This window comes from Brachionichthys hirsutus, unplaced genomic scaffold (assembly GCF_040956055.1).
Source record: "Brachionichthys hirsutus isolate HB-005 unplaced genomic scaffold, CSIRO-AGI_Bhir_v1 contig_446, whole genome shotgun sequence".
In the NCBI taxonomy this organism is placed as follows: Eukaryota; Metazoa; Chordata; class Actinopteri; order Lophiiformes; family Brachionichthyidae; genus Brachionichthys; species Brachionichthys hirsutus.
In genome coordinates this window covers 75,013-147,101 of record NW_027180444.1, presented here as the reverse complement: position 1 = coordinate 147,101, position 72,089 = coordinate 75,013, and the positions used below count along the sequence as shown (strand labels likewise).

General features: G+C 46.0%; 1 protein-coding gene and 5 pseudogenes across 1 annotated transcript; all 6 read left to right on the top strand.

Moving 5' to 3' along the window:
• The first annotated feature begins 28,300 nt into the window (after nt 1-28,300).
• LOC137914957 (zinc finger protein 135-like) lies at nt 28,301-34,358 on the top strand (annotated as a pseudogene).
• Nucleotides 34,359-34,965: 607 nt separating this feature from the next.
• On the top strand, nt 34,966-36,100 carry LOC137914955 (zinc finger protein 85-like; annotated as a pseudogene).
• A 961-nt stretch (nt 36,101-37,061) lies between these two features.
• LOC137914954 (zinc finger protein 43-like) lies at nt 37,062-38,339 on the top strand (the record flags this gene model as incomplete). Its single annotated transcript, XM_068758439.1, is given in 1 exon segment — nt 37,062-38,339. A coding segment is annotated over 1 exon segment (1,278 nt), but the record flags the coding sequence as incomplete, so codon positions are not given.
• Nucleotides 38,340-43,012: 4,673 nt separating this feature from the next.
• LOC137914953 (zinc finger protein 85-like) lies at nt 43,013-44,280 on the top strand (annotated as a pseudogene).
• Nucleotides 44,281-47,730: 3,450 nt separating this feature from the next.
• LOC137914952 (zinc finger protein ZFP2-like) lies at nt 47,731-48,712 on the top strand (annotated as a pseudogene).
• Nucleotides 48,713-49,028: 316 nt separating this feature from the next.
• Nucleotides 49,029-50,820, top strand: LOC137914958 (zinc finger protein 723-like; annotated as a pseudogene).
• Nucleotides 50,821-72,089: the final 21,269 nt, after the last annotated feature.

Below are 72,089 nucleotides of genomic sequence, written 5' to 3'. Positions count from 1 at the left end.
CAGCAGTCGATTTCTGAGACATGTGGTAAGTGGGCAAGTTATCGACCCTTTGGACACATGTGGTAAGTGGGCAAGTTATCGACCCTTTGGACACCCATTCATTTTGGACACATGTGGTAAGTGGGCAAGTTATCGACCCTTTGGACACCCATTCATTTTGAACACATGTGGTAAGTGGGCAAGTTATCGACGCTTTGGACACCGCTCAATTTTTGAGACATGTGGTAAGTGGGCAAGTTATCGACCCTTTGAACACCCATTCATTTGGTCCCCCATTCATTTGGGACACATGTGGTAAGTGGGCAAGTTATCGACCCTTTGGACAGTGGTCGATTTCTGAGCCATGTGGTAAGTGGGCAAGTTATCGACCCTTTGGACACCCATTCATTTGGTCCCCCATTCATTTGGGACACATGTGGTAAGTGGGCAACTTATCGACCCTTTGGACAGCGATCGATTTCTGAGACATGTGGTAAGTGGGCAAGTTATCGACCCTTTGGACAGTGGTCGATTTCTGAGCCATGTGGTAAGTGGGCAAGTTATCGACCCTTTGGACACCCATTAATTTGGTCCCCCATTCATTTGGGACACATGTGGTAAGTGGGCAACTTATCGACCCTTTGGACAGCGATCGATTTCTGAGACATGTGGTAAGTGGGCAAGTTATCGACCCTTTGGACAGTGGTCGATTTCTGAGCCATGTGGTAAGTGGGCAAGTTATCAACCCTTTGGACAGCGGTCGATTTCTGAGACATGTGGTAAGTGGGCAAGTTATTGACCCTTTGGACACCCATTCATTTTGAACACATGTGGTAAGTGGGCAAGTTATTGACCCTTTGGACACCCATTCATTTGGTGGCCCTTGGGGTACCCATTCAGTTTGGACACATGTGGTAAGTGGGCAAGTTATCGACCCTTTGGACACCGCTCAATTTTTGAGACATGTGGTAAATGGGCAAGTTATTGACCCTTTGGACACCCATTCATTTGGTCCCCCATTCATTTGGGACACATGTGGTAAGTGGGCAAGTTATCGACCCTTTGGACAGCAGTCGATTTCTGAGACATGTGGTAAGTGGGCAAGTTATCAACCCTTTGGACAGCGATCGATTTCTGAGACATGTGGTAAGTGGGCAAGTTATCAACCCTTTGGACAGCGGTCGATTTCTGAGACATGTGGTAAGTGGGCAAGTTATCGGCCCTTTGGACACCCATTCATTTTGAACACATGTGGTAAGTGGGCAAGTTATCGACCCTTTGGACACCCATTCATTTGGTGGCCCTTGGGGTACCCATTCAGTTTGGACACATGTGGTAAGTGGGCAAGTTATCGACCCTTTGGACACATGTGGTAAGTGGGCAAGTTATCGACCCTTTGGACACCCATTCATTTGGTGGCCCTTTGGACACCCATTCATTTTGAACACATGTGGTAAGTGGGCAATTTATCGACCCTTTGGACACCGCTCAATTTTTGAGACATGTGGTAAGTGGGCAAGTTATCGACCCTTTGGACACCCATTCATTTGGTCCCCCATTCATTTGGGACACATGTGGTAAGTGGGCAAGTTATCAACCCTTTGGACAGCGATCAATTTCTGAGACATGTGGTAAGTGGGCAAGTTATCGACCCTTTGGACAGCAGTCGATTTCTGAGACATGTGGTAAGTGGGCAAGTTATCGACCCTTTGGACAGCAGTCGATTTCTGAGACATGTGGTAAGTGGGCAAGTTATCGACCCTTTGGACACATGTGGTAAGTGGGAAAGTTATCGACCCTTTGGACACCCATTCATTTGGTGGCCCTTGGGGTACCCATTCAGTTTGGACACATGTGGTAAGTGGGCAAGTTATCGACCCTTTGGACACATGTGGTAAGTGGGCAAGTTATCGACCCTTTGGACACCCATTCATTTGGTGGCCCTTGGGGTACCCATTCAGTTTGGACACATGTGGTAAGTGGGCAAGTTATCGACCCTTTGGACACATGTGGTAAGTGGGCAAGTTATCGACCCTTTGGACACCCATTCATTTGGTGGCCCTAGGGGTACCCATTCAGTTTGGACACATGTGGTAAGTGGGCAAGTTATCAACCCTTTGGACACATGTGGTAAGTGGGCAAGTTATCGACCCTTTGGACAGCGGTCGATTTCTGAGACATGTGGTAAGTGGGCAAGTTATCGACCCTTTGGACACATGTGGTAAGTGGGCAAGTTATTGACTCTTTGGACACCCATTCATTTGGTGGCCCTTGGGGTACCCATTCAGTTTGGACACATGTGGTAAGTGGGCAAGTTATCGACCCTTTGGACACCCATTCATTTGGTGGCCCTTGGGGTACCCATTCAGTTTGGACACATGTGGTAAGTGGGCAAGTTATCGACCCTTTGGACACCGCTCAATTTTTGAGACATGTGGTAAGTGGGCAAGTTATCGACCCTTTGGACACCCATTCATTTGGTCCCCCATTCATTTGGGACACATGTGGTAAGTGGGCAAGTTATCGACCCTTTGGACAGCGATCAATTTCTGAGACATGTGGTAAGTGGCCAAGTTATCGACCCTTTGGACAGCAGTCGATTTCTGAGACATGTGGTAAGTGGGCAAGTTATCAACCCTTTGGACACCCATTCATTTTGAACACATGTGGTAAGTGGGCAAGTTATCGACCCTTTGGACCAAGCCCCCCCCCCCGAGTGACCCCCCAACCAAGACCCATTGATTTGGCATATATGAGGTAAGTGGGCAAGATATTGACCTTTTGGACCGCCCCCCAAGTGACCCCCCACCAAGACCCATTGATTTGGGTATATGAGGTAAGTGGGCAAGATATTGACCTTTTGGACCAAGCCCCCCCCCCCCCCCCGAGTGACCCCCCAACCAAGACCCATTGATTTGGCATATATGAGGTAAGTGGGCAAGATATTGACCTTTTGGACCGCCCCCCAAGTGACCCCCCCACCAAGCCCCATTGATTTGGGTATATGAGGTAAGTGGGCAATATATTGACCTTTATGACACACGTGGCACCCCCCACGTGACCCCCACCACCAAGCCCCATTGGTTTGGCAAATATTAGGTAAGTTGGCATGATATTGACCTTTCTGACCGCCCCCCAAGTGACCCCCCCACCAAGACCCATTGATTTGTGAGACATGTGGTAAGTGGGCAATCTATTGACCTTTATGACACACGTGGCACCCCCCACGTGACCCCCACCACCAAGCCCCATTGGTTTGGCAAATATTAGGTAAGTTGGCAGGATATTGACCTATTGGGAACCACCTGACCCCTTCCCACGTGACCCCCCCACATGACCTCCCCACTCTATCCCCCCACCAACAACCCTTTTCCAAGTTGAGTGCTGGCCCCTGAGAGGCTGTGGGGGAGGGGTGGAAGGACAGAGAATGGAATGTGCCGCTCGTTAAGGGTGTGAAAAGCCCCCACAGCTGGTGACAGGGCTCTTTAACTCTGAAAAACAATGTAAAAAAAAATAAAGGTCCCCAATTTATGTATTTGTCTTTCTTCTAATGTTAACTTATTATAACTACTTTATTAGGCCTATTTAATAATATTATTAAAATTATATTTGTTGTTTTCAGACCTTCCGTTTCGGTTTTTTGCACGTCACGACGCCGTGCCTGGTCGTAGCGACACGGGACCACCACCATTGGATTCGTCTCGGTCCGCTGATGCGTTTTGATGTGTTGTTTGTCCCGTTTCGCCCTCGGAAAACGGAACCTTCCCTCCCAAACGGACAGGGGCACACTGCTCAAAGCCATGCCCAGAAAGGTGCACTGCGCGGCGGGTAGATTTACAGCGCGAGGGGGGGTCATTTAGGGGCCCGTGGGGTCACTTCCCGGGCACCCAGAAGGTCGTGCCTGGTGTCAACGGATACCTGACAGTTCACACAATCACTCCGACCACACGTGTCATGCGTTTCACGTGACCTTTGAGCACGGCGGGTCAATACGACACTTCCTGACAGTCTGAGGTCAGAGGTGAAGCCGCAGTGGACCCACTGCCTCACCTCTGTTTCCTCTGGAGCGATTGGGCTGAAATTTTAATATGTTATTCTGACCCGGGGGACGACCGGGTCTGAGGTGGTTTGACCTCTCTCGGCCTTTTCGTTTGCCCGTGGCGGGGCGTTGCTCTTTGAAGTTTTTCATCCCACAGGACCCGCTAAACTCGGCCCCCGTATCTCCGACCGGGTTCAAACTTTCAGGGAGCCCTCGTCTGCCGCCTCTGAACCAGAATCCAGAGTTTGGTGGAGCTGGCCCTCTGCGAAGGGCCCTTCCCGTACTGGAAGGGCCCGCGCTAGGCTTCCTCACACATGACCCCTGTGGGGTCGGGCCCGCAGCTCCCATACCGTGACACTCAGACAGCTGAAATCGACAGGACGCGTTCCTGGGGTACCCTGCATGAGAATTGGGGGACGTGTTTGAAAAGTTTCGGTGCCCGGGTCAACCGGCCACCTGTGGATGGTGTCAGGTCACACCAGACTCAGCCAGCCTTTTTTGGTGGATCCCAGGGTTATGATCAATCTTTCCTCTGGAGCAATTGGGCTGAATTTTTTATATGTTATTCTCTGCTCAAGGTGGAGTGGTTGTGCACTGGTTTGACCTCTCTCGGCCTTGCGGTTTGCCCGTGGCGGGCCGTTTTGGGTGGGATTTGGCGACCTTGGGGGGCGCGTCTCTCGGCCCCCGTAGCACCGAACGACTTGAAAGTTTCAGGAGGCCCTCGGCTGACGCCCCCGAACCGGAATCCAGAGTTTGGGGGCGCTGGCCCGTAGGGAAGGCTACTTCCTGTGTGGGAGGGGCCAGCGACACGCTTCCTGCAGATCCTGATTCTACACCTCAGGGAGATGCCCCGGTGCTGTTTCCAGGCCGGCAGCTGCATGGCAAGCCAAATGAGGCTCAGAAAGCAGACTGTGCGCTGCGAGGTCAAAGGGGGTGGGAGGCCGTATTTGAGGGGAAAACAGACATTTTGAGGGCACGTCAACATGGTCACTCTCACGTGAAAGCACACCGGCACCGCTGGATCCGGCTCGACGAGCAGATGTCAGCCGATGCCTCGTTTGGCCCCGAAATCAGAGGGAGGTCACGTGCTAAAACGCTACGCTATGCTACCATCCCTTTCTTTCCCCGCCGCGCGGCCGTGCCTTGTCGTACAGACACGTGGCCGCCACCGTCGGATTCGTCTCTTTCCGCTGATGTGGTTTGATGTGCTGTTTTCCCCGGTACGCGTTTTAAAAGCGCGGGGTGACCTGGGAGAGCGCTAGGCCAAAAGCCTTAGCATACCCGGTTTTCGCCCGCCGCGCGGCCGGGCTGCGTCGTAGCGACACGGGAGTGCTACCGTTGGATTCCCCTCGATCCGCTGATGCTGTTTGATGTGCAGTTTGACCTGCAGGGTCATGACCTGCATGTAAAGCCTGTCTGTTCACTCAGCCTTTGACCCGGCTGCATCAGGCCAAAAAGCAAAAACTCTCCCATTTTTCACGGCTCACAGGAAGGTCGCACAGCTTTGACCCCGGGCTCGTTGGAATCGGCTCGGTCTCTACATTGTATCCCCCCCAAGCCAAGTCAAAATCCCTAAAGGTCAGCCCCCCAGAGGGGTGAACATGCTGACCCCTGCAGCCAGAGAGAGGAGCGTTTGGTTCCTCCAGTGTCATGATCTGCCTGTACTTGTACTGCAATACAAGCTCATGTGTGACTGTACTTGTACTCTACAGTCTATCTAATAAGTATATTCATCATTATCATGAAGCCTGTGTGTTCACTGGGCCTTTTGACCTGGCAGCTGCATGGATTTCTGTCTGATCAGCCGAAAAGCAAAAACTCTCCCATTTTTCACGGCTCACAGGAAGGTCGCACAGCTTTGAGGCCGGGCTCGTTGGAATCGGCTCGGTCTCTACATTGTATCCCCCCCCAAGCCAAGTCAAAATCCCTAAAGGTCAGCCCCCCAGAGAGGTGAACATGCTGACCGCTGCAGCCAGAGAGAGGAGCGCTTAGCTCTGGGTGCATGAAGACCAAGTTCAAACGCTTCTCACGGCTGACAGGAAGGTCGTAGGAAGTCATGCTTGGTCTTGTTGGATTCGGCTCGATCTGCTGATGCGGATTGACACCTTGTTTGTCCCAGTACTAGTTAATAAAGTGGAACCCTGATCAAAACCATACAGGCAAAGAACAGTGAATTGCTAGCGGGTGATTGACAGGCCTGTTAGGGTCACTTCCCATGCAGGCAGGATGTAAAGCCAGGTGTCACTGGATGCCTGACAGACAGGAGAACACACCTAAAGTCATGTTTGGTTCCTGCAGGGTCATGACCTGCATGTAAGTCTGTCTGTTCACTCGGCCTTGTGAGCGAGGTGCTGCATGCATGGATTTGTGAACAGGCCAAAAAGCAAAAACTCTCCCATTTTTCACGGCTCACAGGAAGGTCGCACAGCTTTGAGGCCGGGCTCGTTGGAATCGGCTCGGTCTCTACATTGTATCCCCCCCCAAGCCAAGTCAAAATCCCTAAAGGTCAGCCCCCCAGAGGGGTGAACATGCTGACCGCTGCAGCCAGAGAAAGGAGCTCTCTGCTGTCTGCATGTTTGGTTCCTCCCGTGTCATGAACTGCTTGTACTTGTACTGCAATACTTGCTCATGTGTGACTGTACTTGTACTCTACAGTCTATCTAATAAGTATATTCATCATTATCATGAAGCCTGTGTGATCACTGGGCCTTTTGACCTGGCAGCTGCACGGATTTCTGACTGATCAGCCGAAAAGCAAAAACTCTCCCATTTTTCACGGCTCACAGGAAGGTCGCACAGCTTTGAGGCCGGGCTCGTTGGAATCGGCTCGGTCTGTACATTGTATCCCCCCCCAAGCCAAGTCAAAATCCCTAAAGGTCAGCCCCCCAGAGGGGTGAACATGCTCACCCCTGCAGCCAGAGAAAGCTGCTCTCTGCTGTCTGCATGTTTGGTTCCTCCAGTGTCATGAGCTGCCTGTACTTGTACTGCAATACAAGCTCATGTGTGACTGTACTTGTACTCTACAGTCTATCTAATAAGTATATTCATAATTATCATGAAGCCTGTGTGATCACTGGGCCTTTTGACCTGGCAGCTGCACGGATTTGTGACTGATCAGCCGAAAAGCAAAAACTCTCCCATTTTTCACGGCTCACAGGAAGGTCGCACAGCTTTGAGGCCGGGCTCGTTGGAATCGGCTCGGTCTGTACATTGTATCCCCCCCCCAAGCCAAGTCAAAATCCCTAAAGGTCAGCCCCCCAGAGGGGTGAACATGCTGACCCCTGCAGCCAGAGAGAGGAGCGTTTGGTTCCTACAGTGTCATGATCTGCCTGTACTTGTACTGCAATACTTGCTCATGTGTGACTGTACTTGTACTCTACAGTCTGTCTAATAAGTATATTCATCATTATCATGAAGCCTGTGTGTTCACTGGGCCTTTTGACCTGGCAGCTGCACGGATTTCTGTCTGATCAGCCGAAAAGCAAAAACTCTCCCATTTTTCACGGCTCACAGGAAGGTCGCACAGCTTTGAGGCCGGGCTCGTTGGAATCGGCTCGGTCTCTACATTGTATCCCCCCCCAAGCCAAGTCAAAATCCCTAAAGGTCAGCCCCCCAGAGGGGTGAACATGCTGACCGCTGCAGCCAGAGAGAGCAGCTCTTAGCTCTGGGTGCATGAAGACCAAGTTCAAACGCTTCTCACGGCTGACAGGAAGGTCGTAGCCCTTAGTGCCTGGTACCGTTGCGTCCGTCTCGATGAGGAGATGTTAACTGACCCCTTGTTTGCCCGTGGGGTCAAGGGTCAGCTTTAATAGCGAATGAAAACCTTCCGTTAAGGGTTTTCACACGCCACGCAGCCGTGCGGCGTCGTACCGTGAGAAGACAGGTACCGTTGCGTCCGTCTCAATTAGGAGATGCTAACCGGCGCCTCGTTTGCCCCCGGGGGTCAAAGGGGGGCTTTAATAAGGCGCTACTACACTCCCGTTACGGTTATATAACGCTTTGTCGTAGAGCCACGGGACTGGTACCATTGGATTCGGCTCGATTTGCTGATGCTGATTCATATACAGTTTGTCCTGGTACTCATTGGCAAAGACCCCCCAGCAAGACCCTTTTATTTGACACACATTCGGTAAGTTGCCAAAAAATGTACCTAAATGACACCTTGGACCCCCCCCGCCCCAAGTGACCCCCAGCAAGTGACCCCCCCCGTGACCCCCCCAAGTGACCCCTCCACCAACCCCCATTGATTTGGCACACATTAGGTAAGTTGCCAAAAAATGTACCTTTTTGACACCTTGGGACCCCCCCCCCCCCATGTGACCCCCCCTCCCCAAAGTGACCCCCCAAGTGACCACTCCACCAACCCCCATTGATTTGGCACACATTAGGTAAGTTGCCAAAATATGTACCTTTTTGACACCTTGGACCCCCCCCCGGAGTGACCCCCCCACCCCAAAGTGACCCCCCCAAGTGACCCCCCCACCAACCCCCATTGATTTGGCACACATTAGGTAAGTTGCCAAAATATGTACCTTTTTGACACCTTGGACCCCCCCCCGGAGTGACCCCCCCACCCCAAAGTGACCCCCCCAAGTGACCCCCCCACCGACCCCCATTGATTTGGCACACATTAGGTAAGTTGCCAAAATATATACCTTTGCGACACCTTGACCCCCCCAAAAGACCCCTCCATCAAAAGCCATTGATGGAGGTAAGTTGACAACCTGCGGACCATTTGGACAGTGGGGACCCCCCTCACATGCTCCCCCTGGTGTCGGAAAGCCGGAACTGTCCATTAACCCCATAGATTTTGAGGGGGCGCGTTGCGGGGGGGGCGACCCCCCACGATCGTAGCTGGGGCCGCCCCGGACGCGGGGGGGTCGCCCCCCGATTTTTAGCGTACCCCGAAAAAAAAGTAATCTGGGGGTCAAGCCGGTGGTGCCGCCGTCAACGCAATACGCCCCGACTTGACACCGTTTCGGAAACAGTTGGGCTAAGGTTGGAAAGCAGCGCGGCAGGTTTCAAGACCCCAGGACGAAAAGATTAAATATTAGATGGGCGATCGGGCCTACTTGGCCCGGTTGTTAGTGCGTTAGCGACAGGTAACGGGTCCAGCACTATAGATTAATTACATCACGTGGCTAAAGGCAGCGCGAAAACGGCTTCAAGACCCAGCCACGTGTAATGTTGATTTGGTTCTACGTTAAATAAAAGCAGCGGAAATTGTTTAAAGACATTTTTAACGTATAATAGTGGTTTGGCTCTACGTTAAATAAAAGCAGCGGAAATTGTTCAAAGACATTTTTAACGTATTGTTTTGATTCGGTCTAAACATTGAAAGAAAGCAGGGAGAGACAGGTTTAAACACCATTTTAATGTTTTGTTTTAATTCGATCATACGTCAAATAAAAGCAGCATAAATTGTTTACAGAAGGTTTTGACGTATAATTCTAATTAGGGTTCCGGAGTAAAAAAGCAGCGCTTAGAGGTTTCAAGACCTGTACTCTTCGGATAAAGTGAGAATAGAGCGGGGTCCGAAAGACGTCTATTAACTAGTTTAGATAGGAAAAATTGATTGTCTGTTAAAGTGAAATGTTGAGTCAAAATGGCTGCTGATGGCTCATCGGCAGGGCCATGGGGGGAGATGTTATGCAAACTTGCTGTGAATGGAACACACACACACACAGCTAGTGTGGGGGAGCATGGAGATCTAAGGTTGCTATAAGTAAAAGACGGATGGATGGGGGGGGGGAACTGCAGCCCCGTCTTATCCATTCGAGGGAGACAACACCCCCACCTGAGAATAAACACCTAAATATAGAAACATATGTAGAATTGCAAAGCAGTAGTAAGATACTGGTTGAAGAAATAACTGATGATGTGTGACTTCTAAGAAGAAGAAGGAAGAAGTCATGTGTTTCGGTAAGTGAAGGAAAAAGTCGTTTAAGAAAGAAGGGAGAACTGGAAGACAATGGAGAACGGGTAAGTATGAGAGAAAGACACATGTAATTAGGAAAAATGCTGCTTAAAGAGTTTAAGAATATCTTCCAGGTGCAGATAGAGCTGCATCGCACAGAGACAAGATGACGAGCAGGACAACAGCCGAAGCTGCGGCCTCCAGACCGGAGCATTGGGGGCAGGTCTACACAGGATAAGAGAGGAGACAATTTAAGAAAACCCCAGATCAGCATAGTGGAGGTAAAATCACAAAATGGTGGGTTTAGGGAGGACGAGTGGCTAAATGCCTGTCTTTTTATGGCTGAGTGGGGGTGAGAAGGGCCCTCTCACGTCCACTCGGTCTTGGGACACGTTTGAAGCCATTCGACCCCCACCATTTGCTCAGCTAAGCACAGGAATGGGGATGTACCAGATCATCCCCCCACTTTTATGACTCTGAGCTCTGGAACAAGGGAGATAGTAGCCACAGGGAGTTTTCTTAAGAACAAACACGCACATGCTAAGGGGGACAGGAACAGGGGGTTAGAAGCACAGAACGGTGAACAGGTACGATGCTGTGTTTCTGTAATTATGTAAGTATGACACACAAACCATCCGAGAAGGTTCCAAGACTATTGATGATGAACCAGCGACGGACAAGAACAGGTAAAATGCACAGACACACAAACACTACACCTCAAGTAGTCATGACGACCACAGGAGAATAAACGTGTAGTCAGAATAGGAATAATAAGCTTTTTATGGCCCAGTGAGGCCTCAGTTGTATAGTTGAAAATGTAACTCTGGGACTGTTTTTCTAGTCAGCAGGGGGGTTGCCATTTGGTTATCACACACCTAATCCACCCTTAATGCCCCAAAGGGGGGGGCGAATTCCAGACCTGGGGAAGGAGACACTACAAAGACAGTTTATACTGTGGGTCAATAAAATGTATTTCCAGACCAAGCAAACCAGAGGTCTGGCATCAGCAGGGGACCAGAGGGGACACCTGATTTTGGTGCTGTGTGGTGGGGGTGAGTCACACTTTGTTAAAGACACACACACGCATGTAGATGAGCCTCATGAGGGGGAGATCCTGTAGTAGCAAGAGTTACGCACTCTCATTTAAAACACATTATGAAATGACTGAGATGTCAAGAAAGGGGAAGGCCCTTCTTAGGCCCCACCGGAGAGAATGGCACCACCACACGGCCCAGTCGGCGAAGCTCTGTGGTCCACTGAGCGTCCAGACGGTGAGAAACAAAATCCTACTCATCTGAATTGTAAATTATCTTGTAAATACATGAGTAAACTTCTAGGTATCTTGTGAGTACATGTGACGTTTGTTTGACATGGATATTGGGACTACTTTAAGACAAGGACATGACTCGATTCAGATGTGAATTGGAGACTAAGACTAGACGACGGAAACGACGAGACGGACTTCTGCCGATCCGAGCAGAAGAGAAGTAGGAAGAGACGGGTGGACAATCTGGCCTGTGATGTCAGGCCAAGAACAGGAGATGACGTGAGGTTTTGGTAAATATGAGAATAAAATTCATGATCTCAGAGGACGCCTGAAGAAAAACCCAAAATATGTGATGCCACTGCGCCTAACCGGCAATGGACAGGTGACGCACACCAATACACAATTTACATTGCTGGATGCAGAACACATAACAATAAATTGCCGCCTCCTAGAGACGATGGAGATGCATGGATAACCACAGATGGGAGATTTTACTGACACAACAGAGGCGCTGTTTAGACAGACGTTGATTCAGTCACTGAAACCTAAAATACAATCACATTTAGTAGACATAATTGATTTAGCAGAGAACCTCAGAGCAGTGGGCTAAATATGTGACTCATTTCGTTGATGAATACATGATTGAAAAAGCCGATGTGTACACTGAGCTAACTAAAACTCAACTACAGTTAGCCAAAGCACAATTACTAAGCAATAAACAACAAGGTGAATCGGTGAAGCACCTTACACAGGCCGACGTGTTTGATGTGACGGAGATGGATGCAGTGATGTTCCAGCGAGGCCCGGTACCACAGAGAGGTTCTGGTAGACCTCCAAGAGGGAGAAGCATTGGAACAGATGGATGTTTCATCTGTGGGTGTCTTGGTCATTGGGCTCTGTCAATACACTCAATCATAGCTGCCGTATACATAGTATACAACAGTCTCCACCTGCCATAAAAATTCCCACAACTGTATCTACTTAACACAATAAAATTCCCCATAACTTCACTTCATTAAAGTTAAACCATATCCCAATCAAATCAAAGGCATTCAAACACATTAATATCCTATAATTTCATTGTTATTCGCTCTAAATCCTGAAAAGTCTCCGTCTAGAACAACCAGATTAAACATGTAGCGTTCTGTAACAGAACATTAACTTTACCAGCTAGTCATGAATCTCTAAATGTTAGTAGTTTAATATGTATTATGAGCGGTGCCTGCAACTAGTGATGAACTGACTTAACCCCTGGTAGGATTAGTAAACATTGATCATTTTATTGCACACAACTGATCCTATCATCTTTATTGGATATCATCTAAACAATGTTATCCCCCCTTCAGGTCAGTTGGTTAGATGCATTCAGGACGTCCCGTGGAATTCCCATGTCGTTGATGGGACTGGATGTCCTTTGCACAGGTCTGGATCTCTGGACCTGAATGGGTGAAAGAAAAGAGAGAGACAGAGACACGCCTCCCTGCCTGTCCTGTCCAGGTGTCTTTGTCATGTGGTCTTCATCATCCAGCATTCCTTCGTTTCCTCTGAAATCAAAAGTCTTCGAACACCTTTAAAACACCTTTTTTCTTACATGTTCTTCTAAACATTTCCTTTTCCTGTTTCCAACACATCACTTTCCTTTTTTCTTCTCCTCAGCTCTATCTTCTTACATCTCCTTCAACCTTCTTTGTGTCTTCCAAAACTTTCTCAATCCGTCTTAAATCTCCACCATCATTAAACTTCTTCTTGTGCTTCCATTACCAAAACATCACTTTTTCCTTCTTCTTTGCTAGTAATCATCTATTTACAGACGATCTACCTTCCTAGGTTTTTAGTTTATTCTCAGATGGGGGAGTTCTCCCCCCCCCTTTTCCCAAATGGATGAAAGAGCGCTGCAGCACCTATACATCCTGCCATCTTACTGTTGCTGTTAGGAGCACCGGGCTGATGGCCCGCGTCTCCGTTATATGTCCCCTCTTCAAAGAGAAAGTTCTCCTCTGAAAGATTCCTGTGGTCCCCCTCTCAACAAAAGCAAAAACACAATTTTAATCAGTCCATCTACTATTACTCACAACAAAATATACTACTACTTCTTACTTCTTGTCCTGTTCTAGTCTAGCTGCACACGCTTCTTCTCTTCCATTCCACATTCCGCTCTGATGACGCTGCACACCTAAAGTCATTCACTTTCTATCCATCTATCTACTCCGTTTGACTTCTGTCTCCCTGAGACCTTCTCATTCACACACGCTACTCTATCGTACTCCTGCTCTCCTTCACTGCTGTCCTGCGCTCCTCTACTACTGAACTAATATATAACTCCTCCAGTTTATTATTATTCAAAGCATCCCCCCTAACTATTCTACATCCTAAAAACTATACGGTCATTATTAGAACACAATGCCGGTCTAACATAACTATCTATCCCGCGTTCCACACGGGGCCTCCTCTTCCATTCTTATACTCACCTTCACCTGTCTTCTCCTCTTCCTCCGTCTCACTCAGGTGTTTTCCGGTCTCACCGAGTCCTCTCTCCGTTTCCGTTGGTGTGTCAGTTCCGATGTTGCGGGACTCGTGCCACCAATCACTGATCTTCTGGATGTTTCCTTTCATCTCCAGGCTGCACTGTGCTTCTGTACAGCCTGAGGGGATCCCAGGTTCTGTTCACAATGTTTTCTCAGAACCCTCTCTCTGGGTTCAGTCTCCTGGTGTGACGTCTGGGTCCTGCAGAAGATTTTCTTGTACGTGGAGACAAGAGCTGTACTACAGAATTAGTGTGAGATACATTTAGATGAGAGGGAGGTGGGTCTGGGGATACTGATGATGTGAATATCCTCGTGAAGCCCGGGGCCCTCGTCCCCTGATGGGCTAATTATTGGACAGGAAACCCCCTCGAGCCTTCACATCGGGACTCACCGTCACCTCCTTAGGAAAGCCATGTCGTCCGTCATACGGACAGCGTCTAGCCCAATGACCAAGACACCCACAGATGAAACATCCATCTGTTCCAATGCTTCTCCCTCTTGGAGGTCTAGCAGAACCTCTCCGTGGTACCGGGCCTCGCTGGAACATCACTGCATCCATCTCCGTCACATCAAACACGTCGGTCTGTGTAAGGTGCTTCACCGATTCACCTTGTTGTTTATTGCTTAGTAATTGTGCTTTGGCTAACTGTAGTTGAGTTTTAGTTAGCTCAGTGTACACATCGGCCTTTTCAATCATGTATTTATCAACGAAATGAGTCACATATTTAGCCCACTGCTCTGAGGTTCTCTGCTAAATCAATTATGTCTACTAAATGTGATTGTATTTTAGGTTTCAGTGACTGAATCAACGTCTGTCTAAACAGCGCCTCTGTTGTGTCAGTAAAATCTCCCATCTGTGGTTATCCATGCATCTCCACCGTCTCTAGGAGACGGCAATTTATTGTTATGTGTTCTGCATCCAGCAATGTAAATTGTGTATTGGTGTGCGTCACCTGTCCGTCGCCGGTTAGGCGCAGTGGCATCACATGTTTTGGGTTTTTCTTCAGGCATCCTCTGAGATCATGAATTTTATTCTCATATTTACCAAAACCTCACGTCATCTCCTGCTCTCGGCCTGACATCACAGGCCAGATTGTCCACCCGTCTCTTCCTTCTTCTCTTCTGCTCGGATCAGCAGAAGTCCGTCTCGTCGTTTCCGTCGTCTCGTCTTAGTCTCCAATTCACATCTGAATTGAGTCATGTCTTTGTCTTAAAGTAGTCCCAATATTCATGTCAAACAAACGTCACATGTACTTACAAGATATCTAGAAGTTTACTCATGTATTTACAAGATAATTACAACTTCAGCCCTAGTGTTTACAAGATAATTTACATTTCAGCTCAGGTGAGGATGCCGCATGTTCAGATGAGTAGGATTTTGTTTCTCACCGTCTGGACGCTCAGTGGACCACAGAGCTTCACCGACTGGACCGTGTAGTGGTGCCATTCTCTCCGGTGGCCCCTTTCTTAACATCTCAGTCATTTAATAATGTGTTTTAAATGAGAGTGCGTAACTCTTGCTACTACTGGATCTCCCTCTCATGAGGGCTCACTACATGAGGCTCATCTATATGCGTGTGCGTGTGTGTCTTTAACAAAGTGTGACTCACCCCCACCACACAGCACCGGAGTCAGAGGCATCCACTCTGGTCCCCTGCTGATGCCAGACCTCTGGTTTGCTTGGTCTGGAAACACATTTTATTGACCCACAGTATAAACTGTCTTTGTAGTGTCTCCTTCCCCCAGGTCTGGAATTCGGCCCCCCCTTTTGGGGCATTAAGGGTGGATTAAGTGTGTGATAAGCAAATGGCAACCCCTCTGCTGACTAGAAAAACAGTCCCAACCTTAGCCCAACTGTTTCCGAAACGGTGTCGAGTCGGGGCGTATTGCGTTGACGGCGGCACCACCGGCTTGACCCCCAGATTACTTTTTTTTCGGGGTACGCTAAAAATCGGGGGGCGACACCCCCGCGTCCGGGGCGGCCCCAGCTACGATCGTGGGGGGTCGCCTCCCCCGCAACGCGCCCCCGCCGGATGGGGGGCCCCCTCAAAATCTATGGGGTTAATGGACAGTTCCGGCTTTCCGACACCAGGGGGAGCATGTGAGGGGGGGTCCCCACTGTCCAAATGGTCCGCAGGTTGTCAACTTACCTCCATCAATGGCTTTTGATGGGGGGGTCTTTTGGGGGGGTCCAAGGTGTCGCAAAGGTATATATTTTGGCAACTTACCTAATGTGTGCCAAATCAATGGGGGTTGGTGGGGGGGTCACTTGGGGGGGTCACTTTGGGGTGGGGGGGTCACTCCGGGGGGGGGTCCAAGGTGTCAGAAAGGTATATATTTTGGCAACTTACCTAATGTTGTGCCAAATCAATGGGGGTTGGTGGGGGGGTCACTTGGGGGGGTCACTTTGGGGTGGGGGGGTCACTCCGGGGGGGGGTCCAAGGTGTCAAAAAGGTACATATTTTGGCAACTTACCTAATGTGTGCCAAATCAATGGGGGTTGGTGGAGTGGTCACTTGGGGGGTCACTTTGGGGAGGGGGGGGGTCACATGGGGGGGGGGGGTCCCAAGGTGTCAAAAAGGTACATATTTTGGCAACTTACCTAATGTGTGCCAAATCAATGGGGGTTGGTGGAGGGGTCACTTGGGGGGGTCACGGGGGGGTCACTTGCTGGGGGTCACTTTGGCGGGGGGGGTCCAAGGTGTCATTTAGGTACATTTTTTGGCAACTTACCGAATGTGTCAAATAAAAGGGTCTTGCTGGGGGGTCTTTGCCAATGAGTACCAGGACAAACTTTATATGAATCAGCATCAGCAAATCGAGCCGAATCCAATGGTACCAGTCCCGTGGCTCTACGACAAAGCGTTATATAACCGTAACGGGAGTGTAGTAGCGCCTTATTAAAGCCCCCCTTTGACCCCCGGGGGCAAACAAGGCGCCGGTTAGCATCTCCTAATTGAGACGGACGCAACGGTACCTGTCTTGTCACGGTACGACGCCGCACGGCTGCGTGGCGTGTGAAAAACCTTAACGGAAGGTATTAATTCGCTATTAAAGCTAGCCTTTGACCCCACGGGCAAACAAGGGGTCAGTTAACATCTCCTCGTTGAGACGGACGCAACGGTACCTGTCTTCTCACGGTACGACGCCGCACGGCTGCGTGGCGTGTGAAAAACCTTAACGGAAGGTTTTCATTCGCTATTAAAGGTGAGCTTTGACCCCACGGGCAAACAAGGGGTCAGTTAACATCTCCTCATCGAGACGGACGCAACGGTACCAGGCACTAAGGGCTACGACCTTCCTGTCAGCCGTGAGAAGCGTTTGAACTTGGTCTTCATGCACCCAGAGCTAAGAGCTGCTCTCTCTGGCTGCAGCGGTCAGCATGTTCACCCCTCTGGGGGGCTGACCTTTAGGGATTTTGACTCGGCTTGGGGGGGGATACAATGTAGCGACCGAGCCGATTCCAACGAGCCCGGCCTCAAAGCTGTGCGACCTTCCTGTGAGCCGTGAAAAATGGGAGAGTTTTTGCTTTTCGGCTGATCAGACAGAAATCCGTGCAGCTGCCAGGTCAAAAGGCCCAGTGAACACACAGGCTTCATGATAATGATGAATATACTTATTAGATAGACTGTAGAGTACAAGTACAGTCACACATGAGCATGTATTGCAGTACAAGTACAAGCAGTTCATGACACTGGAGGAACCAAACATGCAGACAGCAGAGAGCAGCTCTCTCTGGCTGCAGGGGTCAGCATGTTCACCTCTCTGGGGGGCTGACCTTTAGGGATTTTGACTCGGCTTGGGGGGGGATACAATGTAGAGACCGAGCCGATTCCAACGAGCCCGGCCTCAAAGCTGTGCGACCTTCCTGTGAGCCGTGAAAAATGGGAGAGTTTTTGCTTTTCGGCTGATCAGTCACAAATCCATGCAGCTGCCAGGTCAAAAGGCCCAGTGAACACACATGCTTCATGATAATGATGAATATACTTATTAGATAGACTGTAGAGTACAAGTACAGTCACACATGAGCAAGTATTGCAGTACAAGTACAAGCAGTTCATGACACGGGAGGAACCAAACATGCAGACAGCAGAGAGCTCCTTTCTCTGGCTGCAGCGGTCAGCATGTTCACCCCTCTGGGGGGCTGACCTTTAGGGATTTTGACTTGGCTTGGGGGGGGATACAATGTAGAGACCGAGCCGATTCCAACGAGCCCGGGGTCAAAGCTGTGCGACCTTCCTGTCAGCCGTGAAAAATGGGAGAGTTTTTGCTTTTCGGCCTGTTCACAAATCCATGCATGCAGCACCTCGCTCGCAAGGCCGAGTGAACAGACAGGCCGTACATGCAGGTCATGACCCTACAGGAACCAAACATGACTTTAGGTGTGTTCTCCTGTCTGTCAGGCATCCAGTGACACCTGGCTTTACATCCTGCCTGCATGGGAACTGACCCTAACAGGCCTGTCAATCACCCGCTAGCAATTCACTGTTCTTTGCCTGTATGGTTTTGATCCGGGTTCCACTTTATTAACTAGTACTGGGACAAACAAGGTGTCAATCCGCATCAGCAGATCGAGCCGAATCCAACAAGACCAAGCATGACTTCCTACGACCTTCCTGTCAGCCGTGAGAAGCGTTTGAACTTGGTCTTCATGCACCCAGAGCTAAGCGCTCCTCTCTCTGGCTGCAGCGGTCAGCATGTTCACCCCTCTGGGGGGCTGACCTTTAGGGATTTTGACTTGGCTTGGGGGGGGATACAATGTAGAGACCGAGCCGATTCCAACGAGCCCGGCCTCGAAGCTGTGCGACCTTCCTGTGAGCCGTGAAAAATGGGAGAGTTTTTGCTTTTCGGCTGATCAGACAGAAATCCATGCAGCTGCCAGGTCAAAAGGCCCAGTGATCACACAGGCTTCATGATAATGATGAATATACTTATTAGACAGACTGTAGAGTACAAGTACAGTCACACATGAGCAAGTATTGCAGTACAAGTACAGGCAGCTCACGGCACTGTAGGAACCAAACATGCAGACAGCAGAGAGCTCCTTTCTCTGGCTGCAGGGGTCAGCATGTTCACCCCTCTGGGGGGCTGACCTTTAGGGATTTTGACTTGGCTTGGGGGGGGATACAATGTAGAGACCGAGCCGATTCCAACGAGCCCGGCCTCGAAGCTGTGCGACCTTCCTGTGAGCCGTGAAAAATGGGAGAGTTTTTGCTTTTCGGCCTGATGCAGCCGGGTCAAAGGCAGAGTGAACAGACAGGCTTTACATGCAGGTCATGACCCTGCAGGTCAAACTGCACATCAAACAGCATCAGTGGATCGAGGGGAATCCAACGGTAGCACTCCCGTGTCGCTACGACGCAGCCCGGCCGCGCGGCGGGCGAAAACCGGGTATGCTAAGACTTTTGGCCTAGCGCTCTCCCAGGTCACCCCGCGCTTTTAAAACGCGTACCGGGGAAAACAACACATCAAACCACATCAGCGGAAAGAGACGAATCCGACGGTGGCGGCCACGTGTCTGTACGACAAGGCACGGCCGCGCGGCGGGGAAAGAAAGGGATGGTAGCATAGCGTAGCGTTTTAGCACGTGACCTCCCTCTGATTTCGGGGCCAAACGAGGCATCGGCTGACATCTGCTCGTCGAGCCGGATCCAGCGGTGCCGGTGTGCTTTCACGTGAGAGGGACCATGTCGACGTGCCCTCAAAATGTCTGATTTCCCCTCAAATACGGCCTCCCACCCCCTTTGACCTCGCAGCGCGCAGTCTGCTTTCTGGGCCTCATTTGGCTTCCCATGCAGCTGCCTGCCTGGAAACAGCACCGGGGCATCTCCTTAAGGTGTAGAATCAGAATCTGGAGGAAGTGTGTCGCTGGCCCCTCCCACACAGGAAGTAGCCTTCCCTACGGGCCAGCGCCCCCAAACTCTGGATTCCGGTTCGGGGGCGTCAGCCGAGGGCCTCCTGAAAGGGTCAAGTCGTTCGGTGCTACGGGGGCCGAGAGACGCGGCCCCAAAGGTCGCCAAATCCCACCCAAAACGGCCCGCCACGGGCAAACCGCAAGGCCGAGAGAGGTCAAACCAGTGCACAACCACTCCACCTTGAGCAGAGAATAACATAAAAAATTCAGCCCAATCGCTCCAGAGGAAAGATTGATCATAACCCTGGGATCCACCAAAAAATGCTGGCTGAGTCTGGTGTGACCTGACACCATCCACAGGTGGCCGGTTGACCCGGGCACCGAAACTTTTCAAACACGTCCCCCAGTTCTCATGCAGGGTACCCCAGGAACGCGTCCTGTCGATTTCAGCTGTCTGAGTGTCACGGTATGGGAGCTGCGGGCCCGACCCCACAGGGGTCATGTGTGAGGAAGCCTGGCGCGTGCCCTTCCAGTACGGGAAGGGCCCTTCGCAGAGGGCCAGCTTCACCAAACTCTGGATTCTGGTTCAGAGGCGGCAGACGAGGGCTCCCTGAACGTTTGAACCCGGTCGGAGCTACGGGGGCCGAGTTTAGTGGGTCCTGTGGGATGAAAAACTTCAAAGAACAACGCCCCGCCACGGGCAAACGAAAAGGCCGAGAGGGGTCAAACCACCTCAGTCCCGGTCGTACCCCGGGTCAGAATAACATATTAAAATTTCAGCTCAATCGCTCCAGAGGAAACAGAGCTGAGGCAGTGGGTCCACTGCGGCTTCACCTCTGACCTCAGACTGTCAGGAAGTGTCGTATTGACCCGCCGTGCTCAAAGGTCACGTGAAACGCATGACACGTGTGCTCAGAGTGATTGGGTGGACTGTCAGGTATCCGTTGACACCAGGCACGACCTTCTGGGTGCCCGGGAAGTGACCCCACGGGCCCCTAAATGACCCCCCCTCGCGCTGTAAATCTACCCGCCGCGCAGTGCACCTTTCTGGGCATGGCTTTGAGCAGTGTGCCCCTGTCCGTTTGGGAGGGAAGGTTCCGTTTTCCGAGGGCGAAACGGGACAAACAACACATCAAAACGCATCAGCGGACCGAGACGAATCCAATGGTGGTGGTCCCGTGTCGCTACGACCAGGCACGGCGTCGTGACGTGCAAAAAACCGAAACGGAAGGTCTGAAAACAACAAATATAATTTTAATAATATTATTAAATAGGCCTAATAAAGTAGTTATAATAAGTTAACATTAGAAGAAAGACAAATACATAAATTGGGGACCTTTATTTTTTTTTACATTGTTTTTCAGAGTTAAAGAGCCCTGTCAGCAGCTGTGGGGGCTTTTCACACCCTTAACGAGCGGCACATTCCATTCTCTGTCCTTCCACCCCTCCCCCACAGCCTCTCAGGGGCCAGCACTCTTCTTGGAAAAGGGTTGTTGGTGGGGGGATAGAGTGGGGAGGTCATGTGGGGGGGTCACGTGGGGAGGGGTCAGGTGGTTCCCAATAGGTCAATATCCTGCCAACTTACCTAATATTTGCCAAACCAATGGGGCTTGGTGGTGGGGGTCACGTGGGGGGTGCCACGTGTGTCATAAAGGTCAATAGATTGCCCACTTACCACATGTCTCACAAATCAATGGGTCTTGGTGGGGGGGTCACTTGGGGGGCGGTCAGAAAGGTCAATATCATGCCAACTTACCTAATATTTGCCAAACCAATGGGGCTTGGTGGTGGGGGTCACGTGGGGGGTGCCACGTGTGTCATAAAGGTCAATATATTGCCCACTTACCTCATATACCCAAATCAATGGGGCTTGGTGGGGGGGTCACTTGGGGGGCGGTCCAAAAGGTCAATATCTTGCCCACTTACCTCATATATGCCAAATCAATGGGTCTTGGTTGGGGGGTCACTCGGGGGGGGGGGGGGCTTGGTCCAAAAGGTCAATATCTTGCCCACTTACCTCATATACCCAAATCAATGGGTCTTGGTGGGGGGGTCACTTGGGGGGCGGTCCAAAAGGTCAATATCTTGCCCACTTACCTCATATATGCCAAATCAATGGGTCTTGGTTGGGGGGTCACTCGGGGGGGGGGGCTTGGTCCAAAGGGTCGATAACTTGCCCACTTACCACATGTGTTCAAAATGAATGGGTGTCCAAAGGGTTGATAACTTGCCCACTTACCACATGTCTCAGAAATCGACTGCTGTCCAAAGGGTCGATAACTTGCCCACTTACCACATGTCTCAGAAATTGATCGCTGTCCAAAGGGTCGATAACTTGCCCACTTACCACATGTGTCCCAAATGAATGGGGGACCAAATGAATGGGTGTCCAAAGGGTCGATAACTTGCCCACTTACCACATGTCTCAAAAATTGAGCGGTGTCCAAAGGGTCGATAACTTGCCCACTTACCACATGTGTTCAAAATGAATGGGTGTCCAAAGGGCCACCAAATGAATGGGTGTCCAAAGGGTCGATAAGTTGCCCACTTACCACATGTGTCCAAAGGGTCGATAACTTGCCCACTTACCACATGTGTCCAAACTGAATGGGTACCCAAGGGCCACCAAATGAATGGGTGTCCAAAGGGTCGATAACTTGCCCACTTACCACATGTGTCCAAAGGGTCAATAACTTGCCCACTTACCACATGTGTCCAAACTGAATGGGTACCCCAAGGGCCACCAAATGAATGGGTGTCCAAAGGGTCGATAACTTGCCCACTTACCACATGTGTCCAAAGGGTCAATAACTTGCCCACTTACCACATGTGTCCAAACTGAATGGGTACCCCTAGGGCCACCAAATGAATGGGTGTCCAAAGGGTCGATAACTTGCCCACTTACCACATGTGTCCAAAGGGTCAATAACTTGCCCACTTACCACATGTGTCCAAACTGAATGGGTACCCCTAGGGCCACCAAATGAATGGGTGTCCAAAGGGTCGATAACTTGCCCACTTACCACATGTGTCCAAAGGGTCGATAACTTGCCCACTTACCACATGTCTCAGAAATCGATCGCTGTCCAAAGGGTCGATAACTTGCCCACTTACCACATGGCTCAGAAATCGACCACTGTCCAAAGGGTCGATAACTTGCCCACTTACCACATGTCTCAGAAATCGATCGCTGTCCAAAGGGTCGATAAGTTGCCCACTTACCACATGTGTCCCAAATGAATGGGGGACCAAATGAATGGGTGTCCAAAGGGTCGATAACTTGCCCACTTACCACATGGCTCAGAAATCGACCACTGTCCAAAGGGTCGATAACTTGCCCACTTACCACATGTCTCAGAAATCGACTGCTGTCCAAAGGGTCGATAACTTGCCCACTTACCACATGTGTCCCAAATGAATGGGGGACCAAATGAATGGGTGTCCAAAGGGTTGATAACTTGCCCACTTACCACATGTCTCAAAAATTGAGCGGTGTCCAAAGGGTCGATAACTTGCCCACTTACCACATGTGTTCAAAATGAATGGGTGTCCAAAGGGCCACCAAATGAATGGGTGTCCAAAGGGTCGATAACTTGCCCACTTACCACATGTGTCCAAAGGGTCGATAACTTGCCCACTTACCACATGTGTCCAAACTGAATGGGTACCCCAAGGGCCACCAAATGAATGGGTGTCCAAAGGGTCGATAACTTGCCCACTTACCACATGTGTCCAAAGGGTCAATAACTTGCCCACTTACCACATGTGTCCAAACTGAATGGGTACCCCTAGGGCCACCAAATGAATGGGTGTCCAAAGGGTCGATAACTTGCCCACTTACCACATGTGTCCAAAGGGTCAATAACTTGCCCACTTACCACATGTGTCCAAACTGAATGGGTACCCCTAGGGCCACCAAATGAATGGGTGTCCAAAGGGTCGATAACTTGCCCACTTACCACATGTGTCCAAAGGGTCGATAACTTGCCCACTTACCACATGTCTCAGAAATCGATCGCTGTCCAAAGGGTCGATAACTTGCCCACTTACCACATGGCTCAGAAATCGACCACTGTCCAAAGGGTCGATAACTTGCCCACTTACCACATGTCTCAGAAATCGATCGCTGTCCAAAGGGTCGATAAGTTGCCCACTTACCACATGTGTCCCAAATGAATGGGGGACCAAATGAATGGGTGTCCAAAGGGTCGATAACTTGCCCACTTACCACATGGCTCAGAAATCGACCACTGTCCAAAGGGTCGATAACTTGCCCACTTACCACATGTCTCAGAAATCGATCGCTGTCCAAAGGGTCGATAAGTTGCCCACTTACCACATGTGTCCCAAATGAATGGGGGACCAAATGAATGGGTGTCCAAAGGGTCGATAACTTGCCCACTTACCACATGGCTCAGAAATCGACCACTGTCCAAAGGGTCGATAACTTGCCCACTAACCACATGTCTCAGAAATCGATCGCTGTCCAAAGGGTCGATAAGTTGCCCACTTACCACATGTGTCCCAAATGAATGGGGGACCAAATGAATGGGTGTCCAAAGGGTCGATAACTTGCCCACTTACCACATGGCTCAGAAATCGACCACTGTCCAAAGGGTCGATAACTTGCCCACTTACCACATGTCTCAGAAATCGACTGCTGTCCAAAGGGTCGATAACTTGCCCACTTACCACATGTGTCCCAAATGAATGGGGGACCAAATGAATGGGTGTCCAAAGGGTTGATAACTTGCCCACTTACCACATGTCTCAAAAATTGAGCGGTGTCCAAAGGGTCGATAACTTGCCCACTTACCACATGTGTTCAAAATGAATGGGTGTCCAAAGGGCCACCAAATGAATGGGTGTCCAAAGGGTCGATAACTTGCCCACTTACCACATGTGTCCAAAGGGTCGATAACTTGCCCACTTACCACATGTGTCCAAACTGAATGGGTACCCCAAGGGCCACCAAATGAATGGGTGTCCAAAGGGTCGATAACTTGCCCACTTACCACATGTGTCCAAAGGGTCAATAACTTGCCCACTTACCACATGTGTCCAAACTGAATGGGTACCCCTAGGGCCACCAAATGAATGGGTGTCCAAAGGGTTGATAACTTGCCCACTTACCACATGTGTCCCAAATGAATGGGGGACCAAATGAATGGGTGTCCAAAGGGTCAATAACTTGCCCACTTACCACATGTCTCAAAAATTGAGCGGTGTCCAAAGGGTCGATAACTTGCCCACTTACCACATGTCTCAGAAATCGACTGCTGTCCAAAGGGTCGATAACTTGCCCACTTACCACATGTGTCCCAAATGAATGGGGGACCAAATGAATGGGTGTCCAAAGGGTCAATAACTTGCCCACTTACCACATGTCTCAAAAATTGAGCGGTGTCCAAAGGGTTGATAACTTGCCCACTTACCACATGTCTCAGAAATCGACCGCTGTCCAAAGGGTCGATAACTTGCCCACTTACCACATGTCTCAGAAATCGACCGCTGTCCAAAGGGTCGATAACTTGCCCACTTACCACATGTGTCCCAAATGAATGGGTACCCCAAGGGCCACCAAATGAATGGGTGTCCAAAGGGTCAATAACTTGCCCACTTACCACATGTGTTCAAAATGAATGGGTGTCCAAAGGGTCGATAACTTGCCCACTTACCACATGTCTCAGAAATCGACCGCTGTCCAAAGGGTTGATAACTTGCCCACTTACCACATGTCTCAGAAATCGACCGCTGTCCAAAGGGTCGATAACTTGCCCACTTACCACATGTGTCCCAAATGAATGGGGGACCAAATGAATGGGTGTCCAAAGGGTCAATAACTTGCCCACTTACCACATGTCTCAAAAATTGAGCGGTGTCCAAAGGGTCGATAACTTGCCCACTTACCACATGTGTCCAAACTGAATGGGTACCCCAAGGGCCACCAAATGAATGGGTGTCCAAAGGGTCAATAACTTGCCCACTTACCACATGTGTTCAAAATGAATGGGTGTCCAAAGGGTCGATAACTTGCCCACTTACCACATGTCTCAGAAATCGACTGCTGTCCAAAGGGTCGATAACTTGCCCACTTACCACATGTCTCAGAAATCGACTGCTGTCCAAAGGGTCGATAACTTGCCCACTTACCACATGTGTCCCAAATGAATGGGGGACCAAATGAATGGGTGTCCAAAGGGTTGATAACTTGCCCACTTACCACATGTCTCAAAAATTGAGTGGTGTCCAAAGGGTCGATAACTTGCCCACTTACCACATGTGTCCAAACTGAATAGGTACCCCAAGGGCCACCAAATGAATGGGTGTCCAAAGGGTCGATAACTTGCCCACTTACCACATGTGTCCAAAGGGTCGATAACTTGCCCACTTACCACATGTGTCCAAACTGAATGGGTACCCCTAGGGCCACCAAATGAATGGGTGTCCAAAGGGTCGATAACTTGCCCACTTACCACATGTGTTCAAAATGAATGGGTGTCCAAAGGGCCGATAACTTGCCCACTTACCACATGTCTCAGAAATCGACCGCTGTCCAAAGGGTCGATAACTTGCCCACTTACCACATGTCTCAGAAATCGATCGCTGTCCAAAGGGTTGATAACTTGCCCACTTACCACATGTCTCAGAAATCGACTGCTGTCCAAAGGGTCGATAACTTGCCCACTTACCACATGTGTCCCAAATGAATGGGGGACCAAATGAATGGGTGTCCAAAGGGTCAATAACTTGCCCACTTACCACATGTCTCAAAAATTGAGCGGTGTCCAAAGGGTCGATAACTTGCCCACTTACCACATGTGTCCAAACTGAATGGGTACCCCAAGGGCCACCAAATGAATGGGTGTCCAAAGGGTCAATAACTTGCCCACTTACCACATGTGTTCAAAATGAATGGGTGTCCAAAGGGTCGATAACTTGCCCACTTACCACATGTCTCAGAAATCGACCGCTGTCCAAAGGGTTGATAACTTGCCCACTTACCACATGTCTCAGAAATCGACCGCTGTCCAAAGGGTTGATAACTTGCCCACTTACCACATGTCTCAGAAATCGACCACTGTCCAAAGGGTCGATAACTTGCCCACTTACCACATGTCTCAGAAATCGATCGCTGTCCAAAGGGTCGATAAGTTGCCCACTTACCACATGTGTCCCAAATGAATGGGGGACCAAATGAATGGGTGTCCAAAGGGTCGATAACTTGCCCACTTACCACATGTCTCAGAAATCGACCACTGTCCAAAGGGTCGATAACTTGCCCACTTACCACATGTCTCAGAAATCGATCGCTGTCCAAAGGGTCGATAAGTTGCCCACTTACCACATGTGTCCCAAATGAATGGGGGACCAAATGAATGGGTGTCCAAAGGGTCGATAACTTGCCCACTTACCACATGGCTCAGAAATCGACCACTGTCCAAAGGGTCGATAACTTGCCCACTTACCACATGTCTCAGAAATCGATCGCTGTCCAAAGGGTCGATAAGTTGCCCACTTACCACATGTGTCCCAAATGAATGGGGGACCAAATGAATGGGTGTCCAAAGGGTCGATAACTTGCCCACTTACCACATGGCTCAGAAATCGACCACTGTCCAAAGGGTCGATAACTTGCCCACTTACCACATGTCTCAGAAATCGATCGCTGTCCAAAGGGTCGATAAGTTGCCCACTTACCACATGTGTCCCAAATGAATGGGGGACCAAATGAATGGGTGTCCAAAGGGTCGATAACTTGCCCACTTACCACATGTCTCAGAAATCGACCACTGTCCAAAGGGTCGATAACTTGCCCACTTACCACATGTCTCAGAAATCGATCGCTGTCCAAAGGGTCGATAAGTTGCCCACTTACCACATGTGTCCCAAATGAATGGGGGACCAAATGAATGGGTGTCCAAAGGGTCGATAACTTGCCCACTTACCACATGGCTCAGAAATCGACCACTGTCCAAAGGGTCGATAACTTGCCCACTTACCACATGTCTCAGAAATCGATCGCTGTCCAAAGGGTCGATAAGTTGCCCACTTACCACATGTGTCCCAAATGAATGGGGGACCAAATGAATGGGTGTCCAAAGGGTGGATAACTTGTCCACTTACCACATGTCTCAGAAATCGATCGCTGTCCATAGGGTAGATAACTTGCCCACTTACCCCCAAGTGACCCCCCCCACCAAGACCCATCGATTTGGGTATATGAGGTAAGTGGGCAAGATATTGACCTTTTGGACCGCCCCCCCAAGACCCATTGATTTGGCATATATGAGGTAAGTGGGCAAGATATTGACCTTTTGGACAAAGCCCCCCCCCCCCCGAGTGACCCCCCAACCAAGACCCATTGATTTGACATATATGAGGTAAGTGGGCAACATATTGACCTTTTGGACAAAGCCCCCCCCCCCGAGTGACCCCCCAACCAAGACCCATTAATTTGACATATATGAGGTAAGTGGGCAAGATATTGACCTTTTGGACAAAGGCCCCCCCCCCCGAGTGACCCCCCAACCAAGACCCATTGATTTGACATATATGAGGTAAGTGGGCAATATATTGACCTTTTGGACCAAGGGCCCCCCCCCCCGAGTGACCCCCCAACCAAGACCCATTGATTTGGCATACATGAGGTAAGTGGACAGTTTACTTTACCTTTGTACAGCTGGGACCCCCCCCCCCCCGCAAAGATTTCGCCCATATGAGGTAAGTGGTCAGTTTAAGGACCTATTGTCCCCCCCCCCCCATGAAAAAAGAGAAAAAGAGCTTTTGGTGCCACCTAGTGTATTTTTCATGACAGCGCAATAGGGGTGTCATTTGCGTGCAGGATACATTGCAAATTGACGTCGAGAAGTCCGACGGAGGCTCAGGCAGCCCTTCGCCTCAATACGGGTTCAATTGGCAACCTACGGCCATTCATTTTTTGTCCAAAACCCCCCTGGTGAGCTTACCAGAGTTACATTTTCAACTATATAACTGAGGCCTCACTGGACCATAAAAAGCCTATCATTCAGACTACACGTTTATTCTCCTGTGATCGTCATGACTACTTGAGGTGTAGTGTTTGTGTGTCTGTGCATTTTACCTGTTCTTGTCCGTCGCTGGATCATCATCAATAGTCTTGGAACCTTCTCGGATGGTTTGTGTGTCATACTTACATAATTACAGAAACACAGCATCGTACCTGTTCACCGTTCTGTGCTTCTAACCCCCTGCTCCTGTCACCCTTAGCATGTGCGTGTTTGTTCTTAAGAAAACTCCCTGTGGCTACTATCTCCCACATTCCAGAGCTCAGAGTCATAAAAGTGGGGGGATGATCTGGTACATCCCCATTCCTGTGCTTAGCTGAGCAAATGGTGGGGGTCGAATGGCTTCAAACGCATCCCAAGACCGAGCGGACGTGAGAGGGCCCGTCTCACCCCCACTCAGCCATAAAAAGACAGGCATCCAGCCATTCGTCCTCCCTGAACCCACCATTTTGTGATTTTACCTCCACTATGCTGATCTGGGGTTTTCTTAAATTGTCTCCTCTCTAATCCTGTTTAGACCTGCTTCCAATGCTCCGGTCTGGAGGCCGCAGCTTCGGCTGTTGTCCTGCTCGCCATCTTGTCCGTGTCATGCGGCTCCTTCTGCACCTGGAAGATATTCTTAAACTCTTTAAGCAGCATTTTTCCTTATTACATGTGTCCTTCTCTCATACTTACCCGTTTTCCATTGTCTTCCAGTTCTCCCTTCTTTCTTAAATGACTTTTTCCTTCACTTACCGAAACACATGACTTCTTCCTTCTTCTTCTTAGAAGTTATACATCATCAGTTATTTCTTCAACCAGTATCTTATTACTGCTTTGCAATTCTACATATGTTTCTATATTTAGGTGTTTATTCTCAGGTGGGGGTTTTGTCTCCCTCGAATGGATAAGACGGGGCTGCAGTTCCCCCCCCCCATCCATCCGTCTTTTACTTATAGCAACCTTAGATCTCCATGCTCCCCCACGCTAGCTGTGTGTGTGTGTGTGCGTTCCATTCACAGCAAGTTTGCATAACATCTCCCCCCATGGCCCTGCTGATGAGCCATCAGCAGCCATTTTGACTCAACATTTCACTTTAACAGACAATCAATTTTTCCTATCTAAATTAGCTATTAGACGTCTTTCGGACCCCGCTCTATTCTCACTTTATCCCAAGAGTACAGGTCTTGAAACCTCTAAGCGCTGCTTTTTTACTCCGGAACCCTAATTAGAATTATACGTCAAAACCGTCTGTAAACAATTTATGCTGCTTTTATTTGACGTATGATCGAATTAAAACAAAACATTAAAATGGTGTTTAAACCTTTCTCTCCCTGCTTTCTTTCAATGTTTAGACCGAATCAAAACAATACGTTAAAAATGTCTTCAAACAATTTCCGCTGCTTTTATTTAACGTAGAGCCAAATCAATATTATACGTTAAAAATGTCTTTAAACAATTTCCGCTGCTTTTATTTAACGTAGGACCAAATCAACATTACACGTGGCTGGGTCTTGAAGCCGTTTTCGCGCTGCCTTTAGCCACGTGATGTAATTAATCTATAGTGCTGGACCCGTTACCTGTCGCTAACGCACTCACAACCGGGCCAAGTAGGCCCGATCGCCTATCTAATATTTAATCTTTTCGTCCTGGGGTCTTGAAACCCGCCGCGCTGCTTTCCAGGGCATTAATTACCACACAGACTATATTTTAATACGTGAGAGGACAAATTGTGGTATAATCATTCATAACCAATGCAGTTTTCGGATTGCGTCTCTGCAGAGACCAAACCACGTTTTCAAACGCCCTTACCCTTTATTAACTCTTTATATTGATAGCGGGGTCCTCTTGTTTTATAGTGCACACTTATCTCGTTTTATCACATTTATCCTTATCCTCTCCAACTGCGCTGATCTGCTTCGTCCGTGTGCTTTTCACAGAATGCAAACTTTAACGTTACTTTATTAAACGGGCGTTACTTCAAATACGACTTTAACTCGTACGCTCATGCAAGACCAAGCTACTATCTGGCAGAATTAATCAAATAGGTTCTGCTCACCTTTGTTTGCGCAGATCAGATACAGCGTGGTCTCAGAGCGGACTGCACCCACTGGAGTGACCGGGCGGAAACACCAGTTTCTGTAGGGTTTTACCAAACCCTCTTCCGGTTCTTGTTCTCCATAGTGGGTGCGTAATCAATGAGGAGAATGTGGGTTAAGATTAAGACATTTATATAATTAACAGATCAGCCCAATTAGTTCAGATATCAGCGCTGAGATTCCAACACAGCTCTCGTGCCCGCGCTTCATTGGAATGAAGATGCTTCCCGCTTCGTCCTCACGTCATTCTGTCCCCTGAAGGCGGGACTTTGCCCCAGCCAATCTAAGCCCATGTCTATCTGTGTTGTGTGATGTCACTGTTGTGATGCGTTCAATTGAAATCAGTCATTACAATAACAAACTAAACGTGGTGCGTCCCTGTTGTTCTGTCGGCATGTAAACACGTTGTGGAATCCCATCTACTATGGAAATTCCCTACACCAGAGCAGAAGGCGAGAGATGTGGTGAAGACCACATGGCAAAGACACCTGTACAGAACAGGCAGGGAGGCGTGTCTCTGTCTCTTTTCTTTCACCCATTCAGGTCCAGAGATCCAGACCTGTGCAAAGGACATCCGGTCCCATCAACAACATGGGAATTCCACGGGGCGTCCTGAATGCATCTAACCAACTAACCTGAAGGGGGGTAACATTGTTTAGAGAGCGTCCAATAAAGATGATAGGATCAGTTGTGTGCAATAAAACGATCGATGTTTACTAATCCTACCAGGGGTTAAGTCAGTTCATGACTAGTTACAGGCACCGCTCATAATACATATTAAACTACTAACATTTAGAGATGCATGACTAGCTGGTAAAGTTAATGTTCTGTTACAGAACGCTACATGTTTAATCTGGTTGTTCTAGACGGAGACTTTTCAGGATTTAGAGCGAATAACAATGAAATTATAGGATATTAATGTGTTTGAATGCCTTTGATTTGATTGGGATATGGTTTAACTTTAATGAAGTGAAGTTATGGGGAAGTTTATTGTGTTAAGTAGATACAGTTGTGGGAATTTTTATGGCAGGTGGAGACTGTTGTATACTATGTATACGGCGGCTATGATTGAGTGTATTGACAGAGCGGTGGGGGAGGCCATGCCCCCGCCGACCTGATGATGGAGCAGGAGGCCCGGCTGGAACGGGGCTCCAAGGAAGGAGGGGCCGGAGGGAACCTGAGGGAATGCCTGAGACGTGGCATTCATGTTCCCACCGGTTCTGAGGATGACGAAGAAGAACATCATCTATAGTCGGGTTTGCATGCTACATGACACACTGTCGCTAAGGCTAACACATGGTGACTCTGCGCAGGGAGAGGTAATGATAATTGTGTTTAGTTTTCTTGTGGGGATTCTAGATCTCTGTATTGTAGGATTTTTGGCGTCCCTTATGGACGCCGTAGGTGAGGCTAGCTCACTCACAAGGCTAGGCCTTGGAAATGTTTCGATTTTTCCACTTTGTTGCACAACACGCCTTTGCGCCGGTTTGTGAGTTCACGCTGAGTTCCCTGGGATGGACGTTCATGTGTCCTGGAAGTAACGTCAGGCTTCCAGGCTGTGACAACCTGCTGCTTTTCCATCCGCTGGACGGGGACACTCATAGATCGGTTGCGGGGTCCTCATATAGTTTGCACCATACATTGATTTATGGAGTGACCTGGTTGGGTCACACCATCAGGGGAAGTTGTAGGGAATTTCCATATTAGATGGGATTCCACAACGTGTTTACATGCCGACAGAACAACAGGGACGCACAACGTTTAGTTTGTTATTGTAATGACTGATTTCAATTGAACGCATCACAACAGTGACATCACACAACACAGATGAACATGGGCTTAGATTGGCTGGGGCAAAGTCCCGCCTTCAGGGGACAGAATGACGTGAGGACGAAGCAGGAAGCGTCTTCATTCCAATGAAGCGCGGGCACGAGAGCTGTGTTGGAATCTCAGTGCTGATATCTGAACTAATTGTACTGATCTGTTAATTATATAAATGTCTTCATCTTAACCCACATTCTCCTCATTGATTACGCACCCACTAAGGAGAACAAAGAACCGGAAGAGAGTTTGGTAAAACCCTACATTACTTACCGCAAGAAAATGGTTATTGGGTTGAATCTTTGGGGCTTGGTTCTGATTTTCTCTCTTTTACAGTGTCACAAACCTGACAACAGTCCACATGAGAATCCACACAAGTGAGAAGCCTTACAGGTGTGAAACATGTGGGAATATTTTAGACTGAGTTGTCACTTGACAGACCACATGAGAACCCACACAGGTGAGAAGCCTTACATGTGTGAAACATGTGGGAAACATTTTAGAGAGACTGGTTGCATGACACGCCACATGAGAACCCACACAGGTTAGAAGCCTTACATGTTTGAAACATGTGGGAAACATTTTAGACTTCGTTGTCACTTGACAGACCACATGAGAACCCACACAGGTGAGAAGCCTCACAGGTGTGAAACATGTGGGAAACTCTTCAGACAGAGTGGAGATCTGACAGTCCACATGAGAAACCACACAGGTGAGAAGCCTTAAAGTTGTAAAACATGTGGGAAACATTTTAGACTAAGTTGTAACTTGACACGCCACATGAGAAACCACACAGATGAGAAGCTTTACAGGTGGGAAACATGTGGGAAACTTTTCAGACAGAGTGGAGATCTGACAGTCCACATGAGAGCCCACACAGGTGAGAATCCTTACAGGTGTGAAACATGTGGGAAACGTTTCAGACAAATTGGAGATCTGACAGTCCACATGAGAACCCACAGAGATGAGAAGCCTTGCATGTGTGGAACATGTGGGAAACTTTTCAGACAGGATGGAGATCTGACATTCCACATGAGAATCCACACAAGTGAGAAGCCTTACAGGTGTGAAACATGTGGGAAACATTTTAGACAGAGTTGTCACTTGACAGACCACATGAGAACCCACACAGGTGAGAAGCTTTACAGGTGTGAAACATGTGGGAAACTTTCCAGACTGAGTTGTAAGTTGACAGTCCACATGAGAACCCACACAGATGAAAAGCCTTACAGGTGTGAAACATGTAGGAAACTTTTCAGACAGAGTGGAGATCTGACGGTCCACATGAGAACCCACACAGATGAGAAGCCTTACAGGTGTGAAACATGTACGAAACATTTTAGACTGAGTAGTAAGTTGACCGTCTGCATGAGAACCCACAAAGATGAGAAGCCTTACATGTGTGAAACATGTGGGAAACATTTTAGAGAGTGGTTGCGTGACACACCACATGAGAACCCACACAGGTTAGAAGCCTTACATGTTTGAAACATGTGGGAAACATTTTAGACTTCGTTGTCACTTGACAGACCACATGAGAACCCACACAAGTGAGAAGCCTTACAGGTGTGAAACATGTGGGAAACATTTTAGACTGGGTTGTCACTTGACAGACCACATGAGAACCCACACAGGTGAGAAGCTTTACAGGTGTGAAACATGTGGGAAACTTTCCAGACTGAGTTGTAAGTTGACAGTCCACATGAGAACCCACACAGATGAGAAGCCTCACAGTTGTGAAACATGTGGGAAATATTTTAAACTGAGTTGTCACTTGACATACCACATGAGAACCCACACAGTTGAGAAGCCTTACTATTGTAAAACATGACATGTGGGAAACATTTAGACTGAGTGGAGATCTGACAGTCCACATGAAAACCCACACAGATGAGAAGCCTTACAGTTGTAAAACATGTGGGAAACATTTTAGAGAGAGTGGGTGCTTGACACGCCACATGAGAACCCACACAGGTTAGAAGCTTTACAGGTGTGAAACATGTGGGAAACTTTTCAGACAGAGTGGAGATCTGACATTCCACATGAGAATCCACACAGATGAGAAGCCTTACAGGTGTGAAACATGTGGGAAACTTTTCAGGCAGAGTGGAGATTTGACATTCCACATGAGATTCCACACAAGTGAGAAGCCTTACAGGTGTGAAACATGTGGGAAACATTTTAGACTGAGTTGTCACTTGACAGACCACATGAGAACACACACAGGTGAGAAGCCTTACATGTGTGAAACATGTGGGAAACATTTTAGAGAGAGTGGTTGCATGACACGCCACATGAGAACCCACACAGGTTAGAAGCCTTACATGTTTGAAACATGTGGGAAACATTTCAGACTTCGTTGTCACTTGACAGACCACATGAGAACCCACACAGGTGAGAAGCCTCACAGGTGTGAAACATGTGGGAAACTCTTCAGACAGAGTGAAGATCTGACAGTCCACACGAGAAACCACACAGGTGAGAAGCCTTAAAGTTGTAAAACATGTGGGAAACATTTTAGACTAAGTTGTAACTTGACACGCCACATGAGAAACCACACAGATGAGAAGCTTTACAGGTGTGAAACATGTGGGAAACTTTTCAGACAGAGTGGAGATCTGACAGTCCACATGAAAGCCCACACAGGTGAGAATCCTTACAGGTGTGAAACATGTGGGAAACGTTTCAGACAAATTGGAGATCTGACATTCCACATGAGAATCCACACAAGTGAGAAGTCTTACAGGTGTGAAACATGTGGGACACATTTTAGACAGAGTTGTCACTTGACAGACCACATGAGAACCCACACAGGTGAGAAGCTTTACAGGTGTGAAACATGTGGGAAACTTTCCAGACTGAGTTGTAAGTTGACAGTCCACATGAGAACCCACACAGATGAAAAGCCTTACAGGTGTGAAACATGTAGGAAACTTTTCAGACAAAGTGGAGATCTGACAGTCCACATGAGAACCCACACAGATGAGAAACCTTACAGGTGTGAAACATGTGGGAAACCTTCCAGACTGAGTGGTAAGTTGACAGACCACATGGGAACGCACACAGGTGAGAAGCCTCACAGGTGTGAAACATGTACGAAACATTTTAGACTGAGGAGTAAGTTGACCGTCTGCATGAGAACCCACAAAGATGAGAAGCCTTACAGTTGTAAAACATGTGGGAAACATTTTAGAGAGAGTGGTTGCTTGACACGCCACATGAGAACCCACACAGATGAGAAGCCTTACAGGTGTGAAACATGTGGGAAACTTTTCAGACATGGTGGAGATCTGACATTCCACATGAGGATCCACACAAGTGAGAAGCCTAACAGGTGTGAAACATGTGGGAAACATTTTAGACTGAGTTGTCACTTGACAGACCACATGAGAACCCACACAGGTTCAGAAGCCTTACAATTGTACAACATGTGGGAAACATTTTCGACTAAGTTGTAACTTGACAGTCCACATGAGAACCCACACCGATGAGAAGCCTTACAGGTGTGAAACATGTGGGAAACATTTGAGAGAGTGGTTGCTTGACACACCACATGAGAACCCCCACAGGTGAGAAGCCTTACAGTTGTAAAACATGTGTGAAACCTTCCAGACTGAATTGTCACTTGACAGACCACATGAGAACCCACACAGATTCAGAAGCCTCACTGTTGTAAAACATGACATGTGGGAAACATTTTAGACTGAGTTGTAACTTGACACGCCACATGAGAACCCACACAGGTGTGAAACATGTGGGACACTCTTCAGACAGAGTGGAGATCTGACAATCCACATGAGAACCCAGACAGATGAGAAGCCTTACAGGTGTGAAACATGTGGGAAACGTTCCAGACTGAGTTGTAACTTGACACGCCACATGAGAAACCACACAGATGACAAGCTTTACAGGTGTGAAACATGTGGGAAACTTTTCAGACAGAGTGGAGATCTGACAGTCCACATGAGAGCCCACACAGGTGAGAATCCTTACAAGTGTGAAACATGTGGGAAACGTTTCAGACAAAGTGGAGATCTGACAGTCCACGTGAGAACACACACAGATTAGAAGCCTTACAGGTGTGGAACATGTGGGAAACATTTCAGACAGGGTGGAGATCTGACATTCCACATGAGAGCCCACACAGGTGAGAAGCTTTACAGTTGTAAAACATGTGGGAAACATTTTAGACTAAGTTGTAACTTGACATGCCACATGAGAATCCACACAAGTGAGAAGCCTTACAGGTGTGAAACATGTGGGAAACATTTTAGACTGAGTTGTAAGTTGACAGACCACATGGGAACCCACACAGGTGAGAAGCCTCACAGGTTTGAAACATGTGCAAAACATTTTAGACTGAGTAGTAAGTTGACCGTCTGCATGAGAACCCACAATGATGAGAAGCCTTACAGTTGTAAAACATGTGGGAAACATTTTGGAGAGAGTGGTTGCTTGACACTCCACATGAGAACCCACACAGGTTAGAAGCTTTACAGGTGTGAAACTGTTCCAACAGAGTGGAGATCTGACAGTCCACATGAGAACCCACACAGATGAGAAGCCTTACAGGTGTGAAACATGTGGGAAACTTTTCAGACAGAGTGGAGATTTGACATTCCACATGAGATTCCACACAAGTGAGAAGCCTTACAGGTGTGAAACATGTGGGAAACATTTTAGACTGAGTTGTCACTTGACAGACCACATGAGAACCCACACAGGTGAGAAGCCTTACATGTGTGAAACATGTGGGAAACATTTTAGAGAGAGTGGTTGCATGACACGCCACATGAGAACCCACACAGGTTAGAAGCCTTACATGTTTGAAACATGTGGGAAACATTTCAGACTTCGTTGTCACTTGACAGACCACATGAGAACCCACACAGGTGAGAAGCCTCACAGGTGTGAAACATGTGGGAAACTCTTCAGACAGAGTGGAGATCTGACAGTCCACACGAGAAACCACACAGGTGAGAAGCCTTAAAGTTGTAAAACATGTGGGAAACATTTTAGACTAAGTTGTAACTTGACACGCCACATGAGAAACCACACAGATGAGAAGCTTTACAGGTGTGAAACATGTGGGAAACTTTTCAGACAGAGTGGAGATCTGACAGTCCACATGAAAGCCCACACAGGTGAGAATCCTTACAGGTGTGAAACATGTGGGAAACGTTTCAGACAAATTGGAGATCTGACATTCCACATGAGAATCCACACAAGTGAGAAGTCTTACAGGTGTGAAACATGTGGGACACATTTTAGACAGAGTTGTCACTTGACAGACCACATGAGAACCCACACAGGTGAGAAGCTTTACAGGTGTGAAACATGTGGGAAACTTTCCAGACTGAGTTGTAAGTTGACAGTCCACATGAGAACCCACACAGATGAAAAGCCTTACAGGTGTGAAACTTGTAGGAAACTTTTCAGACAGAGTGGAGATCTGACAGTCCACATGAGAACCCACACAGATGAGAAGCCTTACAGGTGTGAAACATGTGGGAAACCTTCCAGACTGAGTGGTAAGTTGACAGACCACATGGGAACGCACACAGGTGAGAAGCCTCACAGGTGTGAAACATGTACGAAACATTTTAGACTGAGGAGTAAGTTGACCGTCTGCATGAGAACCCACAAAGATGAGAAGCCTTACAGTTGTAAAACATGTGGGAAACATTTTAGAGAGAGTGGTTGCTTGACACGCCACATGAGAACCCACACAGATGAGAAGCCTTACAGGTGTGAAACATGTGGGAAACTTTTCAGACATGGTGGAGATCTGACATTCCACATGAGGATCTGATAGGGTTATTCGCTAATTTTCATTTTGTTTAATGTAACTGTTAGGTGAGGAACAGTCCCATCTGGTGGGCAGCGATGTTTGCACCCTAAAAGTATTGTGATGTCACTGGGTCAAGAGGTGGAGCTACGAAGGTGATAAATAAACATGTTCCGGTCAGCGGAACAGAGTTGGTTTTGAGAAGCGCGCCAGACCACCCGGTCTTGGCTGCGCCAGAGAGAAAGCATCCGTGCCTCTGCCTGCTTCATTTCGATGCGTTTAAGATTTAATATCACAATGTTAGAGGCTTTATCCCCAACATTTATTGGTCCTTCGAGCCGGATAATCCAATATCACGTGAATCCACGGTCCGGAACGTGCAGCAGGAACGCGGACGCACGCGGTTTTTGCGCAGGCATGGCGACGGTGAGTCGACAACACAGCGGGTCCTCGGAGAAGGCCCCGTTCACGTTTCGGTCCGACGGAGGATCCGTGTGACGGAGGAACAGCGGGAAATACGCATCGATGGACGAAGGTAAGTAGGATTTAAGATGTTTATGTGTGTGAATGAGTGAGAATGGAGGTCGCGCGCATCGCGTGCTTGTCGGTTACGTAGACGGGTTTCGTCTTAAACGTTATCTGTGGAAGGAAGTACTAAAACGGGACTCATGTTATTTATGTTTGCCTTGAAATCCCTGTGAGATTTTTAAAACTGGTTTGGAGTAGCAGACCGAATATAAAATAGGACTCATTTTGTTTGTGATTGCCTTGGAATCCTAGTGATTCTTAAAACTGGTTTGGAGTAGCAGACCGAATGTAAAATAGGACTCATTTTGTTTGTGATTGCCTTAGAATCCTAGTGATTCTTAAAACTGGTCTGAAGAGCAGACTGTAAAATAGGACTCATTTTATTTGATTGCCTTGAAATCCCAGATTTCTAAAACTGATCCGGAGAGTGGATTGAATATTTGGCCATGAGTGTAACGACAAGTAACGTGTGTGTATGTATGGATGTATGGATGCTTGAATTGTTCTAAGCAGAGGAGCACATGGGGAACTGTAACATAAAACGGCATGCTATAAAAAATTAAAATAAAAAGTTGGAAATGTAACATGTAAGAAATATGGTGTGTAACGATTGTTTTGAGCGTTTCAGAAGGGACAAAGGAGCAGCATGGAGAAAGAGACCACATGGCACCTCCAAGATGGAGACCAGGACAACCACAAAATGGAGGCTTAAGCAGAAAAAGTCTTTGTGAATTCCAAATTAGCATGACAGAACCACGTCTGTGCTGTGAGAGCGTAGCTCTACGGCACAGCCATTTATATGCAAATCTTTCTGGAGACACCTTTTGTTTGAGAGTTTTGGAAGGCACGAAGAAGGTTGAAGGAGATGTAAGAAGATGAAGCTGAGGAGAAGAAAAAAGAGGAGACAAAGGAATGCTGGATGGTGAAGACAGACAAGAGACAAAGACATGCCACATGGCATCGGATGACGCTGCATGGAGACCACAGGCAGGCCACAACGCCAGGATGGTGACCAAGACAAGATAAAACAGGAGAGATCCCGGACTGGACTGGGAGCAGATAAACTCTGTCAACATATGGGTTCTCAATAGTGAAATGTGAAATGAAGGAAGGAAAAGGTTCAAAGATTTTATCGTGTGTCAATAAAGAAATGTGTTTTGTTCTGAGTTGCGAATGCAGATAGCAGCTCCAGGAACACCAGAAGAGACTGCTAAGCTGTGATGCAGAAACGACAGCCAACGGAAGCGCTGTACGGTCGAAGGAACATCTCAGACAAGTAACAGCAGAGGAGAAGCCTGACGGACTGGAGGCGATGAACCTTCCAGCCAACACATGGCAACCTCAACAGGAGCATCTCAGACAAGCATAGGGTGAGAGGCACATGAAAACTCATTTGAACTTATTTCATCCCAAATTGAGTGATGTATATAATATGTTGTGAATATGATGTAAGAGTAGGAATTATTTTGAGACATTGTATAAACCAAGTTAGACTAATGCTGATAGAGTAGACTAGATTTACTAATGGAAGCAAGTTTGAACCATGGACTACGTTCATAGTTCAAACAGGAGGGATTGCACAGCAGTAATTAAATCAATAATTACTCTGGAAGAATAAAAATAATACAAAAAAAAATTGTTTGCTGTATATATGTGTAGAATCACTAAATCCTGTTCCAGTAGCCATAATAACTAGTTATAACGGTGATGATTTTGTGAATCAGGTGGTAAGATGTGAAACAACATGCAGATCAGATGTCACTGTATATCAGAGCGCTAGGCTAGTGTAGAGAAGGAAGCCATGGATGCAGTACATCGATTTGGTGAAGGGAAGAAGTGAAGAGGAAGCGTTGAGTGAATAGATGAAGCACACTCTTTCTGAACGATGTCCAGAGAGCAAATGATCTGCCGAAGTTTTTCTTTGTCCCGACAGGAGGGCGAATCTACAGAGCGTGTTTGGTGTTGGCGTCTTCATGGAAACCATCAGGAAACAGCAGACGGTCCAGACCGAGGAACGGAGGACCACTCAGGGTCATGCTGACGACACCAACGAGACGTGAACATCCAGAGTTCTTCCTGAATCCATCCGTTGCACTGCAGGAGGAAACGTCTCTTGCCAAACTGATCCAGAGATGCAGACAGGAAGTCTGATCAGAGAGAGGTGGTGAGAGATTGAATCACACTCATTTTAAGATCCGTGAGGAAGAGACCCTCACAGTGTAACGCAGGACAAGAACACTGACAGTGAAGCTGAATCACTCTTCAAGAAGATTTGCTGATGGACAAGGAACGAGAACAACGACGAGACTGACTTAACACCGAGAACAGTTTGCATTTTCCAAAGTGTAATCTGTTTGAATGTTTGTCTACAGATGTGTGACTAGAAGAACATCATAAATTAATCTATGCAGATTAGGAGAGTTTCATAGGAGTAGTTAACCAACACCTGGTATCGTTATACTGTATTAATAGCAACTGTCAGTAATTTATGATTAAGTGGAGAAGCGTACAATGCAATTAGAATCCTAAAATAGATCAAATAACACTAATGAGCAGGATGTAGATTTAAATTCATAAACTAAATTTAACTAAACCATTGCTATTTGATATTCCAATAGGCATGAAATTAATAGAAAGATAGGTTAACAATTATACTAAAATAGAAGTAATAAGTCTACAACAACGTAAAAGTGTCTAAGCATATGACTTTTGATAACATTAGAGTAAGTAAAAGTAGCTAAATTCTAGTGACAAGTTGAGTTAATAAGACAGTAAAAGATTGTTATGATTATCCATCCATAATATAGACATTGTAATAATTTGATTTAGAGTTCAGAATGTTCCAGATGTGTTAAAACTTTGGAGCAATAAAGATAAAATAATCATGTCACTGTTTTCAAATTTCAGTGTAGAGAAGATAATGCTGGTAAAATGTTAAAGTAATTCAAACTAGGAGAAATATCCGTAATGCTCTAACGTAGGGTTTGTGAATAAAGGGTTTGACAGTAACATTTAGATTGTGGAAATGAATGTTTGTTTTTGTACTGATTTGATTTTATGTTTTTTCATGTTTGTTTTCCTTGTTGACGATGAATGAGATGTTTGACATTGTATTAGGAACATTGTTAAAATGCCTGAATTGGGGGTCGTTAAGATAATCGCAGGTGCAGCTGGATTGTGGAAGGAATTTTCCCGTTTGAAAGATGTATGCTATATGAAGATGGAATCTGCAAACTACGGGTTTTTCGCCTTCCTCCCTGATTCAGGTCAGATCTTGAATGTAAGAACTCAGATCTTGAATGTAATAACTCAGGTATTGATCTTGATTGTATTGATTTTGTTCTGTGATTGTTTTCTGATAGTTTAGTTCAAGCATGTTTAGTTAACACTGAATGTTTTGTAGAAACCAGAAGAATGTTACAGTTTACAATGAAAATACAGGAGGGAATGATAGGGTTATTCGCTAATTTTCATTTTGTTTAATGTAACTGTTAGGTGAGGAACAGTCCCATCTGGTGGGCAGCGATGTTTGCACCCTAAAAGTATTGTGATGTCACTGGGTCAAGAGGTGGAGCTACGAAGGTGATAAATAAACATGTTCCGGTCAGCGGAACAGAGTTGGTTTTGAGAAGCGCGCCAGACCACCCGGTCTTGGCTGCGCCAGAGAGAAAGCATCCGTGCCTCTGCCTGCTTCATTTCGATGCGTTTAAGATTTAATATCACAATGTTAGAGGCTTTATCCCCAACAGGATCCACACAAGTGAGAAGCCTAACAGGTGTGAAACATGTGGGAAACATTTTAGACTGAGTTGTCACTTGACAGACCACATGAGAACCCACACAGGTTCAGAAGCCTTACAATTGTACAACATGTGGGAAACATTTTCGACTAAGTTGTAACTTGACAGTCCACATGAGAACCCACACCGATGAGAAGCCTTACAGGTGTGAAACATGTGGGAAACATTTGAGAGAGTGGTTGCTTGACACACCACATGAGAACCCCCACAGGTGAGAAGCCTTACAGTTGTAAAACATGTGTGAAACTTTCCAGACTGAATTGTCACTTGACAGACCACATGAGAACCCACACAGATTCAGAAGCCTCACTGTTGTAAAACATGACATGTGGGAAACATTTTAGACTGAGTTGTAACTTGACACGCCACATGAGAACCCACACAGATGAGAAGCTTTACAGGTGTGAAACATGTGGGAAACTTTTCAGACAGAGTGGAGATCTGACAGTCCACATGAGAGCCCACACAGGTGAGAATCCTTACAAGTGTGAAACATGTGGGAAACGTTTCAGACAAAGTGGAGATCTGACAGTCCACGTGACAACACACACAGATTAGAAGCCTTACAGGTGTGGAACATGTGGGAAACTTTTCAGACAGGGTGGAGATCTGACATTCCACATGAGAGCCCACACAGGTGAGAAGCTTTACAGTTGTAAAACATGTGGGAAACATTTTAGACTAAGTTGTAACTTGACATGCCACATGAGAATCCACACAGGTGAGAAGCCTCACAGGTTTGAAACATGTGCGAAACATTTTAGACTGAGTAGTAAGTTGACCGTCTGCATGAGAACCCACAAAGATGAGAAGCCTTACAGTTGTAAAACATGTGGGAAACATTTTGGAGAGAGTGGTTGCTTGACACTCCACATGAGAACCCACACAGGTTAGAAGCTTTACAGGTGTGAAACTGTTCCAACAGAGTGGAGATCTGACATTCCACATGAGGATCCACACAAGTGACAAGCCTTACAGGTGTGAAACATGTGGGAAACGTTTCAGACAAATTGGAGATCTGACATTCCACATGAGAATCCACACAAGTGAGAAGTCTTACAGGTGTGAAACATGTGGGACACATTTTAGACAGAGTTGTCACTTGACAGACCACATGAGAACCCACACAGGTGAGAAGCTTTACAGGTGTGAAACATGTGGGAAACTTTCCAGACTGAGTTGTAAGTTGACAGTCCACATGAGAACCCACACAGATGAGAAGCCTTACAGTTGTAAAACATGTGGGAAACATTTTAGAGAGAGTGGTTGCTTGACACGCCACATGAGAACCCACACAGATGAGAAGCCTTACAGGTGTGAAACATGTGGGAAACTTTTCAGACATGGTGGAGATCTGACATTCCACATGAGGATCCACACAAGTGAGAAGCCTAACAGGTGTGAAACATGTGGGAAACATTTTAGACTGAGCTGTCACTTGACAGACCACATGAGAACCCACACAGGTTCAGAAGCCTTACAATTGTACAACATGTGGGAAACATTTTCGACTAAGTTGTAACTTGACAGTCCACATGAGAACCCACACCGATGAGAAGCCTTACAGGTGTGAAACATGTGGGAAACATTTGAGAGAGTGGTTGCTTGACACACCACATGAGAACCCCCACAGGTGAGAAGCCTTACAGTTGTAAAACATGTGTGAAACTTTCCAGACTGAATTGTCACTTGACAGACCACATGAGAACCCACACAGATTCAGAAGCCTCACTGTTGTAAAACATGACATGTGGGAAACATTTTAGACTGAGTTGTAACTTGACACGCCACATGAGAACCCACACAGATGAGAAGCTTTACAGGTGTGAAACATGTGGGAAACTTTTCAGACAGAGTGGAGATCTGACAGTCCACATGAGAGCCCACACAGGTGAGAATCCTTACAAGTGTGAAACATGTGGGAAACGTTTCAGACAAAGTGGAGATCTGACAGTCCACGTGACAACACACACAGATTAGAAGCCTTACAGGTGTGGAACATGTGGGAAACTTTTCAGACAGGGTGGAGATCTGACATTCCACATGAGAGCCCACACAGGTGAGAAGCTTTACAGTTGTAAAACATGTGGGAAACATTTTAGACTAAGTTGTAACTTGACATGCCACATGAGAATCCACACAGGTGAGAAGCCTCACAGGTTTGAAACATGTGCGAAACATTTTAGACTGAGTAGTAAGTTGACCGTCTGCATGAGAACCCACAAAGATGAGAAGCCTTACAGTTGTAAAACATGTGGGAAACATTTTGGAGAGAGTGGTTGCTTGACACTCCACATGAGAACCCACACAGGTTAGAAGCTTTACAGGTGTGAAACTGTTCCAACAGAGTGGAGATCTGACATTCCACATGAGGATCCACACAAGTGACAAGCCTTACAGGTGTGAAACATGTGGGAAACATTTTAGACTGAGTTGTCATTTGACAGACCACATGAGAACCCACACAGTTGAGAAGCCTTACTGTTGTAAAACATGACGTGGGAAACATTTTAGACTGAGGAGTAAGTTGACCGTCTGCATGAGAACCCACACAGATGAGAAGCCTTACAGGTGTGAAACATGTGCAGAACCTTTCAGACAGAGTGGAGATCTGACGGTCCACATGAGAACCCACACAGATGAGAAGCCTTACAGGTGTGAAACATGTGAGAAACATGTTAGAGAGTGGTTGCTTGGAATGCCACATGAGAACCCACACAGATGAGAAGCCTTACAGGCGTGAAACATGTGCGAAACATTTTAGACTGAGTTGTCACTTGACGCAGCACATGAGAACCCACACAGGTGAGAAGCCTCCCATGTGTGAAACATGTGCGAAACATTTTAGACTGAGTTGTCACTTGACAGACCACATGAGAACCCACACAGGTGAGAAGCTTTACAGGTGTGAAACATGTGGGACACTCTTCAGACAGAGTGGAGATCTGACAGTCCACATGAGAAACCACACAGGTGAGAATCCTTACAGGTGTGAAACATGTGGGAAACCTTTCAGACAAAGTGGAGATCTGACAGTCCACATGAGAACCCACACAGATGAGAAGCCTTACAGGTGTGAAACATGTGGGAACCATGTTACAGAGTGGTTTCTTGGAATGCCACATGAGAACCCACACAGATTAGAAGCCTTACAGGTGTGAAACGTGTGGGAAACATTTTCGACTAAGTTGTAACTTGACAGTCCACATGAGAACCCACACAGATGAGAAGCCTTACAGGTGTGAAACATGTGGGAAACATTTGAGAGAGTGGTTGCTTGACACACCACATGAGAACCCCCACAGGTGAGAAGCCTTACAGTTGTAAAACATGTGTGAAACTTTCCAGACTGAATTGTCACTTGACAGACCACATGAGAACCCACACAGATTCAGAAGCCTCACTGTTGTAAAACATGACATGTGGGAAACATTTTAGACTGAGTTGTAACTTGACACGCCACATGAGAACCCACACAGATGAGAAGCTTTACAGGTGTGAAACATGTGGGAAACTTTTCAGACAGAGTGGAGATCTGACAGTCCACATGAGAGCCCACACAGGTGAGAATCCTTACAAGTGTGAAACATGTGGGAAACGTTTCAGACAAAGTGGAGATCTGACAGTCCACGTGACAACACACACAGATTAGAAGCCTTACAGGTGTGGAACATGTGGGAAACTTTTCAGACAGGGTGGAGATCTGACATTCCACATGAGAGCCCACACAGGTGAGAAGCTTTACAGTTGTAAAACATGTGGGAAACATTTTAGACTAAGTTGTAACTTGACATGCCACATGAGAATCCACACAGGTGAGAAGCCTCACAGGTTTGAAACATGTGCGAAACATTTTAGACTGAGTAGTAAGTTGACCGTCTGCATGAGAACCCACAAAGATGAGAAGCCTTACAGTTGTAAAACATGTGGGAAACATTTTGGAGAGAGTGGTTGCTTGACACTCCACATGAGAACCCACACAGGTTAGAAGCTTTACAGGTGTGAAACTGTTCCAACAGAGTGGAGATCTGACATTCCACATGAGGATCCACACAAGTGACAAGCCTTACAGGTGTGAAACATGTGGGAAACATTTTAGACTGAGTTGTCATTTGACAGACCACATGAGAACCCACACAGTTGAGAAGCCTTACTGTTGTAAACCATGACGTGGGAAACATTTTAGACTGAGGAGTAAGTTGACCGTCTGCATGAGAACCCACACAGATGAGAAGCCTTACAGGTGTGAAACATGTGCAAAACCTTTCAGACAGAGTGAAGATCTGACGGTCCACATGAGAACCCACACAGATGAGAAGCCTTACAGGTGTGAAACATGTGAGAAACATGTTAGAGAGTGGTTGCTTGGAATGCCACATGAGAACCCACACAGATGAGAAGCCTTACAGGCGTGAAACATGTGCGAAACATTTTAGACTGAGTTGTCACTTGACGCAGCACATGAGAACCCACACAGGTGAGAAGCCTCCCATGTGTGAAACATGTGCGAAACATTTTAGACTGAGTTGTCACTTGACAGACCACATGAGAACCCTCACAGGTGAGAAGCTTTACAGGTGTGAAACATGTGGGACACTCTTCAGACAGAGTGGAGATCTGACAGTCCACATGAGAAACCACACAGGTGAGAATCCTTACAGGTGTGAAACATGTGGGAAACCTTTCAGACAAAGTGGAGATCTGACAGTCCACATGAGAACCCACACAGATGAGAAGCCTTACAGGTGTGAAACATGTGGGAACCATGTTACAGAGTGGTTTCTTGGAATGCCACATGAGAACCCACACAGATTAGAAGCCTTACAGGTGTGAAACGTGTGGGAAACATTTTCGACTAAGTTGTAACTTGACAGTCCACATGAGAACCCACACCGATGAGAAGCCTTACAGGTGTGAAACATGTGGGAAACATTTGAGAGAGTGGTTGCTTGACACACCACATGAGAACCCCCACAGGTGAGAAGCCTTACAGTTGTAAAACATGTGTGAAACTTTCCAGACTGAATTGTCACTTGACAGACCACATGAGAACCCACACAGATTCAGAAGCCTCACTGTTGTAAAACATGACATGTGGGAAACATTTTAGACTGAGTTGTAACTTGACACGCCACATGAGAACCCACACAGATGAGAAGCTTTACAGGTGTGAAACATGTGGGAAACTTTTCAGACAGAGTGGAGATCTGACAGTCCACATGAGAGCCCACACAGGTGAGAATCCTTACAAGTGTGAAACATGTGGGAAACGTTTCAGACAAAGTGGAGATCTGACAGTCCACGTGACAACACACACAGATTAGAAGCCTTACAGGTGTGGAACATGTGGGAAACTTTTCAGACAGGGTGGAGATCTGACATTCCACATGAGAGCCCACACAGGTGAGAAGCTTTACAGTTGTAAAACATGTGGGAAACATTTTAGACTAAGTTGTAACTTGACATGCCACATGAGAATCCACACAGGTGAGAAGCCTCACAGGTTTGAAACATGTGCGAAACATTTTAGACTGAGTAGTAAGTTGACCGTCTGCATGAGAACCCACAAAGATGAGAAGCCTTACAGTTGTAAAACATGTGGGAAACATTTTGGAGAGAGTGGTTGCTTGACACTCCACATGAGAACCCACACAGGTTAGAAGCTTTACAGGTGTGAAACTGTTCCAACAGAGTGGAGATCTGACATTCCACATGAGGATCCACACAAGTGACAAGCCTTACAGGTGTGAAACATGTGGGAAACGTTTCAGACTGAGTTGTCATTTGACAGACCACATGAGAACCCACACAGTTGAGAAGCCTTACTGTTGTAAAACATGACGTGGGAAACATTTTAGACTGAGGAGTAAGTTGACCGTCTGCATGAGAACCCACACAGATGAGAAGCCTTACAGGTGTGAAACATGTGCAAAACCTTTCAGACAGAGTGGAGATCTGACGGTCCACATGAGAACCCACACAGATGAGAAGCCTTACAGGTGTGAAACATGTGAGAAACATGTTAGAGAGTGGTTGCTTGGAATGCCACATGAGAACCCACACAGATGAGAAGCCTTACAGGCGTGAAACATGTGCGAAACATTTTAGACTGAGTTGTCACTTGACGCAGCACATGAGAACCCACACAGGTGAGAAGCCTCCCATGTGTGAAACATGTGCGAAACATTTTAGACTGAGTTGTCACTTGACAGACCACATGAGAACCCACACAGGTGAGAAGCTTTACAGGTGTGAAACATGTGGGACACTCTTCAGACAGAGTGGAGATCTGACAGTCCACATGAGAAACCACACAGGTGAGAATCCTTACAGGTGTGAAACATGTGGGAAACCTTTCAGACAAAGTGGAGATCTGACAGTCCACATGAGAACCCACACAGATGAGAAGCCTTACAGGTGTGAAACATGTGGGAACCATGTTACAGAGTGGTTTCTTGGAATGCCACATGAGAACCCACACAGATTAGAAGCCTTACAGGTGTGAAACGTGTGGGAAACATTTTCGACTAAGTTGTAACTTGACAGTCCACATGAGAACCCACACCGATGAGAAGCCTTACAGGTGTGAAACATGTGGGAAACATTTGAGAGAGTGGTTGCTTGACACACCACATGAGAACCCCCACAGGTGAGAAGCCTTACAGTTGTAAAACATGTGTGAAACTTTCCAGACTGAATTGTCACTTGACAGACCACATGAGAACCCACACAGATTCAGAAGCCTCACTGTTGTAAAACATGACATGTGGGAAACATTTTAGACTGAGTTGTAACTTGACACGCCACATGAGAACCCACACAGATGAGAAGCTTTACAGGTGTGAAACATGTGGGAAACTTTTCAGACAGAGTGGAGATCTGACAGTCCACATGAGAGCCCACACAGGTGAGAATCCTTACAAGTGTGAAACATGTGGGAAACGTTTCAGACAAAGTGGAGATCTGACAGTCCACGTGACAACACACACAGATTAGAAGCCTTACAGGTGTGGAACATGTGGGAAACTTTTCAGACAGGGTGGAGATCTGACATTCCACATGAGAGCCCACACAGGTGAGAAGCTTTACAGTTGTAAAACATGTGGGAAACATTTTAGACTAAGTTGTAACTTGACATGCCACATGAGAATCCACACAGGTGAGAAGCCTCACAGGTTTGAAACATGTGCGAAACATTTTAGACTGAGTAGTAAGTTGACCGTCTGCATGAGAACCCACAAAGATGAGAAGCCTTACAGTTGTAAAACATGTGGGAAACATTTTGGAGAGAGTGGTTGCTTGACACTCCACATGAGAACCCACACAGGTTAGAAGCTTTACAGGTGTGAAACTGTTCCAACAGAGTGGAGATCTGACATTCCACATGAGGATCCACACAAGTGACAAGCCTTACAGGTGTGAAACATGTGGGAAACGTTTCAGACTGAGTTGTCATTTGACAGACCACATGAGAACCCACACAGTTGAGAAGCCTTACTGTTGTAAAACATGACGTGGGAAACATTTTAGACTGAGGAGTAAGTTGACCGTCTGCATGAGAACCCACACAGATGAGAAGCCTTACAGGTGTGAAACATGTGCAAAACCTTTCAGACAGAGTGGAGATCTGACGGTCCACATGAGAACCCACACAGATGAGAAGCCTTACAGGTGTGAAACATGTGAGAAACATGTTAGAGAGTGGTTGCTTGGAATGCCACATGAGAACCCACACAGATGAGAAGCCTTACAGGCGTGAAACATGTGCGAAACATTTTAGACTGAGTTGTCACTTGACGCAGCACATGAGAACCCACACAGGTGAGAAGCCTCCCATGTGTGAAACATGTGCGAAACATTTTAGACTGAGTTGTCACTTGACAGACCACATGAGAACCCACACAGGTGAGAAGCTTTACAGGTGTGAAACATGTGGGACACTCTTCAGACAGAGTGGAGATCTGACAGTCCACATGAGAAACCACACAGGTGAGAATCCTTACAGGTGTGAAACATGTGGGAAACCTTTCAGACAAAGTGGAGATCTGACAGTCCACATGAGAACCCACACAGATGAGAAGCCTTACAGGTGTGAAACATGTGGGAACCATGTTACAGAGTGGTTTCTTGGAATGCCACATGAGAACCCACACAGATTAGAAGCCTTACAGGTGTGAAACGTGTGGGAAACATGTTAGAGAGTGGTTGCTTGGAATGCCACATGAGAATCCACACAGATGAAAAGCCTTACAGGAGTGAAACATGTGGGAAACTTTTCAGACAGAGTGGAGATCTGACAGTCCACATGAGAATCCACACAGGTGAGAAGCCTCACAGGTGTGAAACATGTGCAAAACATTTTAGACTGAGTAGTAAGTTGACCGTCTGCATGAGAACCCACAAAGATGAGAAGCCTTACATTTGAAAAACATGTGGGAAACATTTTAGAGAGAGTGGTTGCTTGACACGCCACATGAGAACCCACACAGGTTAGAAGCTTTATAGGTGTGAAACTGTTCCGACAGAGTGGAGATCTGACAGTCCACATGAGAACCCACACAGATGAGAGGCCTTACAGGTGTGAAACATGTGGGAAACTTTTCAGACAGAGTGGAGATCTGACAGTCCACATGAGGATCCACACAAGTGACAAGCCTTACAGGTGTAAAACATGTGGGAAACATTTTAGACTAGTTGTCACTTGATAGACCACATGAGAACCCACACAGGTGAGAAGCCTCACAGGTGTGAAACATGTGCGAAACATTTTAGACTGAGTAGTAAGTTGACAGTCAACATGAGAACCCACACAGATGAGAAGCCTTACAGGTGTGAAACATGTGGGAAACATTTTAGACTGAGTTGTATCTTGACACGCGACACGAGAACCCACACAGGTGAGAAGCTTTACAGGTGTGAAACATGTGGGAAACATTTTAGACTAGTTGTCACTTGATAGACCACATGAGAACCCACACAGGTGAGAAGCTTTACAGGTGTGAAACATGTGGGAAACTCTTCAGACAGAGTGGAGATTTCGTCAGCAATTTATGAATTCCTACAAAGTAAAAGTATTCATGTTCATTTAATTCAAATGAATTCATGTTCATTTAATTCAAATGAGGGTCCAAATTGACTCAGGCGGACTCATCATGTTGTGTGTTCAGGAACCTGTTTGGAGTTAAACCAACAATGAGAAGTTACAATGTAGAAAAGAGAAGAAACAACCGCTAATGTTGAACATGCAAAGTAAGCCTTTAGGGGAGAAAGGATGCAATTATTGAGGGTGAGAAGAAAAAACTAACTTAAAGTAATAAGTAACTAGTTAGTTTTGGCAGGGAGTACTAAGTAAAGTAATGCAATTACTTTTTTCAGCAAGTAACTAGTAATAAGTAATATATTACTGATCTTAAGTAACTTGCACAACACTGCTGGTGAGGGAGTCTAAGGTGCTTTCACACTGCCATTCTTTGCTCCCTTTTAAACTGACCAGAGTTCCTTTCTTCGGATAATCCGCTCCGTTTGGGCCAGTGGGACATCCGGACTCTGGAGAGGATCAAAAAAGTCCACCTGAAAAGGAGGGTCTCGGTTCCTTTCGGCGGAGCAAAGGCAGGATCAGCTGTACGTAGTGATGCTACATGGTACATCGCCGGTAGAGAAAGTACAGCGCGCACCCCAAGTTGCTCGGCAGGGGAAGCTCAGTTACCAGACAAACTAAGAGTGGTGAAATATGTACCGCTGTGTGTAGATTTCATTAACTAAATATGCGTTATAATTCTTTCATATTTTTTTCAGAACCAGCTACGTATCACCGGTAACTGATACGACTTCTCCCTGCAGCTCCACGGTGCTTTAACACAGTCCAGCGCAGAGCGGAGAATCAGCTGTTCAGCAGCGCGATAGTTTCTCATTCCGTTGTTCTGAACTGATCCGGAGACTTTATGGATCCCCAGCGACTTTGTGTTTGTTAAAAACGACGAGCGTTGTGTAACATTTATGATTTAGGCCAGAGCAAAGTAAGCTTCCCTCCAGCCGCAACTGCGCACTCAAAAAAAAAAAACACGGGAGAGGGCGGGACTTCCCCGTCTACTTTGTCCATTCGACGAGCGCCTTTTTCAGCCACGCGACGCTGCTCCGAAAGTTCGTTTCGCGAAGAAATCACAGTGTGAACGCAGCCCTTTCAACTAATTATAAATGCAGGAATTTGCTCCCAAAGGAACCGAGTCCTCTTGGGTGCAGTGCACCCTTAGGTTCTGTCCAAGGTTTCTGCCTGAAATGTGGAAGTTGGTCCTTGCCTCCGTCGCCAAAGGATGTCAAGTTGGTTTTTGTCTTTCCCTTCTGGTCTTTCACTCCTGTTACCTGTAAAGTGAGACGACTGTCTGTTCTGATCTGATGCAATATAACTTAAAATTCTTAAAATTAATTAATTATTATTATTATTTTATTTTTTATTATTATTTTATTTTTATTTTATTTATTATCATTGAAAATGTTTGGTCATTGTGAAACAATCTACCATATTAACTTAGTAGTGTGCAGATGGCAGGAGGTTATCTGGCTGTAGCACCGGCATTTTTACGCTGTCTTCACGCTGCACTTCACGCTGTCATGGCAACCACAAAAATCACGTCACACTCAAACATCTGTCCTATCTCTGGGGACTGAGTCCCCTAAGGGTCTGAGTCTTGAACCGCCACTGGGGCACACTTCTTACATTATGAGTGGTTGAAACTGTCAGAACAAGCGTCTTCCGGCAGATGCTGACAAAAGATTCAAGATTCAAGATTCAAGTTACTTTATTATCATTATGCCCACAGCTTAAGTCACACACCGGAACCTAATCAAAAACAAAAACTAAATTGGACATGTTACTGCAGTTTTAAGACTGAAATCAGTAAAATGACCTGAAAACAGGTTGAAACTGTCAGAACAAGCTTCTTCTGGCAGAGACTGACAAAAGGACATGTTACTGCAGTGTTCAGACTGAAATCATCAAAATGACCTCAAAACAGGTTGAAACTGTCAGAACAAGCTTCTTCTGGCAGAGCCTGACATAAAGACATGTTACTGCAGTGTTCAGACGGGAATTATCAAAATGACCTCAAAACAGGTTGAAACTGTCGGAACAAGCTTCTTCTGGCAGAGACTGACAAAAGGACATGTTACTGCAGTTTTCCGGCTGAAACCAGTAAAATAACCTGAACACTAGTTGAAACTGTCAGAACAAGCTTCAGGATGATTTGGAATCCAGCCCTGGATGGGATGAGTAATTTTGTTGTCAGATCAAGATTCCGGTTTGGATCATAAAGCCATTCATCTTGATGCCTGTCAGCGTCCGTTATGTATAGTCAGTGTCACGCTGGGAATTCCTTGACTAATTTTCTTGCACTAATGTTTGATTTCAGCCACTCTGGTCGGTTGTTCATCGTGATAAAAGATGTAACCTGACCGGAAATCAGTTGATTCCCAGGCCGTGGCGGTGAGGGCCCCAAAGTCTGACCACTGACTACCAGGGTTTTAGTAAAAATATTTATTGTCACAAATTAATTGTTTTCTTTCAGAAAAAAAGTACAGTGCAAAATGTACAATTCGGACGTTCCTAAATCAATGGTTGTGGACTATGAGAAGGGACGCGAAAAAACATCAAAGCATATAGACATCAAAGACAGAGCATATATGGGTCTCCAAAGGTCAATAAGATCAAAGCAGATGGACATCAAAGGGATGAGGCTAATAAGCAATGTGGTGTGGAAATTGACTGCAGGGGTGTCCACACCTGTGCATAGCCGTGTGCCTAGTGCCGAGACACAGCAGGTTTTCTGTACAACCTTTACTCCAGCATCTGATCTCACTAACTTGAGTTTCTTCTAAAATCACTTGCTCGAGACTGGCAGGAAGAAAAACCTGACACAGGTTTGATACCCCTCCATAGCATTTGATTGCTCTTTGGACATCACACCCAGCAAAATAATAAGGCTAGGTTTAAATTCTAGGTGCAGCTGGGGCGTTGAGGGGGTTTGGTTTGGTGACCTCAGGATTGGGTCACTGCTTTTTGCAGGCGACGTGATCCTGTTGGCTTCATCAGGCCGTGCCCTCCAGCTCTCACTGGATCGGTTCATCAGCCGCATGTGAAGCGGCCGGGATGAGAATCAGCACCTCTAATTCCGAGGCCATGGTTCTCAGCCGGAAAAGGGTGTAGTGCACCCTCCAGGTCAGGGAGGAGATCCTGCCCCAAGTGGAGAAGTTCAAGTACCTCGGGTGTTGTTCACAAGTGAGGGAAGGATGGAGCAGGAGATTGACTAGCGGATCGGTGCAGCGTCTGCAGTGATGCGGACCCTGCACAGATCCATCATGGTGAAGAGAGAGCTGAGCTGAAAGGCGAAGCTCTCGATTTACCGGTCGATCTTCGTTCCTACCCTCACCTATGGGTCACGGAGCTTTGGGTAGTGACCGAAAGAACAAGATCGCGGGTACATGCGGCGGAAATGAGCTTCCTCCGTAGGGTGGCTGGGCTCTCCCTTAGAGATAGGGTGAGAAGCTCCGTCATCTGGGAGAAGCTCGGAGTAGCGCCGCTGCTCCTCCGCGTTGAGAGGAGCCAGATGAGGTGGCTCGAGCATCTATTCAAGATGCCTCCTGGACGCCTCCCTGGTGAGGTGTTCAGGGCACGTCCCACCGGTAGGAGACCACGGGGAAGCCCCAGGACACGCTGGAGAGACTATGTCTCTTGGCTGGCCTGGGAACGCCTCGTGATCCCACCGCAAGAGCTCGAAGAAGTGGCCGGGGAGAGGGAAGTCTGGGCTGCCTATACCTGTAAAGTGAGACGACTGTCTGTTCTGATCTGGTGCAATATAACTTAAAATTAATTTAATTATTTTTTTATTTTTTTAATTATTATTATTTTTTTATTTTTATTATTATTATTATTATTATTATTTATTTTTTATGAATGAAGAGTTTTCCAGACGGACAGGAGACGCTGTCTGACCGAATGTGATTGGCAAGAGACCTTCCGTGTGATTTTTGGAAATTATACACAGTGTTGGGAAACTATAGGTAACTTAAATAATATTACTTTTTACCAGTAACGAGTAGTATCACGAATTACTTTTAAATTTTTACTTTGTCACATTTACTTTTTTTTCAAAAGTAAATGTGACAAAGTAAAAAATATTATATTATTATAATATTCAAAAATATTACTTTTTTCACTCCGACCGGATACGGAAACGATTCGTCCTCGTCTGTTTTTAAGGTCGGTGGTGTAAACTCGATCCATTCCGTTTGGTGTTGTTTTGCTGCCCGCTCGCTCCACGGAAGCGGACTGTCTCCGTTAAAATCAAAACATCAGCGCTAGTGCGTCCATATGTCTCCGCTTCAGAGTGGAATCCGTTCTATAACAATAAGACGGACAGAAGCAATGTTTTTCTTGTTATTCTTATTACATTAATGTGCATATTGCATTGAAATGCACCAGCTCTCGTTGGCCTCATGGCCCAGCAGCCCTTTGAGCTTGTCTGCTTTAATAAACAACTGAAGTTGTTCAAAAAGTGTGTTTTGTTATCAGCTTGAGTCCAGATGTGGTTTCATTGAGTCAGCAATTTATGAATTCCTACAAAGTAAAAGTATTCATGTTCATTTAATTCAAATGAGGGTCCAGATTGACTCAGACGGACTCATCATGTTGTGTGTTCAGGAACCTGTTTGTAACTTCTCATTGTTGGTTTAACTCCAATGTAGAAAAGAGAAGAAACAACCGCGAATGTTGAACATGCAAAGTAAGACTTTAGGGGAGAAAGAATGCCATTATTGAGGGTGAGAAGAAAAAAGTAACTTAAAGTAATAAAGTAATAAGTAACTAGTTAGTTTTGGCAGGAAGTAAAGTAATGCAATTACTTTTTCCAGCAAGTAACTAGTAATAAGTAATATATTACTGATCTTAAGTAACTTGCACAACACTGCTGGTGAGGGAGTCTAAGGTGCTTTCACACTGCCATTCTTTGCTCCCTTTTAAACTGACCAGAGTTCCTTTCTTCGGATAATCCGCTCCGTTCGGGCCAGTGGGAACGCGCATCCGGACTCTGGAGAGGATCAAAAAAGTCCACCTGAAAAGGAGGGTCTCGGTTCCTTTCGGCGGAGCAAAGGCAGGATCAGCTGTACTTAGTGATGCTACATGGTACATCGCCGGTAGAGGAAGTACAGCGCGCACCCCAAGTTGCTCTGCAGGGGAAGCTCAGTTACCAGACAAACTAAGAGTGGTGAAATATGTACCGCTGTGTGTAGATTTCATTAACTAAATATGCATTATAATTCTTTAACCCTTGTGTGGTGTTCGGGTCTGTGGGACCCGTTTTCACTTTTCAAAGAAAAAGGATACAATTAATTATTTTTTCAAACTGAGACTCACTGGCTTTGGCTCATTTTATGTGAAGAACATATATCAGAATACATATTTAATAACCAATCACCATACACCCCCCCTACACATTTCTATTACATATAAGATGTTCGGGTCCACTGGACCTAATAGAAGTGTGGAAATTGATGTTGTGTGTACTACAAACACACCTACACACCCCCACACACACCTACACACACACACACACCTACACACACAGCAGGCCTAGAGAGGAGGATGACAGAATGTAGGTACACAGAAAATCAGTGGGTCAAATGTGCGAGATCTGGGCTGCCTGTGATGCTTAGAGCTCCCACCTCAACTGCTGACTTCAAAGAACAGGCCTGTCAAGTCTTCCAAGTTTGTATAAACGGCTGACACATCCCTGGTATCCTATGTGCCAAAGAAAGGCAAGAATGTGGTACTCATGAGTACAATGCACGGGGATGGAAGAATCTGTGACCAGGAACATCACAAACCAAGATCATCATGGATCGTAATGCCGCAAAAGGAGGGGTAGACAACATGGGAAAGCTGGTGACGGCCTACAGCTGCAAACGGAGGACTCTACGCTGGCCACTGGTGATATTCTCTCAGCGTACAATGCCTTTGTCATTTGGATGGCACGAACCCAGAGTGGAAACGAGTGAAGCTGCAGAAAAGACGGCTCTTTCTTGAGGATCTGGGAAAGGCATTGGTGAGACCACAAATGAAGAGAAGAAAACATATCCCCAGAACCCCAGCCTCTGCAGCCATGGTGAGGAGGATTCAGGAGGAGAATGCTGGTGCCCTGTCCACCCAACCTACAGAACCACAGTCTGCAGAGCCTGAAGTAAGTGTGTGATGCTGTTGCAGTGCATGTCTGGCATTCATGTCTTGTGAGAGAGAGAGGTGTTAGTAAAATGTCTGATCTTTTCATTATTCTAGGTTGTGAACACCAAGAACAAGAAGAAGCGGTGCGAAGTGTGCGGACCCAAGATGGACAGGAAAACACAATATACATGCATCAAGTGCAAAAAGTGTTTCTGCAACACACAGTGAAGCTCTGCCCCTCGTGTTGTATAGGCTAGTGGCTAAAGGCCATGTGTTCAATGGGTCTGATGTGTTGTCTTGACTGATATGTTTACTTTGAGTTCAGCTTGTGTTGTGCACCTGAATGGGTTAAATTTCAAGTTCAAAGAAATAAAAGTCAGTAGTTTTGAAAAACCTTGCTTCACTTGTAAATGTGTTTCCACTCATATCTTGATTTTAATTGATTTTCTTTATTATGTTTTAAACATCTTTTTTTTTTATAAATGTGACCTAACAAAGGTAAAGGGCAAATACTAACAATATATATTGTTTATACTGCTTGTAATTGGGATAAGGTAAACATATGTTCAGTATTTTAACATAAAAAGTTTGATTGTGAGGCATTAAAAGCCACAAAATGCAACGGGTCCATCAGACCCACGAACACTGGCTGAGTAACAACAATATGAACACCACACAAGGGTTAATATTTTTTTCAGAACCAGCTACGTATCAACGGTAACTGATACGACTTCTCCCTGCAGCTCCACGGTGCTTTAACACAGTCCAGCGCAGCGCGGAGAATCAGCTGTTCAGCAGCGCGATAGTTTCTCATTCCGTTGTTCTGAACTGATCCGGAAACTTTACGGATCCCCAGCGACTTTGTGTTTGTTAAAAACGACGAGCGTTGTGTAACATTTATGATTTAGGCCAGAGCAAAGTAAGCTTCCCTCCAGCCGCAACTGCGCACTCAAAAAAAAAAACACGGGAGAGGGCGGGACTTCCCCGTCTACTTTGTCCATTCGACGAGCGCCTTTTTCGGCCACGCGACGCTGCTCCGAAAGTTCGTTTCGCGAAGAAATCACGGTGTGAACGCAGCCCTTTCAACTAATTATAAATGCAGGAATTTGCTCCCAAAGGAACCGAGTCCTCTTGGGTGCAGTGCACCCTTAGGTTCTGTCCAAGGTTTCTGCCTGAAATGTGGAAGTTGGTCCTTGCCTCCGTCGCCAAAGTGCTTACTCTTGTATGTCAAGTTGGTTTTTGTCTTTCCCTTCTGGTCTTTCACTCCTGTTACCTGTAAAGTGAGACGACTGTCTGTTCTGATCTGATGCAATATAACTTAAAATTCTTAAAATTAATTAATTATTATTATTATTTTATTTTTTATTATTATTTTATTTTTATTTTATTTATTATCATTGAAAATGTTTGGTCATTGTGAAACAATCTACCATATTAACTTAGTAGTGTGCAGATGGCAGGAGGTTATCTGGCTGTAGCACCGGCATTTTTACGCTGTCTTCACGCTGCACTTCACGCTGTCATGGCAACCACAAAAATCACGTCACACTCAAACATCTGTCCTATCTCTGGGGACTGAGTCCCCTAAGGGTCTGAGTCTAGAACCGCCACTGGGGCACACTTCTTACATTATGAGTGGTTGAAACTGTCAGAACAAGCGTCTTCCGGCAGATGCTGACAAAAGATTCAAGATTCAAGATTCAAGTTACTTTATTATCATTATGCCCACAGCTTAAGTCACACACCGGAACCTAATCAAAAACAAAAACTAAATTGGACATGTTACTGCAGTTTTAAGACTGAAATCAGTAAAATGACCTGAAAACAGGTTGAAACTGTCAGAACAAGCTTCTTCTGGCAGAGACTGACAAAAGGACATGTTACTGCAGTTATCAGACGGGAATCATCAAAATGACCTCAAAACGGGTTGAAACTGTCAGAACAAGCTTCTTCTGGCAGAGCCTGACATAAAGACATGTTACTGCAGTGTTCAGACTGAAATCATCAAAATGACCTCAAACCAAGTTGAAACTGTCAGAACAAGCTTCTTCTGGCAGAGACTGACAAAAGGACATGTTACTGCAGTGTTCAGACTGAAATCATCAAAATGACCTCAAAACAAGTTGAAACTGTCAGAACAAGCTTCTTCTGGCAGAGACTGGCATAAGGACATGTTACTGCAGTTTTCCAGCTGAAACCAGTAAAATGACCTGAAAACATGTTGAAACTGTCAGAACAAGCTTCTTCTGGCAGAGACTGACAAAAGGACATGTTACTGCAGTGTTCAGACTGAAATCATCAAAATGACCTCAAAACGGGTTGAAACTGTCAGAACAAGCTTCTTCTGGCAGCGCCTGACAAAATGACATGTTACTGCAGTTTTCAGACGGGAATTATCAAAATGACCTCAAAAAAAGTTGAAACTGTCAGAACAAGCTTCTTCTGGCAGAGACCGGCATAAGGACATGTTACTGCAGTTTTCCGGCTGAAACCAGTAAAATAACCTGAAAACTAGTTGAAACTGTCAGAACAAGCTTCAGGATGATTTGGAATCCAGCCCTGGATGGGATGAGTAATTTTGTTGTCAGATCAAATCCCGGTTTGGATCATAAAGCCATTCATCTTGATGCCTGTCAGCGTCCGTTATGTATATTCAGTGTCACGCTGGGAATTCCTTGACTAATTTTCTTGCACTAATGTTACACAGTTTGATTTCAGCCACTCTGGTCGGTTGTTCATGGTGATAAAAGATGTAACCTGACCGGAAATCAGTTGATTCCCAGGCCGTGGCGGTGAGGGCCCCAAAGTCTGACCACTGACTACCAGGGTTTTAGTAAAAATATTTATTGTCACGAATTAATTGTTTTCTTTCAGAAAAAAAGTACAGTGCAAAATGTACAATTCGGACGTTCCTAAATCAATGGTTGTGGACTATGAGAAGGGACGCGAAAAAACATCAAAGCATATAGACATCAAAGACAGAGCATATATGGGTCTCCAAAGGTCAATAAGATCAAAGCAGATGGACATCAAAGGGATGAGGCTAATAAGCAATGTGGTGTGGAAATTGACTGCAGGGGTGTCCACACCTGTGCATAGCCGTGTGCCTAGTGCCGAGACACAGCAGGTTTTCTGTACAACCTTTACTCCAGCATCTGATCTCACTAACTTGAGTTTCTTCTAAAATCACTTGCTCGAGACTGGCAGGAAGAAAAACCTGACACAGGTTTGATACCCCTCCATAGCATTTGATTGCTCTTTGGACATCACACCCAGCAAAATAATAAGGCTAGGTCTAAATTCTAGGTGCAGCTGGGGCGTTGAGGGGGTTCGGTTTGGTGACCTCAGGATTGGGTCACTGCTTTTTGCAGGCGACGTGATCCTGTTGGCTTCATCAGGCCGTGCCCTCCAGCTCTCACTGGATCGGTTCATCAGCCGCATGTGAAGCGGCCGGGATGAGAATCAGCACCTCTAATTCCGAGGCCATGGTTCTCAGCCGGAAAAGGGTGTAGTGCACCCTCCAGGTCAGGGAGGAGATCCTGCCCCAAGTGGAGAAGTTCAAGTACCTCGGGTGTTGTTCACTAGTGAGGGAAGGATGGAGTAGGAGATTGACTAGCGGATCGGTGCAGCGTCTGCAGTGATGCGGACCCTGCACAGATCCATCATGGTGAAGAGAGAGCTGAGCTGAAAGGCGAAGCTCTCGATTTACCGGTCGATCTTCGTTCCTACCCTCACCTATGGGTCACGGAGCTTTGGGTAGTGACCGAAAGAACAAGATCGCGGGTACATGCGGCGGAAATGAGCTTCCTCCGTAGGGTGGCTGGGCTCTCCCTTAGAGATAGGGTGAGAAGCTCCGTCATCTGGGAGAAGCTCGGAGTAGCGCCGCTGCTCCTCCGCGTTGAGAGGAGCCAGATGAGGTGGCTCGAGCATCTATTCAAGATGCCTCCTGGACGCCTCCCTGGTGAGGTGTTCAGGGCACGTCCCAACGGTAGGAGACCACGGGGAAGCCCCAGGACACGCTGGAGAGACTATGTCTCTTGGCTGGCCTGGGAACGCCTCGTGATCCCCCCGCAAGAGCTCGAAGAAGTGGCCGGGGAGAGGGACGTCTGGGCTGCCTATACCTGTAAAGTGAGACGACTGTCTGTTCTGATCTGGTGCAATATAATTTAAAATTAATTTAATTATTTTTTAATTTTTTTAATTATTATTATTTTTTTATTTTTATTATTATTATTATTATTATTATTATTATTTTATTATTATTATTATTATTATTTATTTTTTATGAATGAAGAGTTTTCCAGACGGACAGGAGACGCTGTCTGACCGAATGTGATTGGCAAGAGACCTTCCGTGTGATTTTTGGAAATTATACACAGTGTTGGGAAACTATAGGTAACTTAAATAATATTACTTTTTACCAGTAACGAGTAGTATCACGAATTACTTTTAAATTTTTACTTTGTCACATTTACTTTTTTTTCAAAAGTAAATGTGACAAAGTAAAAAATATTATATTATTATAATATTCAAAAATATTACTTTTTTCACTCCGACCGGATACGGAAACGATTCGTCCTCGTCTGTTTTTAAGGTCGGTGGTGTAAACTCGATCCATTCCGTTTGGTGTTGTTTTGCTGCCCGCTCGCTCCACGGAAGCGGACTGTCTCCGTTAAAATCAAAACATCAGCGCTAGTGCGTCCATATGTCTCCGCTTCAGAGTGGAATCCGTTCTATAACAATAAGACGGACAGAAGCAATGTTTTTCTTGTTATTCTTATTACATTAATGTGCATATTGCATTGAAATGCACCAGCTCTCGTTGGCCTCATGGCCCAGCAGCCCTTTGAGCTTGTCTGCTTTAATAAACAACTGAAGTTGTTCAAAAAGTGTGTTTTGTTATCAGCTTGAGTCCAGATGTGGTTTCATTGAGTCAGCAATTTATGAATTCCTACAAAGTAAAAGTATTCATGTTCATTTAATTCAAATGAGGGTCCAGATTGACTCAGACGGACTCATCATGTTGTGTGTTCAGGAACCTGTTTGTAACTTCTCATTGTTGGTTTAACTCCAATGTAGAAAAGAGAAGAAACAACCGCGAATGTTGAACATGCAAAGTAAGACTTTAGGGGAGAAAGAATGCCATTATTGAGGGTGAGAAGAAAAAAGTAACTTAAAGTAATAAGTAACTAGTTAGGTTTGGCAGGAAGTAAAGTAATGCAATTACTTTTTCCAGCAAGTAACTAGTAATAAGTAATATATTACTGATCTTAAGTAACTTGCACAACACTGCTGGTGAGGGAGTCTAAGGTGCTTTCACACTGCCATTCTTTGCTCCCTTTTAAACTGACCAGAGTTCCTTTCTTCGGATAATCCGCTCCGTTCGGGCCAGTGGGAACGCGCATCCGGACTCTGGAGAGGATCAAAAAAGTCCACCTGAAAAGGAGGGTCTCGGTTCCTTTCGGCGGAGCAAAGGCAGGATCAGCTGTACTTAGTGATGCTACATGGTACATCGCCGGTAGAGGAAGTACAGCGCGCACCCCAAGTTGCTCTGCAGGGGAAGCTCAGTTACCAGACAAACTAAGAGTGGTGAAATATGTACCGCTGTGTGTAGATTTCATTAACTAAATATGCATTATAATTCTTTAATATTTTTTTCAGAACCAGCTACGTATCAACGGTAACTGATACGACTTCTCCCTGCAGCTCCACGGTGCTTTAACACAGTCCAGCGCAGCGCGGAGAATCAGCTGTTCAGCAGCGCGATAGTTTCTCATTCCGTTGTTCTGAACTGATCCGGAGACTTTACGGATCCCCAGCGACTTTGTGTTTGTTAAAAACGACGAGCGTTGTGTAACATTTATGATTTAGGCCAGAGCAAAGTAAGCTTCCCTCCAGCCGCAACTGCGCACTCAAAAAAAAAAACACGGGAGAGGGCGGGACTTCCCCGTCTACTTTGTCCATTCGACAAGCGCCTTTTTCGGCCACGCGACGCTGCTCCGAAAGTTCGTTTCGCGAAGAAATCACAGTGTGAACGCAGCCCTTTCAACTAATTATAAATGCAGGAATTTGCTCCCAAAGGAACCGAGTCCTCTTGGGTGCAGTGCACCCTTAGGTTCTGTCCAAGGTTTCTGCCTGAAATGTGGAAGTTGGTCCTTGCCTCCGTCGCCAAAGTGCTTACTCTTGTATGTCAAGTTGGTTTTTGTCTTTCCCTTCTGGTCTTTCACTCCTGTTACCTGTAAAGTGAGACGACTGTCTGTTCTGATCTGATGCAATATAACTTAAAATTCTTAAAATTAATTAATTATTATTATTATTTTATTTTTTATTATTATTTTATTTTTATTTTATTTATTATCATTGAAAATGTTTGGTCATTGTGAAACAATCTACCATATTAACTTAGTAGTGTGCAGATGGCAGGAGGTTATCTGGCTGTAGCACCGGCATTTTTACGCTGTCTTCACGCTGCACTTCACGCTGTCATGGCAACCACAAAAATCACGTCACACTCAAACATCTGTCCTATCTCTGGGGACTGATCCCCTAAGGGTCTGAGTCTAGAACCGCCACTGGGGCACACTTCTTACATTATGAGTGGTTGAACCTGTCAGAACAAGCGTCTTCCGGCAGATGCTGACAAAAGATTCAAGATTCAAGATTCAAGTTACTTTATTATCATTATGCCCACAGCTTAAGTCACACACCGGAACCTAATCAAAAACAAAAACTAAATTGGACATGTTACTGCAGTTTTAAGACTGAAATCAGTAAAATGACCTGAAAACAGGTTGAAACTGTCAGAACAAGCTTCTTCTGGCAGAGACTGACAAAAGGACATGTTACTGCAGTTATCAGACGGGAATCATCAAAATGACCTCAAAACGGGTTGAAACTGTCAGAACAAGCTTCTTCTGGCAGAGCCTGACATAAAGACATGTTACTGCAGTGTTCAGACTGAAATCATCAAAATGACCTCAAACCAAGTTGAAACTGTCGGAACAAGCTTCTTCTGGCAGAGACTGACAAAAGGACATGTTACTGCAGTTTTCAGACAAATCATCAAAATGACCTCAAAACAGGTTGAAACTGTCAAAACAAGCTTCTTCTGGCAGAGCCTGACATAAAGACATGTTACTGCAGTGTTCAGACTGAAATCTTCAAAATGACCTCAAAACAGGTTGAAACTGTCAGAACAAGCTTCTTCTGGCAGAGCCTGACATAAGGACATGTTACTGCAGTGTTCAGACGGGAATCATAAAAATGACCTCAAAACAGGTTGAAACTGTCGGAACAAGCTTCTTCTGGCAGAGACTGACAAAAGGACATGTTACTGCAGTTTTCAGACAAATCATCAAAATGACCTCAAAACAGGTTGAAACTGTCAAAACAAGCTTCTTCTGGCAGAGCCTGACATAAAGACATGTTACTGCAGTGTTCAGACTGAAATCTTCAAAATGACCTCAAAACAGGTTGAAACTGTCAGAACAAGCTTCTTCTGGCAGAGCCTGACATAAGGACATGTTACTGCAGTGTTCAGACGGGAATCATAAAAATGACCTCAAAACAGGTTGAAACTGTCGGAACAAGCTTCTTCTGGCAGAGACTGACAAAAGGACATGTTACTGCAGTTTTCAGACAAATCATCAAAATGACCTCAAAACAAGTTGAAACTGTCAGAACAAGCTTCTTCTGGCAGAGACTGACAAAAGGACATGTTACTGCAGTGTTCAGACTAAAATCATAAAAATGACCTCAAACCAAGTTGAAACTGTCAGAACAAGCTTCTTCTGGCAGAGACTGACAAAAGGACATGTTACTGCAGTGTTCAGACTGAAATCATCAAAATGACCTCAAAACAAGTTGAAACTGTCAGAACAAGCTTCTTCTGGCAGAGACTGGCATAAGGACATGTTACTGCAGTTTTCCAGCTGAAACCAGTAAAATGACCTGAAAACATGTTGAAACTGTCAGAACAAGCTTCTACTGGCAGAGACTGACAAAAGGACATGTTACTGCAGTGTTCAGACTGAAATCATCAAAATGACCTCAAAACGGGTTGAAACTGTCAGAACAAGCTTCTTCTGGCAGCGCCTGACAAAAGGACATGTTACTGCAGTTATCAGACGGGAATCATCAAAATGACCTCAAAAAAAGTTGAAACTGTCAGAACAAGCTTCTTCTGGCAGAGACCGGCATAAGGACATGTTACTGCAGTTTTCCGGCTGAAACCAGTAAAATAACCTGAAAACTAGTTGAAACTGTCAGAACAAGCTTCAGGATGATTTGGAATCCAGCCCTGGATGGGATGAGTAATTTTGTTGTCAGATCAAATCCCGGTTTGGATCATAAAGCCATTCATCTTGATGCCTGTCAGCGTCCGTTATGTATATTCAGTGTCACGCTGGTTTTCAGAACCAGCTACGTATCAACGGTAACTGATACGACTTCTCCCTGCAGCTCCACGGTGCTTTAACACAGTCCAGCGCAGAGCGGAGAATCAGCTGTTCAGCAGCGCGATAGTTTCTCATTCCGTTGTTCTGAACTGATCCGGGGACTTTACGGATCCCCAGCGACTTTGTGTTTGTTAAAAACGACGAGCGTTGTGTAACATTTATGATTTAGGCCAGAGCAAAGTAAGCTTCCCTCCAGCCGCAACTGCGCACTCAAAAAAAAAAACACGGGAGAGGGCGGGACTTCCCCGTCTACTTTGTCCATTTGACGAGCGCCTTTTTCAGCCACGCGACGCTGCTCCGAAAGTTTGTTTCGCGAAGAAATCACAGTGTGAACGCAGCCCTTTCAACTAATTATAAATGCAGGAATTTGCTCCCAAAGGAACCGAGTCCTCTTGGGTGCAGTGCACCCTTAGGTTCTGTCCAAGGTTTCTGCCTGAAATGTGGAAGTTGGTCCTTGACTCCGTCGCCAAAGTGCTTACTCTTGTATGTCAAGTTGGTTTTTGTCTTTCCCTTCTGGTCTTTCACTCCTGTTACCTGTAAAGTGAGACGACTGTCTGCTGTCTGTTGTGATCTGATGCAATATAACTTAAAATTCTTAAAATTAATTAATTATTATTATTATTTTATTTTTATTATTATTTTATTTTTATTTTATTTATTATCATTGAAAATGTTTGGTCATTGTGAAACAATCTACCATATTAACTTAGTAGTGTGCAGATGGCAGGAGGTTATCTGGCTGTAGCACCGGCATTTTTACGCTGTCTTCACGCTGCACTTCACGCTGTCATGGCAACCACAAAAATCACGTCACACTCAAACATCTGTCCTATCTCTGGGGACTGAGTCCCCTAAGGGTCTGAGTCTAGAACCGCCACTGGGGCACACTTCTTACATTATGAGTGGTTGAAACTGTCAGAACAAGCGTCTTCCGGCAGATGCTGACAAAAGGACATGTTACTGCAGTGTTCAGATTGAAATCATCAAAATGACCTCAAAACAGGTTGAAACTGTCAAAACAAGCTTCTTCTGGCAGAGACTGACAAAAGGACATGTTACTGCAGTGTTCAGACTGAAATCATCAAAATGACCTCAAAACGGGTTGAAACTGTCAGAACAAGCTTCTTCTGGCAGCGCCTGACAAAAGGACATGTTACTGCAGTTATCAGACGGGAATCATCAAAATGACCTCAAAAAAAGTTGAAACTGTCAGAACAAGCTTCTTCTGGCAGAGACCGGCATAAGGACATGTTACTGCAGTTTTCCGGCTGAAACCAGTAAAATAACCTGAAAACTAGTTGAAACTGTCAGAACAAGCTTCAGGATGATTTGGAATCCAGCCCTGGATGGGATGAGTAATTTTGTTGTCAGATCAAATCCCGGTTTGGATCATAAAGCCATTCATCTTGATGCCTGTCAGCGTCCGTTATGTATATTCAGTGTCACGCTGGTTTTCAGAACCAGCTACGTATCAACGGTAACTGATACGACTTCTCCCTGCAGCTCCACGGTGCTTTAACACAGTCCAGCGCAGAGCGGAGAATCAGCTGTTCAGCAGCGCGATAGTTTCTCATTCCGTTGTTCTGAACTGATCCGGGGACTTTACGGATCCCCAGCGACTTTGTGTTTGTTAAAAACGACGAGCGTTGTGTAACATTTATGATTTAGGCCAGAGCAAAGTAAGCTTCCCTCCAGCCGCAACTGCGCACTCAAAAAAAAAAACACGGGAGAGGGCGGGACTTCCCCGTCTACTTTGTCCATTTGACGAGCGCCTTTTTCAGCCACGCGACGCTGCTCCGAAAGTTTGTTTCGCGAAGAAATCACAGTGTGAACGCAGCCCTTTCAACTAATTATAAATGCAGGAATTTGCTCCCAAAGGAACCGAGTCCTCTTGGGTGCAGTGCACCCTTAGGTTCTGTCCAAGGTTTCTGCCTGAAATGTGGAAGTTGGTCCTTGACTCCGTCGCCAAAGTGCTTACTCTTGTATGTCAAGTTGGTTTTTGTCTTTCCCTTCTGGTCTTTCACTCCTGTTACCTGTAAAGTGAGACGACTGTCTGCTGTCTGTTGTGATCTGATGCAATATAACTTAAAATTCTTAAAATTAATTAATTATTATTATTATTTTATTTTTATTATTATTTTATTTTTATTTTATTTATTATCATTGAAAATGTTTGGTCATTGTGAAACAATCTACCATATTAACTTAGTAGTGTGCAGATGGCAGGAGGTTATCTGGCTGTAGCACCGGCATTTTTACGCTGTCTTCACGCTGCACTTCACGCTGTCATGGCAACCACAAAAATCACGTCACACTCAAACATCTGTCCTATCTCTGGGGACTGAGTCCCCTAAGGGTCTGAGTCTAGAACCGCCACTGGGGCACACTTCTTACATTATGAGTGGTTGAAACTGTCAGAACAAGCGTCTTCCGGCAGATGCTGACAAAAGATTCAAGATTCAAGATTCAAGTTACTTTATTATCATTATGCCCACAGCTTAAGGCACACACCGGAACCTAATCAAAAACAAAAACTAAATTGGACATGTTACTGCAGTGTTCAGACTGAAATCATCAAAATGACCTCAAAACAGGTTGAAACTGTCAGAACAAGCTTCTTCTGGCAGAGACTGACAAAAGGACATGTTACTGCAGTGTTCAGATTGAAATCATCAAAATGACCTCAAAACAGGTTGAAACGGTCAAAACAAGCTTCTTCTGGCAGAGCCTGACATAAAGACATGTTACTGCAGTGTTCAGACTGAAATCTTCAAAATGACCTCAAAACAGGTTGAAACTGTCAGAACAAGCTTCTTCTGGCAGAGCCTGACATAAGGACATGTTACTGCAGTGTTCAGACGGGAATCATAAAAATGACCTCAAAACAGGTTGAAACTGTCGGAACAAGCTTCTTCTGGCAGAGACTGACAAAAGGACATGTTACTGCAGTTTTCAGACAAATCATCAAAATGACCTCAAAACAAGTTGAAACTGTCAGAACAAGCTTCTTCTGGCAGAGACTGACAAAAGGACATGTTACTGCAGTGTTCAGACTAAAATCATAAAAATGACCTCAAACCAAGTTGAAACTGTCAGAACAAGCTTCTTCTGGCAGAGACTGACAAAAGGACATGTTACTGCAGTGTTCAGACTGAAATCATCAAAATGACCTCAAAACAAGTTGAAACTGTCAGAACAAGCTTCTTCTGGCAGAGACTGGCATAAGGACATGTTACTGCAGTTTTCCAGCTGAAACCAGTAAAATGACCTGAAAACATGTTGAAACTGTCAGAACAAGCTTCTACTGGCAGAGACTGACAAAAGGACATGTTACTGCAGTGTTCAGACTGAAATCATCAAAATGACCTCAAAACGGGTTGAAACTGTCAGAACAAGCTTCTTCTGGCAGCGCCTGACAAAAGGACATGTTACTGCAGTTATCAGACGGGAATCATCAAAATGACCTCAAAAAAAGTTGAAACTGTCAGAACAAGCTTCTTCTGGCAGAGACCGGCATAAGGACATGTTACTGCAGTTTTCCGGCTGAAACCAGTAAAATAACCTGAAAACTAGTTGAAACTGTCAGAACAAGCTTCAGGATGATTTGGAATCCAGCCCTGGATGGGATGAGTAATTTTGTTGTCAGATCAAATCCCGGTTTGGATCATAAAGCCATTCATCTTGATGCCTGTCAGCGTCCGTTATGTATATTCAGTGTCACGCTGGTTTTCAGAACCAGCTACGTATCAACGGTAACTGATACGACTTCTCCCTGCAGCTCCACGGTGCTTTAACACAGTCCAGCGCAGAGCGGAGAATCAGCTGTTCAGCAGCGCGATAGTTTCTCATTCCGTTGTTCTGAACTGATCCGGGGACTTTACGGATCCCCAGCGACTTTGTGTTTGTTAAAAACGACGAGCGTTGTGTAACATTTATGATTTAGGCCAGAGCAAAGTAAGCTTCCCTCCAGCCGCAACTGCGCACTCAAAAAAAAAAACACGGGAGAGGGCGGGACTTCCCCGTCTACTTTGTCCATTTGACGAGCGCCTTTTTCAGCCACGCGACGCTGCTCCGAAAGTTTGTTTCGCGAAGAAATCACAGTGTGAACGCAGCCCTTTCAACTAATTATAAATGCAGGAATTTGCTCCCAAAGGAACCGAGTCCTCTTGGGTGCAGTGCACCCTTAGGTTCTGTCCAAGGTTTCTGCCTGAAATGTGGAAGTTGGTCCTTGACTCCGTCGCCAAAGTGCTTACTCTTGTATGTCAAGTTGGTTTTTGTCTTTCCCTTCTGGTCTTTCACTCCTGTTACCTGTAAAGTGAGACGACTGTCTGCTGTCTGTTGTGATCTGATGCAATATAACTTAAAATTCTTAAAATTAATTAATTATTATTATTATTTTATTTTTATTATTATTTTATTTTTATTTTATTTATTATCATTGAAAATGTTTGGTCATTGTGAAACAATCTACCATATTAACTTAGTAGTGTGCAGATGGCAGGAGGTTATCTGGCTGTAGCACCGGCATTTTTACGCTGTCTTCACGCTGCACTTCACGCTGTCATGGCAACCACAAAAATCACGTCACACTCAAACATCTGTCCTATCTCTGGGGACTGAGTCCCCTAAGGGTCTGAGTCTAGAACCGCCACTGGGGCACACTTCTTACATTATGAGTGGTTGAAACTGTCAGAACAAGCGTCTTCCGGCAGATGCTGACAAAAGATTCAAGATTCAAGATTCAAGTTACTTTATTATCATTATGCCCACAGCTTAAGGCACACACCGGAACCTAATCAAAAACAAAAACTAAATTGGACATGTTACTGCAGTGTTCAGACTGAAATCATCAAAATGACCTCAAAACAGGTTGAAACTGTCAGAACAAGCTTCTTCTGGCAGAGACTGACAAAAGGACATGTTACTGCAGTGTTCAGATTGAAATCATCAAAATGACCTCAAAACAGGTTGAAACGGTCAAAACAAGCTTCTTCTGGCAGAGCCTGACATAAAGACATGTTACTGCAGTGTTCAGACTGAAATCTTCAAAATGACCTCAAAACAGGTTGAAACTGTCAGAACAAGCTTCTTCTGGCAGAGCCTGACATAAGGACATGTTACTGCAGTGTTCAGACGGGAATCATAAAAATGACCTCAAAACAGGTTGAAACTGTCGGAACAAGCTTCTTCTGGCAGAGACTGACAAAAGGACATGTTACTGCAGTTTTCAGACAAATCATCAAAATGACCTCAAAACAAGTTGAAACTGTCAGAACAAGCTTCTTCTGGCAGAGACTGACAAAAGGACATGTTACTGCAGTGTTCAGACTAAAATCATAAAAATGACCTCAAACCAAGTTGAAACTGTCAGAACAAGCTTCTTCTGGCAGAGACTGACAAAAGGACATGTTACTGCAGTGTTCAGACTGAAATCATCAAAATGACCTCAAAACAAGTTGAAACTGTCAGAACAAGCTTCTTCTGGCAGAGACTGGCATAAGGACATGTTACTGCAGTTTTCCAGCTGAAACCAGTAAAATGACCTGAAAACATGTTGAAACTGTCAGAACAAGCTTCTACTGGCAGAGACTGACAAAAGGACATGTTACTGCAGTGTTCAGACTGAAATCATCAAAATGACCTCAAAACGGGTTGAAACTGTCAGAACAAGCTTCTTCTGGCAGCGCCTGACAAAAGGACATGTTACTGCAGTTATCAGACGGGAATCATCAAAATGACCTCAAAAAAAGTTGAAACTGTCAGAACAAGCTTCTTCTGGCAG